General features: G+C 37.8%; 3 protein-coding genes across 5 annotated transcripts; 1 reads left to right on the top strand and 2 right to left on the bottom strand.

Annotated features, from left to right (window-relative positions):
* Positions 1-432: 432 nt before the first annotated feature.
* On the top strand, positions 433-16,801 carry LOC140230870 (sugar transporter SWEET1-like). 3 transcript variants are annotated; one of them, XM_072311015.1, is made up of 9 exons: positions 433-705; positions 1,684-1,878; positions 2,886-2,963; positions 4,111-4,234; positions 4,811-4,972; positions 6,201-6,320; positions 7,125-7,286; positions 10,620-10,849; positions 16,663-16,801. In XM_072311015.1, exons 2-7 carry the CDS (start codon positions 1,757-1,759, stop codon positions 7,236-7,238), a joined length of 720 nt encoding a protein of 239 aa, XP_072167116.1. In that variant the 5' UTR covers positions 433-705; positions 1,684-1,756; the 3' UTR covers positions 7,239-7,286; positions 10,620-10,849; positions 16,663-16,801. The 3 variants fall into 3 exon arrangements, with proteins under 3 accessions (XP_072167116.1, XP_072167115.1, XP_072167117.1); XM_072311014.1 differs by having other exon boundaries at positions 10,563-10,849; positions 16,663-16,794; XM_072311016.1 differs by lacking the exon at positions 1,684-1,878 and having other exon boundaries at positions 10,563-10,849; positions 16,663-16,791.
* Positions 16,802-20,608: 3,807 nt separating this feature from the next.
* Positions 20,609-21,481, bottom strand: LOC140230327 (cholesterol 25-hydroxylase-like protein 1, member 2). The gene has a single exon (XM_072310479.1). It carries the CDS (start codon positions 21,479-21,481, stop codon positions 20,609-20,611), a length of 873 nt encoding a protein of 290 aa, XP_072166580.1.
* Positions 21,482-32,415: 10,934 nt separating this feature from the next.
* Positions 32,416-53,950, bottom strand: LOC140231292 (uncharacterized). The gene is made up of 11 exons (XM_072311440.1): positions 53,860-53,950; positions 51,046-51,200; positions 48,781-48,906; positions 41,387-41,556; positions 39,662-39,785; positions 38,497-38,622; positions 37,290-37,462; positions 36,422-36,624; positions 35,272-35,526; positions 33,932-34,007; positions 32,416-33,453 (listed from the first exon to the last, which is right to left on the bottom strand). The coding sequence occupies exons 2-11, from the start codon at positions 51,139-51,141 to the stop codon at positions 32,583-32,585; spliced, it is 2,220 nt and encodes a 739-aa protein (XP_072167541.1). The 5' UTR covers positions 51,142-51,200; positions 53,860-53,950; the 3' UTR covers positions 32,416-32,582.
* Positions 53,951-60,693: the final 6,743 nt, after the last annotated feature.

Genomic DNA, 60,693 nt, shown 5'->3' with positions numbered 1-60,693 from the left:
CGGGGAATAAGAAGGGGGGGGGGTCTAGTGAAGGGTGAAAATATGATACCAGACTTTCATATAACAACATCATAATATTCTGCTTGTTAATCCATCAAAATATTTTCCGATTTTTTTTTTTTTTAAACACAGGCCAAAATGTAATGTATCTACACTAAAATGTAATAAATCCGTTATCGATCTCAGAAGAGTAGAATTACAATGTAGGCCTACCCTATAGGCTGCACAGTGATACTCGTTCACTAATACAGTATTTGTGATAGATACAACAGCAACAACACCTCTTCATCGTCATCATCTTTACAAGGAATGCAATTCCAATGACAGGTTTATGTATTACGTCATAACCAACTTTGGCGTAGTACGCGATACTGAGTTAGTGCGCGCACGTCTGTTGGGAGGAGACAATCAACACACAGTTCACATATCATTCCTATAAAAGTGAAATTTTTGCAGAGACAGTAGCATTCTTCACCTTCGCAGTGAATCAAGGCGAGATGGCGTGGCACTTCAGAAAATAACACCGGCTTAAAGTCCGGATTTATCTCCAGGATTCTTGAGCTATGACTCAGAAAGATTTCTAGTACACGGATCACCAAGCACATTGCACAATTTTCAAGTGTTTGACTTTGACACCATGGATCCGTTGTTTTTATTATCCTGGTTGACCGTCATTTTTACGGTCTACATGTATTTATCCGGCATGTGAGTATGTTTCCCTTTCACATCTTGATCGGAAAGATTCATCTTTTCAAAACGTATGTGTGTTCTGTTGTAATGGTATTCTATTTTTTATTATTAATCATCTAGATATAGTATTCAATCAATATTAAAGGCAGGGCTCGACATTAATGGTGGCCCGGTGGCCCGGGGGGCCACCAAAAATGAAAATCGGGACACCAAATTTAAAAAAAAAAAAAAAAAAAAAAAAAAATTGGTGGCCCGCCTCGGGCCACCATTTTTTTTTTTTTTTAAGTATGTCAATAAATTCGTAACTTTTTGCGCCGGAAATGCATAAAATGCATGCAGTGAGTTAATGCTTTTTATTGTTGTTGTTGTTGTTGTTTTTTTTTTTTTTTTCGGGCCACCAAACAAGGAAGTTAGTGTGGAGCCCTGTTACAGGGACTGTAACGTAAGCAGGAAGATTGCCATCTTTGTCGTTGTAATACCTATTGGTTACGATTATCAGTATAAATATGATTAAAAACCATGAACTCATAACATGATCAAGACCTAGATGGCAGTGTACAATGTCCATGCCATCAGCACTCGGCGGCTGCATCTTCCATCTGAGAAGCCGTTCGCCGCACCATGGCCATAATGTCCTGGCAAAACATTGTGCAATGTATCAAATACCGAGGTTTTGGCTCGTAGGCCCTACTGGCCTTCCTATCATGTTCACCCTGCTTAAACAGTACTACACAGATGACAGCACTGGCTGGGACATGTCAATCGAATGAAGGATGGCCTCATACAAAAAAAAACAAAAAAAAAAAACAAAAAAAAAAACTAAAACAAAAAAAAACAAAAAAACAAGCAAACAAATAAACAAACAAACAAACACATCATCTGCAAATCATGTCAACACGGAGAGCTGGCATCGGCCAACCTCAACTGCGATACTTCATTGGAAACAAAAGATATCTAATAAAAATGATTTTGTAAAGGCGTCCCTCTTTACAGAATGCATGATGGATCCGCTCTTGCATCAGCATAGAGTCATGGGAGAGCCTAAATTCCAACTGACCGGATAAGAATGGAGGAGTACCTTATCAACCAGTGTCTCAAGTCAAGGGAGGAGAAGCTAATGACCGCAGAGCGGCAGGCAAGAATGCCGGACAGGAGAAAGAACACCAAAGTCATTCCAACAGACCATAGGTCTGTTCACATCGAAGGAAAAAATGCGCTCGAACTCAGTTGACAGCAAAGATACAATTTTATGTACTATTGCCATTCTTGTCCAACAGACCCCCCCCCCCCCCCGCGCCAATGCGAACTACAGGATTTTTTTTTTTTTTTTTTTGCTTCATAGTATGACGTTTTAAAAGATTGGAATCATACTTGTGATATCAAAGTATTTTCTCTTAAAGAAGAAATCCACTCCAAAATTTCATCAAATTCATAAGAAAGAGAAAGAAATTCCCTGTAACCTAGATCAGTGCAAAAACGATTAAAATCGGATAAGAAATAAGGAAGTTATGACATTCTGAGATTATTTTTTTTTCGGAAAACACTTCTTTGACCAGTCATTATGAATATTCAAATTAGCAAGTTGATGATGTCATGCTCTCACAATATCTTGTTAATTTCATAACAGATATATGACTAAAATCATATTATTTCAGCTGTATAAATACACAAAACTTGCCTTAAAGCCACTCAAGACAAAAGAGAACAAATATATTACCTCTGATATATTTTGTTATGGGAATATGCTTTTACCTGTATTTGAGCGAAAATTAACAATTTTCCCAATTTCATATATCATACTAGTACATGAAAATTGTGAGGGCGTCCGCCCATTTGAATATTCATAATGACTGGTAAAGAAATGTTTTCTGAAAAAACAAAGGTTAAATTTCAAAATGTCATATTTTCCTTATTTCTTATACGATTTTATCAGGGTTTTTTTTTGTTTTTTTTTTTTTGTTTTTTTTTGGGGGGGGGTCTTTCTATCGGAATTGATCTATTTTGTGGGTGGCTTTCCTTTTTAATGAATATGCTCTACACCTATTACGATCACCTCCTGTCTTTTTGTCACATCAAGCACTAAAACAAACATGTACGGAGGTGAAATGACAGTTCACGCGTTTTCAAACATGATCGTTGTTTAGGTACTATTCATGGATTTATTCTTGTTGTTCTTATTGTTGTTTGCCTTTCAGCTCAACATGCACCCTCCTCTTCCGGTCCAGGTCCTCATCAAACATCTCTTTTGTTCCCTTCATCACCACAGCAGTCAAGTAAGTTCAGCAAGCAAACAAACAAACACAATAAAAGTATAAAAAACACGTTATTTCATCTTTGAGAATAGATTGCGTTTATTCACATAATAACACGTATGTCCTTTTCTTCTTGAATTCGGCTGTTTTGACCTGCTAGTCATAACTATCACCGCCATGCAAAGTTTCCAGCCATGAAATTTTTTTGTTTTATTCAATAAATCCCACTTGTTTCATCATTACACCTCAAGACCGTCTTACTGCACCCAATTACTCCATAGCTGATCCGGCTCTATAACGCTACTTCTCTCATTTATTAGCATTAGATCCTAGCATGGAGCTACAAACGTGTGTAGCTCCAATGATCCTAGTAAAGTGTGATTTCCTCTTGACAATGTAGTATTGTGTGTTGTTTTCAATAAGCATGATTCGTGTCACATATAAATAAATGCTGGCAAACAGATATAAACAGACCTATCCGAGTGCAGTTCCTGCTTGTCATTACTTAATCTTCAACTTATTGCTATGTTCGTATAATAATCATACCAATCATAATGTCTACTCTACTGCCCTCTATATCGCTTTATGTTTTGTAATCGCCAAATAGGTTTCACTACTGTTATGTTGAGATCAAAACCGATGCACTTATCTTCAATCTACACTATTCCATCTCTAATCAGTTCATCTCAATGTTCAATGTTATTTCATATCCCATGCCCAGTGTACCTCCGTACATGTTAATTTCTGTATCACTCCACGTATGTGTTATACAGACTACAAAGTTTTGTTAAACAAAATGTCGAAAGCTTCTATAAATCTGGCGTCCTATGACCTCCCTTGTCACATTTTGTCACGCCTGTACAGTGCACTCCCGTTATAACGAACACGGTTATAACGAAATTCCGGCTACAACGAAGTAAAGATTAAGACCGCAACACTATCCATTCTTTGTTGTTGTTTTTTATTGTTTAATTTTGTTCGGTCACAACGAAATTTCGATATAACGAAAGAAACCTGCCAGTCCCGAGGACTTCGTTATAACGTGAGTCCACTGTACTGTACATTTGTGTGTGTCCTTCAGTCTGTCTGTCTGTCTGTATCTGTATAGACCTATGTTTTGTGTTAGTCTGTGTGTTTTACTCTTTGTTTCTGTCCTTATTCCTCACAGTATTATGATGTGGCTCTGGTACGGGTTTCTCTGCCTAGATACAGCCATTATTATTGTTAACATCATGGGTCTCACGGTGCAGCTCATCTATATCTCTATCTACATCTACTTCCGGGAAGCAAAGGTTAGGATGAACTCTTTCCTCTGAGTAGCCTACTGCATCTTTCACAAACTCTGATTCCCCGATTTTATCTATAAAAAGAAGAAATGAATCCTCCTTTTAAAGGTAGCAATGTGTGTGTGTGGAGGGGGGGGGGGAGGGAGGATGCTTATTCTACACTGAGCATTCTGATGTGTGATGCCTTGAGTAAAAGGCGCAAAATATCTTCTGCATAGAGATGATTGCGTCCTTTTAACTTAATTTGACAACATTTTAAGAAGGGCTTGCGTCTTGTTTCCTGGCATTCGCAAACAACATCAAATCAGTACCAAGTATTGAACGATTTTACATGACTCTAAGCATACTAAGTTGATCTGGTGAGATTGGTCAGTGGTGTCATTATATCACAAAATTGTATGGGTTTCTGTATAAGAAATGTGAAAAAAGGTATCTCGATCAGTCGACTGAAGGTTGGAGAGAGGGTCAAAGAGAGAAAGAAAGAAAAGAGAGAGAGAAGAGGGTGAGAGAGAGAGAGATGAGAGAATATAAAATTGATAAAAAGAGATTAAAAGCTTTAATAATTTGTTCAATTGCCACTAGCTACGCCCTATTCAGCTGACCATTGCTGGCATAGCCTTTATGGTGGGCCTCTACATCTACGTGTCCGAATTCGTACCGACGAGGGCGTCCTCCCGTAAACAAGTCGGCCTCATAGCCAGCATCGTGACTATCCTTATGTACATTTCACCAGTGTGCGACATAGTGAGTACTAATCATCTTTATGCCATCAATTTCTTTATATTTTCTTTATCTTGTCGTCCACACATACGTCATAACCTCTAGTAGTCTCCTCATCCAGCGGTTCCAACACCAAAACTTTTGCATCGATTATCCGATTTTCCTCAAACTGTCACTGATGTGTTCTAGTAATGTTGCTGCTTTCACTCAATCTACATTGCTCTTTTGGTTTGGGTTCCCTTTAAGAACCCTTTAAGAATACCAAGTCAGGAGTAGGTCAACTGAGTGACTCGTTACCAGGTCCTCATAGAAGAAGCAGAAGAAGAAGAAGAAGAAGAAGAAGAAGAAGAAGAAGAAGAAGAAGAAGAAGAAGAAGAAGAAGAAGGAGGAGGAGGAGGAGGAGGAGGAGAAGGAACATGTCAAAACCAACATGTTTTGGGCATAATTACCATAAGATTGCATTTTTAGACGTTACCTTACTGTCACAAGTGGGGCGCTTGCTCAAGAGGGCTTGCTCAAGGAAGCAGAGAAAAGAAGCTGTAAGAAGGCATGCATAAATTCTACACAGGTGAACGTGTTTAGGCAAGCGGTGTTGTAATGAAATAACATTGCTACATTTTTTTTTTTTTGTAAGTATGTGAGCCCCCTATGTCATCATCCTTGTTCAGTGTAATTTGTTTCAGATTTTTCAGTGTTGGTCTCTGTGCTCAAGGAGCACAATAAATTCCACAGATATAGAACTGTCAATTTTTGTAGTATTATGCTGTGAAATTACAAAATCGTTTGGACTTCCTCTTTGATATACTCATGATTATGTTGTATGATGGCAATGACTAACATAATGTTTATAATCATAGTAAAACAAAACTAATGAAAAAATACAAAAGTCACAATCATTATTATGTTATATTCCTAGTAATAATAAGAACAAGAATGATTATAACAGAATTGATAAAAATGACGATATGCAGTATAATAGGGCTATGTGTACATTTCTTGTAACCACAATGTAGCAACCAAAAGTGTTAGCAATGTTCTACCTAGGCACCTAAAAAAAAAAAAAAAAAAATGGCAGTACATGCAGATTTACAAGCTTGACTGTCAATCTGGTACTCAACGACAACGAAATAAAACACACATTGTTGTTTTCCCATGATAATTATTGTTATTCTAATTTATTCCTATATAATAGTACAGTTGTATAGTTAATGTTTGAAATCTGTGACGTTCTCTGACCTCTTGTCCGTGACAGGTGTACTGCATCCGGGTCAAATCAGCACGCACGATCTCAGTATCGATGTCGCTCGCTACCCTGTGTTCCTCCAGTTTGTGGTTAACCTATGGTATTCTACTCAATGACACCTTCATAGCGGTGAGTTCACCCCTCTTCTTCCCGTGGCATCGGCTATTAGAGTAGGCCTACTCCGTGAGGGCCGGGAAGCATGACTTTACATTGATTATGTCATTACATGTCATTAGCTGAAATTTGCTTTTTTTTGTCTTTATTTGTTTGTTTGTCTCTCTGTCTGTTTTCTTCAAACATTGCAAGTGGCAATACCCTTTGTAGGGCTCCAGACATTGCCAGATGCCCGGATTTCATTATAAGATTTCACCCAAAAATTCGTACAGTCATAGATAAAAATTTAGAAGTGAAAATCGTTCTTTGAATTTCATTGAAATCATTGTTTGTTTGTTTGTTTTTATCTCGACGTTGCTTAGCTCGAAGGATATTCTGATGTTTCTTTTAAACGAAGAATTCAGTCACATCAACCTAAATTTTGTGATACATATCCCGATATCCAAATTTAGAGAATACTTTATATACATGTACTAGATGTTTAAACGAGGGCTTCCAAGTACAAGTTCCGGTTATTATGTGATTATGAAAATATGACTGAATGTACAGATAGATAAGTGGTGAGTTTTTGACGTCACAAATGGGACGAACACTGGAACCAGCCCGCAGAAATGGTCTGAAGTCAATGAAGCCTTTGAATTGATTTCATTTTCTTCGGGTTTTTTTTTTTTTTTTTTTTTTATTAATCTAGTGGGGGTGGGGGCGAAGACAGCACCTCACTGACGGAAGATTATAAAACATAAGATGTACCACAAATTTACCTTATATACCATGCTGTAGCGACGTCTCGTTCCATTCCCTCCCTCCCTCACCATGCAGCTACCAAACATTCCCGGTCTTCTCAGCAGCGTGTCCCGCCTCATTATCTTATGGAAGTTCAACGGAGCTGGTCGTCTGCCTGCAGTCCCAACGTTGCACACCCAGCCCGCCTAATCCGTTCCCGTCAAGCCACGCCCATACCGCCTATCCCGTTCCGTTAAGGTACTCTTACCGGCCATGGTTTAGAACCTAATAAAGACTGTCGACCTTTACAGATGAAAAATACCGAAAGTAAAACGTCCCACCCTTCATGGCAAATCCTGAGAATCTCAGATTCACCATCCTATACCCCAAACCTTGCACTTTTGCCTTTCCATTTAACGCTTTCCTTTTTCATGATTTTCTGCGAAAGTCTGCATGTAACTGTTGGGAACATTACTGACATTTCAGTGTTATGCCATGTAGTCTTCAAGCTTTGCTATGTGAAGGTGTGGTGTACTTCATATATATCATAATATCATCTTTTACACAAACCTTAGACATTTTGTTTTGATGCAAATGACTTTGTTTAGAAAAAAAAAACTGGAAATTTAGATAGACAGATCGTCAGAGTTGTACAGGTTCTAGAAGTTACATTATGGTAGTTGTACAGAAGTAAACGTATACTAAGTAGTAATGTCAAATGCAATAATGGTGCTCACGACCACAACGCTAACGATGACTGTCACATTGATATAATTCCAGCACTGATGATAATATTAACAGTGACGTGACATAGTCCTACTTTGAACTATTGCATCATATTTTAAAGTTACCATTATCATTATTGTCTTCACTGCTATCGTCATACAGGGCTTTACTATCTAGAAAGTTACTCGAAGTGTCTGATACATTTTAGTAAACATGATTAATGAAAGGATTTGTTTCAGACGACGTTAAACATTTCGATTATGGGTAATCTGCCATGACTAACTAGAAAGATGAACCCGCCTACATAAAACCAAGGGTCATTATAAATTTCTGCTGTCTTTGTTACAATATAAAACATACAATACGATATGAATCAATACAATACAATACAGTACAGTACAATACAATACAATACAATACAATATAATACAATACAATATAATACAATACAATTTAAGATTGGAACACTCTTTCCATAAGGCTCACAGTGCTTAAAAGCATTAGAGAAGAAAGCAATATTTATAAACACAGTTCAAGATTTTCAATGAAAACCAATTTGAGCAATCTTCAATTCATCGTTTGGATATCAAACACGCACCACTGGAGGTGAGAAAAAAAAACTCACCTCCTTGCACACACACACACACACACACACACACTTCCCTTTAACTCGCTCTTTCACTTTCCTTCCTCTTTTCTTAGTAGTGCTTAGAGGTACTACCTTTTTATAAATGATGAAAAATAAGTCCTTATAACTTGCCCTTTAATAACATTGCACTTGTTTCGAAGGTGTACTTATACACTCTTTGAAAATGGAAGGTTGTGACTCCCAGAATTGTTTAATCGTTAACTAGAGATACGAGCCAACCACAAGCAACTGGAGTTTCACACACTTGACACTATTAAAATAAGATATTGAAACAATTCTCGATTAACTTCACCACTTATGAAACATGATATAGGTCGTCATTTGAGATAAGTCACAATGATTACAAAGTCAATGACATTTAATTTACCTGTACTGTAATTGCGACCTCATCATAATCTGAGCAAATGGTTTCGCTCTTGCACGTGCATCATCTCGTTTTGTTAATATTAGCCTAGCTTCTTCTTCTTCTTCTTTTTTTTGCTTTAATGACTTTTTGTGAGTGAACTTCTCAAGTTCAACAGAAAAGTTCGATTAATGATTAAAGAGCAAATACTTTCTGTATCATTTTTTTTTAAGTATAACAACTCCCAAGATGAGAAAGAATGCTACCTGAAATGCATTCAAGTTTCGAATGATTTTACTCAGTGTTGAATCGTACAAGTTAACGAAATATTATGTTGGAGAAACGCGCATGTATAGACAGTAAGTAATCCTGCCATAAGTGACTTCGAACGTGCAATGTTTTTGCCGCGTTTATTTGTTTGTTCATTTAATTGCTATACCTGTTGGCAATATCATTTAAAAGTAACCAGAGGGAACTTTGATAAACTGTCACAATTTGTTTGTTGTAATAAAAGGTTCAGGAATGGAAAATGGAAAATTAGGAAAAGGTTCGTTAATCCAAAAAATGAAATAAGGTTCGTTGATCCGAAAATGAAAAGAAGGAATGCATTAACGAACCTTCAGAATTGCGAACCTTATTCTTTTTCTGAGTTACGAGCTTATGGATTTACGAACATCTTTTTTATAATAATTTTCCGATTTACGAACCTTCCGAATAAGAACTTTATTTCATTTTCGGATTAACCAACTTTCGGAATTCTTAGGAATGACGGACTGCGGAATAACGAACCTTATTTCATTGTGGGATTAACGAAACTTTTGGAATAACAAACCTTATTGCATTATGTGATTAACGAATCTTTCGGAATAACGAACCTTATTTCATTGTGTGATTAACGAAACTTTCGGAATAACGAACCTTATTTCATTATGTGATTAACGAAACTTTCGGAATAACGAACCTTATTTCATTGTGTGATTAACGAAACATTCGGAATAACAAACCTTATTTCATTATGTGATTAACGAAACTTTCGGAATAACAAACCTTATTTCATTGTGTGATTAACGAAACATTCGGAATAACGAACCTTATTTCATTATGTGATTAACGAACCTTATTTCATTATGTGATTAACGAAACTTTCGGAATAACGAAACTTATTTCATTGTGGGATTAACGAAACTTTCGTAATAATAAACCTTATTTCATTATGGGATAAACGAAACTTCTGGAATAACAAACCTTATTGCATTATGTGATTAACGAAACTTTCGGAATAACGAAACTTATTTCATTGTGTGATTAACGAAACTTTTGGAATAACGAACCTTATTTCATTGTGTGATTAACGAAACATTCGGAATAACGAACCTTATTTCATTATGTGATTAACGAAACTTTCGGAATAACGAACCTTCTTTCATTGTGTGATTAACGAAACTTTCGGAATAACGAACCTTATTTCCTTATGTGAGTAACGAAACTTTCGGAATAACGAACTGTCTTGGATGGCAATTGCTCTCTCCGAGGACTTATTGATATGTATTCTGTCTGTGTGGATTTCCTCCTGAATTTTAGCAGTGTGTAAGAGGATCAAAACGTTAGCAATCTCAGACATAAATTCATAGCATTATCATCATTGACTATGACTGTGCCTTCCGTTTATGATTTGAGCACATATCATCATGTAACTTGTCCCAAATCTCTTTTAACTTTCTCTCCCCCTCCCCTTCTCCCCCCCCCCCCTGTCCTTCATCTCTGCTTTTCTTCCCCCCCCCCCTCTTTTTCTTGTTCTTATCTGGTTATTTTTAAGACGAAGAATATTTAGACTCAGCAATGACAAAGACTCATCATCTATGTTGATACCTAGACTCGCACACATGCGCACACACAGCGGTCACTCCATTCTAGGATTAAAGCAAGAAGCATGCCCGCCCATCGCAGCACTCCGCCGCCGAAGACAGGAAAACCCTCGTACCTCGTACCTCGTGCCCCGTACCACACCAATGTTCTACCGAGGCTGCAGACCACGTTATAACGTGAAAACGGGGGCAAATTGAAATAAATGCAACACGACGACTGATGCCTAGTTTGTGGCTGGTCAGTTTTGACGATTATCTTTTTCTGTCTTTCGTCTTTAAACCTTTGATAATTGAGTGCATGCAGTTGCTGATAGGTTTACATTTACAGGGAAAAGAAACTCAGATATACATATTGGTTGAGTGAATGCAGCAATTAATAGAACGCTAAATACGCCAGCGAAGTTTGAAGAAAATTGGACAATCCGTTAAAAAGTTATGGTCTTTTATAAGGTGCAGCCATCGCTGGATGAGAGGACTACTACTGTTTGTGACGTCACTTATGTAAAACGATGTAAATACATGTAATGTAATAAAGCGAATTACAAAATACTTCGTTTTTTTAATGAAAAATACACATTCCCTGATTTTACTGACATATTGTTAAGTTTAATATCAATTCCCCTGTTTTCTGAAAATCAGGCGTTCTTCCATTATGCTAGAAACATGAGAACATTATGTTGAATCTTATTCATATTTTCCTCATATTGTTGTCCGTATACATGACGTCGCAAAGTATTGTATGATCTTCTCATCCAACGGAGGCTGCACCAAAACTTTATAATAATTCATAACTTTAAAACGAAATGTCCGATTTTCCTCAAACTTCGCTAATTTGTTCTCCTAATACTGCTACATTCGCTCAAGTTACCTATCTATTTTTGGGATTCACTCTTCACTAAGAATTTCTTTTTAAATTCAATTCAATTCAAATCAAATGATCTTATATATCATATAAGTAATACAAAGCAATAACGCTTACATGAGTACATAATATTTCAGTGAACTTCGAACTCTATGATGATTATTTGTTAGTTATAGGAAGGAGCCGCGCCAGGATGATACATCTAAAAGGAAAAACATCGACAGTTTCATTAGGTTTAATACCAGTTAATATCAGTGTAACACGGCGCTGTATTTTAAGGAATTGAAGCATCTAAACATTTTACTCCAAGAACTAGATGTGGTAATTGACAAGAAAAAGTAAAATCTTAAATGGATGAACATCCATTCTCCGATTAAAAACAGAAAATAGCACATCAAAACATCGAGGTATATTCCCTCGAGTTTTTTTTTTTCTGTCTATGCTGCCATTTAAGTATATAAGCTGTTTCAGATAAAATTCTTCTACGTTTTAAATAATAATTATTGTAGAAAGTGCCGCCATTTAAACTTGCATTGTCATGGAATGAATACAATCCATCGCTGTAAATGGATGTATATTGAAATCCATCTTATTTATACGACTTGACTGAAGGTAAAAAGAGACTTCAATTCAAATCAAATGTTATTTCTCATGCCAAAATTGCTTTGGTTCACGCTGAAAGTTTTACATAAAAATGTATGACACGTGATTCTTTGACGTTTAAGTTTTAACATCTAATTTTAGATTAAAAAAAAAATAAACAATAGAATTTGATGCAAAGGAAAATGTGTATTTAGAAAGAAACTTTACCAGCATTTATACACTCTCTTAGAAATGCATAGTACAGTGTCCGTTTCTTAGCACAAATCAATTGAGCACAACGTGATCAAACAAACACAATCATGAGAGAACCCCATCTAGCAGTTAAACAAAGTTTGTAGGTCTAGATTTTTTTTTCTGTCTTCTGACGGGTTCAACCCCCTATATACCTGCTACAATCTCGCGTCCAACAAACTTTGACAGAAGTGCGAGTAAGCAGAGTTGACAAGTCAATAACACGAGTTTTGTTTGGATCGATCAAACCTTTGATATTGAATATATCTCGCGGAATATTTGCTCAAGACTTCAGAGAAGGTAAGTCGTGTACATATTGACATGGCCCAATAAATTACCCAGGGGTAATAACCACCTCAATAGTTGTCTTATGGCAGAGTTCGTGACAGCCCAGCAATGTGTTATTTCGTATATTTTTGTTTAGGTTTTTGTTCACTTTATCTCCACCATTTTTTTTTATTGTTTTTTTTTCACATTTACACACTTTTAATAAATTCTTGCAGACTTGCTATCTAACTGAACGTCTTTTAGATCACTCGTGTTTTATCTATTAACTGTCATATACTGTTTTGTTCAAACGAAACGTAAATTCTGTCCTTATCCACAGTGTTTGTGTTTAGCAGTCTGATCCTTCGAGAAGAGATAAAGCACTAGTTATTATGTCAGATACTATAGTATAATACTAAAATCTTCAAAAGTTCATCGACCATGAAGACTACTTTGCATCTAACCCGTTTACGGTCGATGAGATAACGTCCTTACGTATCTAATTATTGTCGAGAAAAGGAGACCACGTAATTTGCGCATGCCCGGAATAGGTATTATTGCAAGGATTACAGATACAACAGGTTGTCAAACTGCATTGAGTAAAGAGTGTGTGTAGACCGTTCCTCTGCCCACAAAGACTTTTTGGGTAAACAAGGAATCTTTCAAGGTTTCATTCCAGTTACAAAATGAATTTGCTTAGCTGTTTTATTGTTAATGAATACAACACTAAAAACAGTGATATGTTATTCCGCGCATATAATATCGGCCTATGTAACTTGTTTAAAATATTTATTGCAATAAAAGATGAACTTGCGCGTTAATATTTCCGGATTTGATGTAGCTCAGTGAATAAAACCACGGAGTACCAGTTATGATGTTCCTGATTCGAGCCCTATAGCTTTGGCTGCAGCGGTTGTGTCCTTTACAGGCGAGACACTCTATTCTCATTGCTTTTAGTCCTTCGGAATTGACACGCAGCCATCTGTTTCGTGCTTAAAAATATTCAAAGTTTCCGTTGCTGTCACGTGAAACAAAATCATTTCGTATCAAAGATTCTTCAGCACTTCTCGGCAGTCGCTGTCCTTTGGAGTAAACTTTAAATTTCGGGTTAATATTCTTCCGCAAAGGCAATATACACAAAGCAAATTTATTTGATACACCATCGAACCGCAACAGCATAAGCCAGTTCGGAGATAGCTCATGTGCGCATGGGTACAAATGACCTTTCATTTTTCTCAGGTGGTTAGGCACTTCACTCAATTCAAAGCGACATAATGCAGCAGCTTGCCCAACATAGCAATTTATGGAACTCGTATTCTAACAAAGAATGAACCTGTGTAGATGAAGTGACCAGAATGGTTCGTCAATCAACACTTTGGGAAGCATCTATTTCATTGTGCTGTTTTGAATACATTAACACACTTTTTCTGTTAACAATGCCAAATACCAGGCTTTCTGTCAGGTGGATGTAGTGGCAAGCACCATTTATAAGGACCATAAATAATCATATAGCATTACAGATGCTTATCTCGGTGAAATTAAAAACCAACCTGTCTCTCGGTACAAATGACCTTTTTCTGCTCATGCTCAAACTGGAACTCCGAACTGGCTTATTATATGAATTAGGCCTACTCTGTTTATTCTACACATTGTTACAATAAGTCTTCGTTCGCTTTAAAGCTGATGCTTTTCGTAAAAAGCATGCAAGGTCCAAACTTAAGATGGAGCACAATTTTTCATTTCTATCAAACTGATTTTGTAGAATTAGTTCCTATATTCTTATGATATTGATTTTTGAGACATAATCTATATGGCGAAAGATGAACGAAACAGACATCCCATCCACTCATAACGCCAATCTGATCGTATGAAGTGGATATTGTCGAAGATTTATCGTATACGTGCCAAGCTAAGGATCTCTTTCCTAGAGAGGAGTTTTGAAGTTTTACTGATAACATTTTTGTACTCATTGAAACTTCTCTATACGGAATACATCTTAAACTTCATTCTCAACTTCCTGTCGACCTATGGGAGGTTGACCTTTATCTGTTAATTTAAGAATCATGAATACTATCACACAATGAGATCGGAGTTTACGTGGAAAACGTGACAAGTTTCTGTGATCATGCAGGGTGGGTGCTGCAATCACGTAAGGTCGTCTTGAACCCGTCGGCCAATCACTCGTGTTCAGTGGGATGGAATGAAACACTCAGGCACACATGAAATAAAGACACGTAGAACAAAGTACGACAAATCTTTCAGATAATTGCACACATATACGCCCACTATACTAATACAAACGCACGCACACAAATAGTCACTCATAATCATTATCTACCTGATCAAGCCCAAAAGTTTATACCTCAGTTAGACGGACTTTAATTTGACACTCGTCTTTTATTAAAGACGTAATGTCAACATCTAATTTCTGATAAAAATATAATACGGTCAAGGCCATGATGTACACAAAGTGCTATGAGCTTGCAAGCAATTTTATCTACATGTTGCAGTGAAAAACAAATGTAAACCAAAGTCCTCATACTTTTTCAAGCATGGGAAAAATTCCCCAGTTCATCTAATATGAAGAAACACTATCGATGATAACGGGAATTTTCTTCTCCAAGTTTTCCAAAGCCCACGTCGGCAATGTAATGGTGTACATAACACATCTTTGCTTTTCTGAAAACAAAACAAAACAAAACAAAAAATAAAAAACTCCCTGCGTTCTGAAGTGCATGCAAGATGGGCTTAACTCTTTTTGAATTAGTACAACACTTGTAAATTCCATAATTTGATGTTAAAAAAAAAAATCTTGCATGTTTAGCCAACAAAGAAATTTCGTGAGGATAAATGCGTTATCAGAAACATTTGAGATGATTGCAGTGGATTGTCCAGTAAACTGAATGACTGTGGTATATGATGAATTCCAATCGATTTGGTCCCAAGAGATGGAGCACACAACGATCGATAGACTCGAATCGATTGATGATTTTTTATGTATATATTCTGTTTGTTCTGTTTATGTCAGACAAATGAGTTTTTGATATAACTATCAGGTAAATTTTTATGTGCCATAAACTTTCTTATATACTGGAAGGTAAACGGTGAGACCATGTGAGAGACAGGAAAATAGTCATTGTTTACCATGGTTACCTACCTAATGAGTCCCAATTAAAGTCCACTGGTGTAGACTGAATAAAAGAAGTTGATTACCAATACATTATCTATGTTTCGCGGTTATCTCTTTTATATTAAATACAAATGACATACGCAGTGTCGCCCAAAAAGTTTGAAGTAAATTCTTAGTATTGAACAAGTGATGTTATTATTACTTGTAGCTTTTTTAATGAAGTGCATGGTCATTGTACTGTACGCATTAACATGCAGAGTTTTAACTATATACATGTACATTTGTGATTTCGGTTAGAAATGCAGCTAATGCATGGGTTCCATCGATGATTGGCCATTAGCCATGACATTATAAACTTCCGGTTTAAAGGTACTCATTGTATCCCCGAAAAGTTTAGGTTCTCTTCATTTGTCAAAGATTTTACCCCTGAACTATAGGGTCTATTTCTCACTGGAGGAGGCGTCGCTGAGACAAGCTCGAAAGAGGACCGAGACGCTTCCAAACAAGGTGACAACTTAATATTCGCCTGGACGTTGCCACGCCGTCATGTCGCCGCAACATCTTCGAAAAGTCTTTTCAGTCGCGGAGACGTCTCCGTGGCGCTTCCACATCGTCGTTGGTGTATAGGTTGCCATGGGTCTCCACGAAGTCTCGGGGACGTCTCGGAGACTTCGCGACCTGGCCGCAACTAAGGAGACATCACGGAGACGCTGATTCCTGGAAAAAGTCTCCGAACAAATCGAACATGTTCGATTCCCCGAAACTCCCCAATGACCAGGCTGGTCACCGGCAGACGTCCCGGAGACGTCTCCGCGACCATCGAGACTCGGATCGCCACTAGGTCGCTATCTAGTCTAGAAAACCAATGAGATATACCCACTTAACGTAATTTGATCAATTTCCATGACTTTCTTGTGAGAAACTTATTATTATATATTCTCTGTTGTGATTTAACCAGTCTGGCTCTCCTACTCAGGTAATGGAGTCGTTAAACATCGTTGTATCATCCAAAATCACATTCATTCACAAGACGGCGAACACTGTCACACTTCACACTTTTTGGGGGCGAGTCCGAATTTTCAAGAAATGAACAGGGCAACGAGGTGGTTCTGTTGGTAGCGCGTCTGCCTTCAATCGCATTGCTCGGGTTCGGGTTCGAACCCCGATGAGTCTTACTGAGCAATGTAGTGTGTTCGTCCCCTCTGGTAGAGGCAAAACGCTTTGTCCCTCGGACAGGACATTAAAACAAAACAAACGGACAAACGAACGAACGAACAAACAAACAAGCAAACGTTTATGGGATTTTCTGTGGCCTATCAGCATCAGACACACCATAAACACTGGTATACGTTATAGATTGTTATTCCGTGTGATGATAAATTGCAGTTTGACACAAAATCTTCCTGGTGTAGGGCTGTTTTATTGCATGTCACTTCAATCATCACGAAATATTCCTGTGGTTATCACAGTTATTGAGATAATTGATCGATACTTACAGCCAGTTAAAAAAAAACACACAAACACATTCAATCATACCATTAAAAATGCATTTCTCCAGTCAAAACTCTTCAAAATTTGAGTTCATGAAGAATCTGCGTACATGTGATATGATAACTGCACATCGTAACTTTTTTTTTTGTCATGAACAAATCATTCTTTTAGGAACAGAATTACATCAACTACTTTTTCTCTTTCCTTCGATTTGTTTGGGGTTTTTTTTTTTCTGCTCAAAATTTTACCAGTTAGAAAATAAATATCTTACAGAAGACCATCAGCACTATAAATAAAAATCTTCAGCAAAGTGTGCATATAATATTTATATGTTTTGTCGTAACAAAGACATATATTTGTGAAGCACATTGAAGCTCCGAGCAGCTTGGCTAATGCTTTGGCAATCATAGTGTCACATACACACATTATATTTTTGTTTGCATGATCAGCAATCCCACCAGCTATCTTACACACATTGAGGTGTGAGTATAATTATATTCACACACATGTTGTCTTTTCTCCTCTGTTCCATTCTGTTTTTTTTTGTTTTTGCTTTTGTGTGGGTTTTTTTTTTTTCTTTACAAGAGAAACAAATTTTCCAGAGGAAAGCGTAATGTTAGAAGAAACAATTAGGGCCCTTTTCAAAATTAAATGAAGAAACACTATTTAGAGAGACATTACAGCTTGTGATCATAATGTCAATACATCACACACTTTGGAGTGCATACATGTATTCTATTGTAGTGAATAATCGTGTAAAATCTGTGGTATAATATGCAGATGAAATAAAAGGAATAATCATGAGTGTATTAGATTTCGTTCGCAAACTAATACTGACACTTTCGAAATTTTGTAAAATATGTGGAAATATATAAGCATTCATTAGTAGAGTGATATAAGCTTATGAATCTTACACGACTTGTCATTGAATGAATATTCTCAACATTTTAATCATGAACGTGATAAGAAATACTAATGATAATCATGTATATAGAGAAATCAAAATCTCGTCTTGTCTTAGGGCTACTTTTCGAGTCAATTTCAGTCCATAAATCAAGAAATTGTTTGTCAGACTACCCTGCATTTTCCTGGAAAAGAAATGGAAGACAATTTGACTTGATTTATGTCTAAAAACCAATCATTACACCTGGAATTTGAGCTTCCACCTACAACATGAAACAAAACAAACATCATGATACGGCCATCCGATACTCACATCTTCCTCTGGCCGGATTCTCTGTTCAATATCGTTTCCGTGGAAAAAAAAAAAAGGAGTAAAGACTTTTGTACTTGTATACGTGGTATCAATGTAAACGTACATACGTTGAGCTACTTCAATACAATGCGATACACGACAAAATAATACACACCAATTTCCTATTTGTGAACTAGATGGCAAATACACTTATTTGCATAGTTGTCTGAGGAAGCAAGCAGCATTAGACTTGTTCTGATAACTATGGATAAAGGTGCATCAATGGTGAGGTAATGGACTAGAATGCAACAACTCATCTTGAGTGTACATTGTACTTATTTTATGCCTTCACTGTGGAATGTTTTTGGTTAACATTTCTGCATGCTTTCTCTGTATACTGTTTAACAAAATTTCACACACTAGTAAACTCCATTCATCAGTATACTGCAATATAGTGACAGTTGACTACTAAGTGATTTTAAATACCCATCATTCACAATATACATTGGGCACTCGTTCCCTAGTAGGGAAATAGTCCCACATAAAGAGTACAGCGTACAGAGCTACACCGTAGCAGCATGTATATTGTACATCCTAATGTTCTGCTGTGACTGAAGTGATGCCTAAAATATACAGTCTGCGCAAAGTGGTTTAAGGCCCGCCAATCATATTATAGCTCAATGAATGAGTCTTCATGGCAGTTTTTTTTTTTCTCTCTCTCTCTTTGCGGGTCATCCGAGGGTTACCACGTACTATAGTATCTAGTGAAACAGGTCTCAAAATTCTACGTGAATTTGAATACAGCTGGTGTGCGTGTGAAGTGTATGAGTCATGTTCTTGTGGGATGTTTTAACATAATTCTGGACGCATCGTGATTAAGGAAGGAAGACTCCGCTTGAATTCTCGGATTGAGCTGGCAGCAAAAATTGATTTTGGAGACACATGCATGAAAGAATAACTCATTTTCAGCCTTTGAATGCCTAAGTCAATCGACAGCAGTTCTTTCATATTAAAACATGGTATACACTACAGATGTCGTGTTGCCATTTGTATTATCAATGCTATGAGCATTTCGCCTCTGGTATACAGCCGATCTCACAATGAATATTGTATAAATTTATCAACTCTACTACTTCATTCAAATTAATGGCAATGATCGGGTTGGGAAAACCATTTTACGTCCTGTTTGAAACTCTGAACATCATTATCTCCTATATTGAATTCACAAGTCGATTGTGAACTCCGTAGTATATTCATATTTGACTTGCATCTGGAACAACAAGAATCGAGTGGACGCTCTTTTTTTTTCCTTTTTTTTTTTTGTTGTTGCTATAACATTCTTGGACATGATGATTATGCTCGACTTTAGAAGGGATGTGAAGATAATAGTTTTGTGAACACAATCTTAGTATTCAGTATTGCTTGGAAAAATCTGTCTTCGAGGAGACCATAATCATACAGACATAAACATACAACATCACACACACACACACGAAATTACAGACAGATTAGATACGCACTTGGCGATATTATTCTTAACACACATCGCAATCAGAGCAGATAACACTAGACAGTTGACGATGCATAATAAAGAAGTAAATAGTAGGAATAAGATAGCAACAAACATGATTTTTATAATCAAAAGAAATAAACAATTGAGAAATACAAATAAGTATATCCTTCTCGAATTTCATAGACTTATTATGCACACAAAGCGCAACAGTGAATTGTGCCTTTCTGTAAGAAGCTGAATGTAGACGGAATGTATGCAGTAAAACAATATAAGCAATCTCCAGAAAGACGTCATAAGAATTAAGTTTTCGTTGCAAGGTATTACACATAATGATCCTGGACCAATATAATTGTTTAGAAAAGGACGTCCAAACTAGGTTAAACCCTGGCAATTTCTGACAAGATTGGGAGTTTATCATATACATCTTAAAATATCTGGTCTTGTCATGAGAACGTATGGTCATCACAGCAGCACATCCATCGCCAAATAAATTTTCGTAGCACAATGCAATTACATATGCATATCTCACTTTTGTTTTACAGACATTTCAGTCCATAAAGCACGCATACAACAATCTTTCTAGCCGAAATCATCTTCATGCATGTTTTACCTACATCAACTGCAGTCACTGGGAGCGACAAAAGGGTCTCATTTTTGTTGGTGTTGTTGTTGTTGTTGTTGTTGTTGTTGTTGTAGTTGAGACGTTCACTTTTTCTTCTTCTCGTAGCCATTGAACTCCCATCCCATCAGCTTGTCGAGCCATGTCAAATGGGGCTGGTAGTTCGACATCGGCTTCATGTGATGGAGGTCGTGCTTGCGGGGACCGGCGACGATATCAAATGGGACGATGACGGAAAGAGAAAATGGGAACTCGTAACCGGCATGGGCCTCGACACTGATCCAGATATTGAATATCTGAAAGCCGTAGTAACTCAAGGTGTGGACGCCGAGAGCTTTGGGTATGATGGCCGTGGTAGCACCGACGAAGATGAGCTCGAAAGGATGGAGGTATTGGGTAACCCAGCAGAAGGGGGAGTGGTACTGATGATGCACGGAGTGAATGATGCGGTAAGCCCATCGGTTCACGTGGAACCAATAGTGAAGGATGCCGTAACTCAAGTCGAAGATGAAGAGTGAGAGGGTCTGATCCCAGAGGAACTGCATGAGTAGAGGAGCGTCTTCGTCGAGAGGAAAGGGAGGAGAGTACATCCACTGGAGTACCCCGGCGGGTATGATGTAGAGGGCATGGTTCCACATCGTCAGGTTGAGGGTTCGGTAGAGCTGCGAAGGGGTGACGTGGATGTCCTCATGAAGTTTATATTTCCGCAGCCATGCCCAGCGTTTGACGCCATAGAGATCGAGAAACATATAGATGAGACAGAGGATGAAGTAGTAACTGACCGCCATGCCGACGGGGAAAGCTGGCGAACAAAGAACCTCATCGCCAATGTAGTAACGGAGTGCATCCCAAAAAGGCTGCAAGGCCGATCGACTCCCGTCCATTCGAACCCACTCCATAGCATCATGAGATAGGTTACTCCACACTGCTGATAAGTCTTGCTTGAAAACGGTCTCCATCTTTTATTATTTTCCTTGTGCTTTACACAGTCTCTTTTGTAATCCTGCCAACTGTTAGAAAGAATCTATCCCTGTCAAATTTTTCAGAGATAAAAAAGCGTCAAAAGTAGGTCAGGTTGTAAACGAAAATGAACACTGGCGAGGAAATAAAGAGTTTCCAATTAGGTATTAGCTAAAAGTCGATAGGATGGACGCAAAGCGAAGAATATCTTCCGTCACGAGGTAAACGAAGAGAGAACAATTTGACAATTTAACGTAGCCAAAATCTGGCACGGTCCTGTCAAATTCAAGAAATGTTATAGTTTAAAGAGAATATCTAACTTTCCTGTCGTGTGTACTGAAACTGTCATTATGACAGGTGGATTTCAAGGGCATAGCACGATAACAGCAGTCCAATCCGATCTCACTAGGCTATCTACAAACAAATTGATACCTGAGCTGAGCCAATCGCAGACGAGATGGGATGCAAGGCTTTTGATAATCGCAAATTGCTGGGAACGTACAAGATGTCATAATCGTGCGCCAACATTAAGGTACTTCAGAAAGCAGAAAATGTCAATGTCAGGATGAAGGACATGGTGTACTCTCAGCCACAGTGAAAGTCTGTCTGCGTCTAACTGTGATGCTCTCTGTTTCAATGTGTGCTCGCATCGCATCAGGAGCAGACGGCTTCTATCATTGCCAACAATGCAATAATCAGTGTTCTCAGACTACTGGAAAGTCCGTCGACCTTATGAGGGAGCTTCTGAAAGTTTGTCGACCTCGAGCACACAGGTGCCTATTCTAGTCATGCAGACCCAAAATTTCTGATCAATTTCTACCGGCGACGTTTTGAACGTTTAAAATTTAGGCCCTACCATATAGATATAATATGAAATACAAATAATTCTGCTCGATTGTACATACGTAGTTGTTAATGGAACTTAAATTCGTTTGATATGATTATTATTATCAAAGGGAAGAATCAGGCAGCCATGAATCTCACGTAATGCATCAACAGTGTGTTCAGCGTAGGAAACTATCTGGTGACCTGGCCATGACCACAACTATATAACTCATTAACCAAAAGCGCCTCATGAATACTGATACAGATACAAAGATATGGAAAACAAAAGTAGACAATGAATAGGTCGGAAGCAACTGACGTAAAACAAATCCTATCGAAACCAATGTAATTCAAATCATCATTATTATTCGCAGTCCCATTTGCCTCCCGTAAATGTGAAGGGCTAATCTAGTGAGAGCACTTTTGTTTATTGATTGAACATAGAGAAGAAATTGTGAATATGTTTTTATTTTGCTTAAATCAAAGAAAAGAAAACAAATAAAAACAGCAAAACAATCTAAATGAAATTGGAATGCAAGCAAGGAAACAAGGAAAGCTTCTGCCTATTAGTGTGCCTGTCATGAAAGTATCCCTAGTGCCATGGAAATGTCTTTCTTGCGCATATCAAAGTCCAAGGTCAGATAGAGCAAAATAAAACATTTCCAATGTTGTCTCACTTGTAACAAGGAATATTCTTGAACTTATGATAAAAAATCCCATACTCTCTTATCACTGTCTTTTTTTTCTGCCAAGTTTAACCACACATGTCTAATTGACCAGAATGAAGATAACTCCTTTAATCATAGGGAAATCACATTATACATTCTCTCTAAAAAATCGAGTAAAATGTTCACTCTTAAAGGAGTGAATAACAGAAAAGAGTGAGTTTAGAGTGAAATTGTAATGGTGTGAATTTTGAGTGAAAATGTTCATTTTCACTAATTTGGGAATTACGTCAGGATCACTCGAAATTTCACTCTAAACTCACTCTTTTCTGTTATTTACTGTTAAGAGTGAACATTAATTTTTTACTTGATTTCTTTCTTTTTTTTTTGAGAGAGAGAGAGAGAGAGAGAGTACGTATCCATATTCAAGATATTTATAAACTCAAACTCCTCAATGATTTCTCATACCAGAGCTGAACGACATTTTCATGAAATCATTAAATCATCGTATATCTCTCAAAATTTGCCCATTTATTATTCGGACTGGCATATCACTAGTCTTGCAAAAAGGAATGTTCACCAAAACTTTCATTTTTCTTATTTTCTGTTTAAATTAGCTAAAACTTTCACTTTTATGATTACAGACTTCTAAGACTGTACTCTGGTTCCGGAAAGGAGGGTGGGAGAGAAAGATATGACATCACAATTCTTTCTCCATTCTCCACCCACATGAAGATTATAGCATTGACGAAAACCATGCCTCCGTGCTTTCCTGCAAACCTGGGCTTTGAATAAAGAGGCCATGCATGATAACGAGCTTTGTTTAGATTGCGTAACTTGCTGCTATTCTTTCTGTCAGTCTGTCAGTTTGACAATCAACTTTAGTTCTCATATAGGTTCTGTCATGACGTGTGCAGCAACTACGAACTCATGTCATGTTATATCGACTGACTGACTAATCGATGATGCTCCGTGCACTAGATGCTATTACCTGAACACTTGTTATCACGGATCGTATTTTTAGTTACAAATCTACGTACATGATGTTTTTTCGTTTAAATCACATTTCGCGTTCGTACATCTAGACGAATGCTCGACGAGGGAATTTGAATCTGCATGTGATTAGTTAGCTGACTTTTGCCCTGTACGAGTACATGTAGTATGTGTGTCTTACAGAAATATTTAGTGTGTGTAAGGGGTGGACTGGGCTGGGGAGAGGTTTTAGATATGAGTAAAGGGTCATTCCCCCCCCCCCCCCCCTCCCGCTTTGACGGGAAGATTTTCGGGGTGGTTTTTCGATTTTCTTTTCCTTCTCGATCTTTTTCCTTTAAAGAGTCAATAGCGTATAAATGATATGAAGAGGGAGGGCTGCAGGTCCCTAGCCCACCCCTTCCCTCCCCCTCCCCCCCCCCCCCCCCCCCCCGTGATGAAAGCGACGAAAAGTGGTGAAGCAGGTCAGTGGCTTCGTGTAAATGCTTTATGAGTCACCCACTGATCTCTGTTTCCATGAAGATTAGTGAAATCACCGCATAATTCACCGCCACACATTTGATTATAGTGAGCACGGAGATATAGCAGCTTCTGCAAGGTGTTTATTCACTGGAAACTACGTACTGACATCCTTCATCTTAAATATCACAGGGTACGTTGGGTCCAACGTACAGGTATACTCTCGTGCGTGGAGCTTGAATGTTGCACTTAGTGTGTGCGTGCATTATTTAAAGAGGGATAACAATAGAAATTTGAATAGCAAGTTCCCCTGTTTGGACTGAGTGAATGCAGCAATATCAGTAAAATACACTGTGACAGCTCGCGGAAAATCAGACAATCCGTTCAGAAATTATATCTTTTAAAAGTTTATGTACAGTCACTGCTGGATGAGAAGACTACTACTGTTTGTGATGTCACACGCTTAGAACGATACAAAAAAAAAAATAGAGAGAGATTTTCACAAAATTGTTGATTTTTTTTTTTAAATAAGACCACATTCCCTCGAGTTGTTGCTGACGTACGTTCAAATACGTAGTAGTATGTGTATCATTATTATTATCATTATTATCATTATCATTATCCTTATTATTATTATCATTATCATTATTATTATTATCATTATCATTATCATTATTATTATTATCATCATCATCATTATTATCTCGTCTTCTGAAATAGACAAGTCAAGTGCCCTTTTATTATAGCAGAAAATTGAAAGTGAGTTGATTTTTTTTTTCATATTTTTCTTTACATTGCTCTACTCATGTTCATCTATACACATCAGAAAGTGTAGTCTTCTCATCCAGCGATAGTGGGACTGAAACTTCAAAACTGTATAACTTTTATACGGATTGTCGAATTTTCCCCAGACGTTCACTGATGTGTTCTACTAATATTGCTGCATTCATCCAATCAAAGTTTATGAGGTGTACTTGTGCCTGTACCTGTATCTTTAACGGAAATGATGATTGAAATCAATCGATACTCTTTAAAAGAATAAATGTGTGCGTGGACGGGTGTGTGTTGTGGTATGCGCTCCCGATTCTCCCGTCCGCTTTTCGTTGTGTAAACTGCGGGCTTATAACGTTAAAAAGAAACAACAAAAACTATATTCATTAAAAAAACAACATGGATAGCAATTCCATTACACTAAGACACAAACCAAGAATGTTGTAGAATCTTAAATGTTTGCATGTTTCTACAAAACTTTCATTTTAAATGAAAAGAATAACGGATTGCGCATTTAGCATCATACACTGTAAAGACGATAACTTAGAATTGATAATCTGTGAATCAACCATCTTATACTTGCTGAACTGTAGACCATTACATATCTTTCTGTAGCATACATTCCCAAAATTAAATGGAAGAATCATGGAGAACTTACTGGAGTTATAATTATTAACGCTCTGCACATTATTGTCTATCAGCATGCTGCTTCAGTTTGTATAAAATCATGTGACACTAAAACTCAGTCTTGAGCTCCTTACATTTTGTTTGATCGTAATTAAACTTGTACCATTTTGTTTGTTTGACTTCATCTTGTCTTTTTATGTCAACTCGGACGTAAAGTGGAATTTCTCTTCAACGAACTGTGAGATCGGCACACGGGAATCCGCATGTTAAATCTCATAATTATTTAAATCAATATGGATCATTTATCGTTTACATGCATTCTTAATCAATGCTCTACGTGAAGAGCTCATTACAATTTTGAATTTTATTTTGTGAGGTGACTTCATGATTTGAGCCATTACAGACGACATCGGAAATTCGCAACTTTTTAACACATAACGACATGCAAAAATGAATGTAAGGTTACTATTATCATAATTATTATAATCATGTCCTATGGGATTGTTTTGTTTCTATCATCTTTTTTTTTAAATCGTTACAAGGACGGCTATATGTGGGAGGCAAATGAGAAAGTTTTATCTCTGAGATAACGCATAATAAAGTACTGATTTTGGCAACATAATATATGCCTCGTTGTGATATTATACTGTTGAACTTGAAAATGTACGAAATGCGTCTGCTTACGTCATGTTTCCGTCTTTTTCTGAAATCCTGAATTTTGAAACATATTTCATATGTGTAAACTTTTCCTTGCGAATGAGCATAAGATTCACTTCGTTTATATTCTGGGATGCAGTTCTTATGGTCGACAAAAAAAAAAACAAAAACAAAAACAAAAACAAAAACGCGGGATGTGATGGAAGGCGGAAGAGGGGCGGTGACATTCACACCTCCACCACCTCACATGCCCCCCCCCCCCCTAAAAAACAACTGAATAAAATCCCCACAGACATTTCCATGTAAGCAACTTGTGGTATGATATCGTATTATCATATGGACAATATCTCGGAGCTATGATATTAATCAGAAACTATCAGTCAAGGACACCGAAGCCGACTACTGTCTAAATACTGCGAGAGCAATGACAACAGATGCAGAATCTATTTTTAAAACCTCCAAGTTCGTTGACTCCTCCAGCAAATGGAATCTTTAGCACACGTCGCCAAACAAGACGAGATAACGAGGAGATAACCAAAAAGTTCGCGGGTAAATATGACTTGGTGTCATGACCAGTATGTTATTCGGATGAATGCAATGGGCAACCCCCACCTCCACCATGTCCATAAGAGTGCGAAAGGTTGCGCCTTTCCCAGGTCATGGCATACTTCACGAGTCACTGCCGTAGCTCGTTAGTGATGCTACACCCTTATCATTCTTAAATCGGAGTACTGATTAAACATCTAACTTATGTCAAATGAAATAGTGAAGAGAGGTCATTTCAATGTTAATCTGAACTGCTCCATTTTGCCTGGTAATCATCCTTGTTTTTGTTGCACGTTTCTTAAAATTCAATGAGTACTTTATCTATCTCATGGAAAGTGTTTCACTTTAAAAATCTCTACAAATCCTCAATTGATTTAGGTATCTTTGCTACATGATTGTAAGACCAATCCTTTCAAATAAACAGCATTATAGGCTAACAGACAGACAAACAATATTATGGACAGACAGAAAAGTAATGTAATATATTTTGCTATGCACAACCATTCCGTGACATAGGGGCCTATAAGTCGCATATACGCGACTTTGCAAGAGGGCAGCTCAGCTATAGGCCTGTACCTCTAATTTCTTTCTCTTTTTTTTTTCTACTCTCTCGACACTTTTCTGGCTTATTTGCTCCCCAAAAAGAAGAAGTCATTAAAAGTCACCATACACGTTTCACATTTCTTTTTTATTTCTTTTCCAGCAATACACATAGAGAAAAGGTACACTCTTGTATGTTGCTGCTAAGACATTGTAAAAAACAACAAGTAAATATGGCAAGCCCAATTCCTCTTTTTTCAGCAATAATCATAGAAATATATACAACACGTCAGCAATATACAAAGCAAAGCGTCTAATATTCTGTTTCCATATTAAGAAACAACAATCCCGTTAATTAACATTGTCAGTCCAATTCCAAATGGAAAAAGTTAAGAGCGTTTAAACATATACCAGAATTAAACTAATAATGACATAGATCTACAGTATATGAATAGGTTGCATGCTTCATTGAGAAGAGGGCAAAATGCACGAGGAAAAAGAACTCCTCTGATCTAATCTGTGGGTGAACAACAGATATTGTATAAGAGCCACATTCAAGGCTATAATGTTCCGCACGAATCTGATTTCATTGTTCACAAGTTCATTATTTGATGACTCCTACAACATTTAGCCAGAAATTTATCAAGCTGCTGCAGTAACCTAGACACGAACGCAGAAACAAACTAAACAAGAATCTTGCTTTCAACTATGAATGCGTGAATTATTCCACTTGATTAAATAACTGATTGAAATAGCTTGCATAAAAATTAGCTCTTATTCCCAACCAAAAATATACAAGCAAAACAAAGTGGCGAATGCATGGATTGAAATGAATAGTACTTGAAAATAAAGACATACACACAAACAATGTCAATTACAAGTGCCTCTGAATATCTTTTGAAAACTCCAACAACATCTACGGAATTAAAGAATTATACACTGCTGAAAATGTTTGGAAATCTCGAGTTTAATTCATTACCGATACCAACCAAGTTGTACTTTGTCCATTACACAAACCATAATCATGCTGACCTCAAATTATCTAACATAAAGAAGCCACCTTCTTATTGTTTAACATCAGCAGAACACATCAGGTTACTGTCTCAGTCAGTGGCGTACCGTGGGTCAAGACATTGGGGGGGCACCTCATGCATGGCAGCAACATCAGAATTGCATAACATAACAATTAAATGCGAGCGAGCGGAGCGAGCGAGCGTGACAATTTTGACATTTAACAGTCCCCAAACTGCCGTTTGTAGCTATATATAATAATACATGAATGTATATATATATATATATATATATATATATATATATACATTTGCTTTGGAAATTAAGGGGGTTGCACCGGGCGCAACTGCTGGCAGTTGCTGGCAGTAACATCACGAGAATGGCATAACGATTAAATGAAATTTTTGATATTTTACAGTCCCCAAACTGCCGTTTGTAGCTATATTTTTTCGCTTTGGAAATTCGGGGAGGGGGGCGCACCGGGTGCAACTGCTGGCAATTACTGGCAGTAATATCAGGAGAATGGCATATAACGGTTAAATGCGAGCGAGCGAAGCGAGCGAGCGTGAAAATTTTGACATTTTATGTTCCCAAAACTGCCGTTTTTAGGTATATTTTTTCGCTTTGGAAATTAAGGGGAAGGGGCGCATCGGGCGCAACTGCTGGCAATTACTGACAGCAACATTAGAATTGCATAGCGATTAAATGCGAGCGAGCGAAGCGAGCGAGCTTGAAAATTTTGACATTTTACTGTCCCCAAACTGCCGTTTGTAGCTATATTTTTTCGCTTTGGAAATTAAGGAGAGGGGGCGCACCGGGCGCAACTGCTGGCAATTACTGACAGCAACATCAGGAGAATTGCATAACGATTAAATGCGAGCGAGCGAAGCGAGCGAGCTTGAAAATTTTGACATTTTACTGTCCCAAAACTGCCGTTTGTAGCTATATTTTTTCGCTTTGGAAATTAAGGAGAGGGGGCGCACCGGGCGCAACTGCTGGCAATTACTGACAGCAACATCAGGAGAATTGCATAGCGATTAAATGCGAGCGAGCGAAGCGAGCGAGCTTGAAAATTTTGACATTTTACAGTCCCCAAACTGCCGTTTGTAGCTATATTTTTTCGCTTTGGAAATTAAGGAGAGGGGGCGCACCGGGCGCAACTGCTGGCAATTACTGACAGCAACATCAGGAGAATTGCATAACGATTAAATGTGAGCGAGCGAAGCGAGCGAGCTTGAAATTTTTGACATTTTATGTTCCCAAAACTGCCGTTTTTAGGTATATTTTTTCGCATTGGAAATTAAGGGAAGGGGGCGCATCGGGCGCAACTGCTGGCAATTACTGACAGCAACGTGAGGAGAATTGCATAGCTATTAAATGCGAGCGAGCGAAGCGAGCGAGCTTGAAAATTTTGACATTTTACAGTCCCAAAACTGCCGTTTTTAGCTATATTTTTTTCGCTTTGGAAATTAAGGGGAGGGCCTGAGCGCACCGGGCACAACTGCTGGCAAGTACTGACAGCAACATCAGGAGAATTGCATAACGATTAAATGCGAGCGAGCGAAGCGAGCGAGCTTGAAAATTTTGACATTTTACAGTCCCAAAACTGCCGTTTGTAGCTATATTTTTTTCGCTTTGGAAATTAAGGGGAGGGGGCGCACCGATCGCAACTGCTGGCAATTACTTTCAGCAACATCAGAATTGCATAACGATTAAAATAAATGCGAGCGAGCGAGCTTGAAAATTTTGACATTTTACAGTCCCCAAACTGCCGTTTGTAGCTATATTTTTTTCGCTTTGGAAATTAAGGGGAGGGGACGCACCTGGCGCAACTGCTGGCAATTACTGACAGCAGCATCAGGAGAATTGCATTAACTATTAAATGCGAGCGAGCGAAGCGAGCGAGCTTGAAAATTTTGACATTTTACAGTCCAAAAACTGTCGTTTGTAGCTACTTCGCTTTGGAGGGAGGGGGCGCCCGGTGCGCCCCCTGGATCCGCCACTGGTAGTCAAGGGTGTCGGTTTATGTTCATGATTGGGGGAGGTATGACCAGCGAGGGGGCGTCGAAGTGACCAAGCGGGAGGATGTCCAAAATCTGCACTTTATATAGAGTATCCCCTAATTTGTTTGTGTTTGTGAGTGTGTGTGTTTCATATAGTTGGAAAATTTAGGAAATAGCCAAGGTTGAGTCTTATTATTGGCAATGCAAGGCATTTTAATATAGACTAGTATGTAAAGCAACACTGCAAAATCAATGATCAAGCTTTGATAGCAAATGTGTACAACCTATATCAAACATCACATTGCGCAACATTGCAGCGACTCTTTTTGCCATTCCGATGTTCTGAGTACACTGCGCACATCCTGCTTGTATTCAAAATGCCAACCAGGAATCACACTGAATCACAATCTTTTGTCGTCTCCGGGCTTTTTGAACAATGTTTCACTATAATACCTCTTTAATTATAAAAACAAAAAAAAAATGGCTAAAAGAAATCTTAGAAAAATATCTTTTTCCTTGATCATCCTTTCATGTCGATTTCAAACGCAGTTTACTAACCCTTGAATTACCATTTTGGTAGGGTTTTTTTTTTCTTTTTTTCTCCTTTTTTTTCTTTTTTTTTTTTACCAGCGGATTGGGGGGGCACGTGCCCCCCCATGCCCCCCCGTAGTTACGCCACTGGTCTCAGTCCACAATTATCATGTCCTTCTCGGCGTTAGTATAAAACTTCTGTATAATTATAGAAATGCATCCGTTTGGAATATATCCAGCCTCATTTTGAAATGTCAATGCAAATTACACAATAAGACATAAAGAAACTATAATTAAAAGGACGGAAGACAGAAAGTGTAATCAGAGGAACATTTATGTCTGTATATCAGAATAATATAGAAGAGTAGGTAACTAAATATTTGAGTTCTGAGTATTGAGAAAATTATACTTGTGTCTGGAAGACAACATTGGGGCACCTCATTCCCCCCCCCCCTTTTTTTTTGGGGGGGGGGGGGGGGGGAGATAACCCAGCGAAGAACTGGAATTCAAATGTCATCGTACTACGTAGATGACAGGTAATCCACCATGTGCAAGTTCAGGTTTACTTGTGATGATATATTATGTATGGTTGTGTTTATCTGTTTTTCGGGTGTGTATGTGTGAGTGTGCATAATGTTAATGACTTTGTTTCTAACCTTTTTCAGACAATCTATCTCAAGGCAGGTCCCAATCCCATCTCAGATAAGTTGTCGTTGCACTACCTTTAGTGTGTATGTCTGTGTGCTCAAATGGGATGTTAAGACTTATAAGAGACCAAATAAAAAATGAAAAGGTATTTCATAACCCCCTTTTATAATTCTCATGAATAAAACAGAAAGAGAGATTAAAAAAACACCAACTTTGACATGTTTGAAAAGAAACCTCCTGGCGAAAAGACATTTATAGATACATGTATTGTGTTATGAAAAATTATCTGATGGAGGTGGATTACGTTGTAACTGGAAGTAAAAGTGGAAACATCCACGTAGTCCCTACGACCGGGGGAGGGGAAGGGTTAAGGGGAGAGTATGTAATGTGAACACTATAGCTTCAGATTCCAAGCAGGAGACACCCATTCCTGCCTACATTTCATTTCCGACAAGCTGCACAAATACTGAACTCTACCTTTATAGGTTGATCCATGATACATTATTTACTACTAATATTGGTAAAGTGCAGCCTGGAGGCTTAAACTGTAGTGGCAGTTTTTGGTTGCCTTTGAACCAACGATGGTGTATAAGAGTATAAGGTACCAAGAAATAAAATATGTACATGTAAACATGGAATGAATCATAGCTTACTCTTTATTAGGGGAATGGGTGTGCCCGCACTGTCAATACTCTCTCTCTGTCTCTCTCTCTCAAAAAACAAACAAACAAACAAACTTTGATATAGTGGTATGTGGCTACAGTTACTTAAATCTGATTACTTGCAGCATAATTTAGGTTATCCTTACTGCTTTATGTGATAATCTATTAGTCTTCGAACGTGTCATCTTTCAAGAAAGAGCTCCTTTCTGTACTATCATAATCATCCAGTTCAGATGAGGGAGGTATGAATGGGGCAGTTTCCTCCTCTTCCTCCTTGTCATAGTGGTTGTGCTCGTCGCCAATTTGAACTTTCTCCACAGTGCGTGGGGACAGGATGATTTTGATGTTGACGTTCCCTGAAGCACTCCCGTGGATTCCTGACGACTCCTCTGGGCGAGTCTTGTTAGTCTCCTCAGCTTTTGGGGAAATAACATCTTTAGAAGCTACGCCAGGCTGCTGGGCAACTTTCGCAGTGGCTCCAGGTAGGTCAACTTTCTTGAAACTTTTGGACGAGTCCGAGTCAGAGTTCAAAGCAGCTTCAGGTTCAGGGTTACCCTGCAAATGAACACTTTTACGTCGTTTGTTTCCATGGTGACCGTTTCCATTCTTTTCGGATCCAGATCCGTTCACAGACGACATACTCTGGGCATTGTCGTTTGCCATGGGTACGATGGAGCGGCGACGCACTCTTCCGTTGGAAGGGTCGACTGCTGCATCGGGTCCGCTTTCCCCGTACAGAGGGACGGCATCACCGTACGGGTTTTCAGTAATCACCTTCGTTGATTGAGGGATGATTGTCTGCCTTTCAAATGTAATATTGGTATTAGAGGAGACTGGCCGACCATCGACGCGAGATTCCATTCCTTCCGCACTGGTAGCTTGGGGTGGCAACAGAGCTTGGTGACACTCGGAACGAAGTCGTGAAACAGGAGTCGATAGAGCCGAAGAATTCTGGGTAGAAGGTGTACCATGGCTTGACACAGTACTTGACGGTCGAGAGCCTTGCATGTATTCTGTAATCATATCCGGCATATAGCTGGAAGTAAAGCAACAAAGCAGTTAAATCAACTGATCACACATAGATTATACGTCCGACTTTCAGACAACAAGCACTGTTTACTATTAGATACATTATGGTGCAGTATACTACCTACAATGCAGATGGCAGACAGCAGACGTCTAATGTACGTGAATGTGCATGAATAATCAAACAGAACCACAGACGATTTATTTTATAATGTAACACATTTTTTTTTTTCTGGGAACAAATTCAAATTCTTAACTTCAGATTGAAGGGAACGTATCATTCCAGTCATATGCCAATGCTGTATGTGAAGGCATGTCGAACATTATTACAAATACTTGTTTATCAAGACTTTCGCGCATGCCACAATGTGTAATATAACCCTGAAATTCTCTGTAACAAACATATGTAATGTACTATGTATACGATTAAAACGTATATAATCCAACTACTTTTTTAAGGGAAGGAACGCATTCAAAGACAAACTCACCGTCTGAATATGTCACGGAATACCGACTCTTCGGGAAACTGCGATTGCGGTGAATATACCGTAGGATTGTAAACTCCTGTGAAATATTAGAAAATCTGTATTCCGTCAAACTGCATGACACAATACCAAAGAGAAATAGCTACTTATCAGGTTATAACAGTGTAGTCATCAAGTAGCCTACTTACAAGTCCACCCGTCTTTGTGATAAATGCGTTTTGGAATGACGATGAAAGCAAGATATGTTTATCCTAGACCTGCATGAGTCATGTAAATGATATTATTTTCGTGATCTTGTGCAACTGATTGACAAATTGCCCTTCATCGACGTAAATAAGCACTGAATTGATCAGTGTTTTAGTAGTAGCCATGATAAAAAATCATGGGCGTACATACTCGAGCAGGATTCGAACCTACGACCTCCTGATCACCGGACAGGCGTCATCTCCACTAGACCACCGAGCTTTCGTCCGAAAGTAAGTGTTGGTTCTAATCCTTATAGCATGCATCGGGTACTGCTTTGTTATTCAAATTCATGAATTTCTTCCGTCGAGATGTTTTCTGTGCAACTGATTGATAAATTGCCCTACATCGACGTCGATGTAGGGCATCTCGACGGAAGAAATTCATGAATTTCGTGATCTTGTTCATATGAGATTCTAATTGCAGCGTCAAAAGGATATTTCTATTCATTCCAAACATCATTATTTTTTGTCGCATTTTGTAAAATATTTCGTCATCTGACTACTGTTAATATATCAGGTTGCAAGACATTATTTCCATTTCTCTCTTTCAGTTATAATACACAGACTTTGACGATCAACACATCGTAACAATATCCCCCGGCTAACTATTTGTGCCAGACATAGATATGATCATAATTATTTTGTTCTCCATTTCAGCTACTATATTGTGAGGATATTCGACAAGTCTCCTTGCAGCAAATACAAACATCTGAGAAATACCTTATACAATCGAGCAAAACGTTTCATCGCCGAATCTTATATTTCATTCATTCATTCATTCATTCATTCATTCATTCATTCATTCATTTTTTTTTCAATTTCTAACAGAAACATCTGAATATCTTACAAAAATTAAATACATAAATTTTGACATCACAGTTATTAAAAAGAGGTATGTTTGCAGGATATTTTTCATCATACGGAAATGCTGGAAATTGGACCAATGATATCAAATTTGGGTTTTTACAATTTTCTCTTTGAAAATACAGACTGATATTAAAAATGCTCGTGCAAGCATGACCACATATTCATGATTAAATGATGAAAAATTAAACATGAAGATAAATTTGGTTTCAAGTGTATAGATGGTCTTCATACTTGATGGGTGTAGATTGGGTGATTGACCAGGGGACGACCGGGGTGTCGATTCGGTTGATTCCGGCAGCATGGCCGACTCGCCCGACCCTGAACTCTGACCGGACGAAGATCGTCTCAGGTAATGGAAGAAGGCAGCGATGCCGAGGACTAGAACGATGACGAGAATGGAGGCGAGGGTGATGACGACGATGATGTAGGTCCTCGAGTGCCCCGATGGGTTGTCTTCCTGTGATGATTTCCCGATATTGAGGTCTCCTAGATGGTAGGTGAATAATATAGAATTCTACAGAATTTGTGAGCATTGTGACATGATGAAAACCTAAAATAACTAGCCAATTCAGTTCGTCAGACGAGAAAAGAAGCAACAGCTAGCGTAGTTGAAAGGCTGTGCTAGACATGCCCTTTCCACAATTTATATTAATGAGTTTTCTTTGCCTTGTTTAAAAATAGAGGGAGCTCTAAATGAAAAGTTCATTTAAGGCGTTCTAAATAGGTTCACATGATTTATATAGTAAATCCAGATTTTGTGGTTGTTTGTTATCATCAATAAATCATTGTGGAACTGGCTGCTGCTCTGTATGTTTAAAAAAAAGAGACATGCGGGTTTGTGAAAATTTAATTTTTTTAGGCAACTTCTCCAAGCTAATAGTCGACTCAGTTGGAAAGAACGTCACACACTGAATAGTGACTAATAAGGCCTGCATATTTTATTCACATATAAATTTTTGAAGCAGTATCATTTTTGACAAAAAGAAATGCATAATCAGGAAGAACAGAATAATAAGGATGTGATCTCTGGTTCACTCTTTTATGATTAATAATTGATTCGTTTATTGATTTTCTTTTTTTTTAGGGGGGGAGGGGAGGTGGGAAGGGAGGGCTATGCATTTTTATTATAGGCCCAACTGCAGCTTAATTTGGCAGACCTACACCGTGATTACCAGAGTTTTGTCATCTGGCCAGGGGGAGGCTTAAATATAAACATAAATTATTATCAAAAAGATGATGCAATGTACATCACTAGATTTGGTTGAGAAGAGAAGCTATGGCAATAGAAATTAATGTATTGACAAAGCCATATCATGACTCCCTTAGCATCGATTCTATTACCTTGTACGTCTACATGGGTGAAGTGCAACAGGACAGTTACCTGACTCCATATCGATTACATTGGGTTGTTGATCCACCTCATTGTTTGCCTGTATTATGGCATCCGTAGGTGGCGCTCTGTCCGTTTCCTGTGCTTCCCACCACTCTTGACACTGCGGTGTGTTCCGAGGGTTGTCTGCGCACCGGTTCGGGCACGCACTCGAGTCGAAGAATGCACCTGGATTGTCTGCGTCTTGAAAGAATCTGCAAACCATTTGGCCACGAGGTAAAAATCAAGAATTAGATACGGCTTTCATCCTACAGTACAAAATGATGCATTACATTATGTGACATGATAAATTTGTCGGTAGTGTTTTGATTCAGTTAAAGAGATGCTCTAGCTTCGGTTGAGACGAGAATGCAGAATGTAACTTTTTGTGAGATAGTGAGAAACCTCTCATGAAACAGGAAAGAGCATACACTTGTAGAAGAAAGAAGTTTATTTGAAGAAAATTGGTTCTAGAATGACCAAGATATCTAAAGACAAAGAAGACCCAGTAAAAGGTGGGACACACCTTTAATAGTGGGACCACTTTGTTTTACTTTGGAAGCTATAGGGGATCTTGAGACCTATTCACTGCCCACCGAGTTACGTTCTAAGATCACGAATAGCGCCCTTCAACGAATAGTTATGTCCATCGAAACCACTAACCCTCATCGATAACGGTCGACTTCAGTCGCGATTCTTCGGCTGTGTGCGTACTTACACAGGAAATAGTGATTAATCTGTTCATCATTCGTGACGTAGATGGCAACTCCACTTACGCTACTGGGTCTTCAACGAAATATATAAAAGATTACAAACATATCACCTCTGTGATATATTATGTAGCTTGACATCTACATAAAGATACTTGCAATAGTCTTACCCAGGTAAGCATGAACCACACACTGCATCGCTGGTACTGTCACATGCTTTGAGAACTTCAGAGTTGACACAAATACGGCATGGCGTACAGGAATGGCGCGTACCGCCTGGGGAGAAAGTTCCCTCGTCACACGGGAGACAGCGCGCATCGCCGTTCTTCCCGTTACCACACTCCTGGATTGCCAGCCAAGAAATGCACGTAAGAAAGGATTTAAGAAAGGAAAAGAAAGGAAAAGAAACAAAGCAAAGCAAAAGATCAAATAAACTCAAACAAACAGAACAACAAAGAAGTCGTTAAAATCAGACTCGAAATCAGAAAGTTATAAAAATTTGATTTTTTTTTTCACGAAACAGCAAGTAGATCGGTTGTACAAAGTATAGGCGAGACTGATAAAGAGAAGCCGTTCTAAGAGTTTGTTATAAAATATAGTATGTCTTAATTATTTCAATGACGTTTCTACTGTTCCCTTTATTAATTAACATAGAATGGTGTTAACTTTCTAGCCTGGAGTCTTGTGTCTCGAAGGGCGTCAAAAGTTCAGAGAGGCCACAATCACACTACAGCACAGATATACGCAAGTTTGTCACTGATGGGACCAGCCGTGCTATGCTGGAATTATTGTAACTTTCTTTGTATGTTTCTTAATGGAAGGCAAAATGAGAGCATGGCGATTCAAATTCAGCTCATCTCATAGATCGACACTATATGACAGATTTTGACACAAATATACGAGTAGAGATTCTGACTTGACTTCATGTAGAAGATAATACAATTAAACTGTACTTTCATTTTACAAAGACTGCGTAAAAATGGGAAGGGCTTCTGTATCTTTAGGATACCACCATCAAACTTCTTAAGCTTTTCAAAATATTATCTGAAGTATAAGTCAAGAAAAAAAAAAGCAATGAACATACAAATTGTCTACACTGTTTCTGAATTACTGCTTAGATTATCCATTATTGAAACACTGCCTTTCAGTAAATGCGCTGTAAATGTATTTGATAAAGGTCAAAAGAGAACACCGGAAACAAGTCCAAGAAGACAGAGAGACAACAGAAAAACATAGAGAAGTATAATTTATTGATAATGAATTGATGATTTATTGATTCATTATTGATGAATTTATTGTAGACTTATGGACATATCAATAGATACGACTGGTATGAAATTAATGACTGGGCTCGAAAGGCGAGATAAAGTGAGTTACCTTATCAAGTGCTTCTCCAGGTTGGCACTGTACACACATCTTACATAGACCGTCTGTCTTCCCTAAGTAGTATCTGTTGCCATGGCAATCATCGGCACACACAGGAGGCACAGGATCGCTGCACTGCTGTGTTGAGGAATGACAAACTGATTCCTTAGAACATTAAACGATTCGCTCGTCCGCTGTCATTAAAAGCATAGCTCTCCCATTCTCTTGGCTTCATAAAGGCGAAAAGATTCCCAATTTAACTAGGTATAATCTAATTATAGCTGGAATACATACTTACTACCAGATAAAGTGCTGTTAGGGTGTAGAAATGTTTTGTTTGATAAGTCTTTAATCTTCTCGTGCATTCTTTGTCCTCGTATTTCTTTTTTTTTCCTCCACCACGTGTTGTTATCATCAACACTGTTGTTTTACTTTCTTTACTCTCTTTAGTGATGGAATTATCGTTATCTTTTATTCAATACCAAGTAAGATGGAACAGCGTGGTCACCAGGGGTTGTGTTTCACATAATACTAGTAAAAACTTGATAACCAACCAATAGAATTGGAGTGTATATATATATATATATATATATATGTACGTACAGAGCGTAAAATACAAACAGATATCACAATGTAGACTAATCAACGGAGAGAGACAATGACGATCCATTTCTCGTATTCATTTTGTTTCTTTTGAAGTTTGATTTTGTATGTGTGTGTATGTCAGCAAGATAACACGTAAAGTCTTCGTGAAAGGTTGAAAAGTGGCAGAATAGTGACTGGTAAAATTTTGTTGTGAACCAAACCATTGTCTTTATCGAGGACAAAGTAAAGGGAATCTTTGTCATGAGAGATATACAAAGTTTTGAAGAGATAAAATATGGTAGCAATTGGTTTGTTATCTCGGTGCGTTCTACGTTTTTTTCCTGATATAAAAATCATCACCATCGCCATTATACCATTGTCATTTTTCTCTTTCTTTTCCCACCCATTACTCGTCACCTTCTCAAGATATGTGTCTTTAATGCAACCGACTGAAAAATTGCCCTACATTGACGTGGAAGAATTTCATGAATTTGAATATGTGGTTTTATTTTCCTATGCATTTTTTGTTTTTGATTTGTTTGCTATGAAACATCCGCCACAATAGCTGGAGTATGTCTTTGTCCTATTGTACCTCATTCGGGTCTACGTCACGTGTCTCCGCCCACTTGTTGCACTCCTCATTGTCGGGTTCGGCGTCAGCACATCGGTAGGGACAGGAGTTTATGTGCGCAAAGCGATCAGACCCTCGGTAATATCTATATGGAACAAACATTGATGGAAGATTACCAAAAAAAAAAATATTTTTAAAGCAAAAAAAAAAAAAAAAAAAGAATGACAGAATAAACAATGATGGAAAGGAGAAAAAAAAACCAAATAAAAAACAGAAATAAACTATAGCATGGGCATTTCATGACCAGGTAATATCACTTCATTTCTCTTTTATGATAAATGAACTCAAACAAAGAGACACTAATGATGTTCACTAAACAACTATGGAAACTTACTCTTAGTGAGGCCTGTGAGGGAGAATAATTCAACCGCAATGAACCTGAATTCCGTTCACAAAGCGCAGAGCACTGCCATTGTATACCCCGACCTCGTCATGTTTTTCCATCCATCACGTCCTTCATGTCCTTGTTGTGGGACTCTCATAATACAGCTACCCAATATTTTTCAGAGCAGCAGCAGTCACGCATGAGAAAGAATTCCCAATACATGTACCGTGATGGAAACACATTTCTATAGGCAGCCTCACATTCGCCCACACACACTGAACACATGTGAGCTTAAAGGGAAGGTAAACCCAAAGAGCAATGTGGATTGAGTGAAAGCAGCAACATTAGTAGAACACATCAGTGAAAGTTTGAGGAAAATCGGACAATCGATGCAAAAGTTATGAATTTTCAAAGTTTTGGTGTTGGAACCGCTGGATGAGGAGACTACTAGAGGTTATGACGTATGAGAGGACAACAATACAAAGAAAATATAAAGGAAATTCAACAAAAATTCATTTTTCTAGCATTTTGAAAAAGCACTTGACTAACCGCTTTCAGAAAGCAGGGGGGAATAATTGTTACCCTTAACATATGTCAGTATCAAGTTGGCGGAATTTGTAATTTTCATGAAAAATGGATTTTTGTAGAATTTTCTTTATATTTTCTTTGTATTGTTGTCCACTCATACATCATATCCTCTAGTAGTCTCCTCATCCAGTGGTTCCAACACCAAAACTTTAAAAATTCATAACTTTTGCATCGATTGTCCGATTTTCTTCAAACTTTCACTGATGCGTTCTACTAATGTTGCTGCTTTCTCTCAATCCACAATGCTTTTAGGGTTTATCTTCCCTTTAAAACAGAAAAGAAAGAAAGAATCTAGGCCTGTTCTATGGGAGGGGGGGGGGCGTTCAAATCCTTGAGGGATTTTCAAACCTTTTGAAGGGGGAGGGGTTTTCCCCTGGACGCCACCAAAAGACACGAGGCTATGATAGCTGACTTCAGAATCCCCCTCCCCCCTTCCCTGTACAATGATATTCAGCACTCACCAGAGACTCCAACCCCAAGCACCTTCTGATCTGGAGATTCTCCCGCCTGAAACCCCTAGCAAACGGGAGACCCAAAGTTGATGTGCGCAAAGCGCGAAGATCCTTGCGGCCGCGGGGCCCAGCTCTAGAGTCTAGGGTTCTAGATGCTCTCTCATGCTGTCTAAGACTTATTTTTCAACATACGATGGCAATAAGTAAGAAATCCTTTCCAACGGGAGACACAGAGCCAGGGCGGGAGAAATTAAATCTCAAGCGAGAGAACGGGAGATTTGGCCAAAAAAAAAAGCGGGAGAGTTGGAGTCTCTGACTCACCCAGGTAGGCAGTCCCCACACGTTCGGTCGCTCGATGACTCGCACGGCGACGTCTCCACCGTGTTGACGCATGAGGTACACATCGTGCAGTCTCCGCGGCCATCGACGGAAAAGGTACCCTCGGGACACGGAGAACACGTCCCGTTGCTGTGCCTTCCGTTCCCGCATGGCTGTTGGAGTAGATGGTGAGAGAGTTACCAAGGAGTTACCAAATGGTTAAGACAATGCACTCATCTTCGGGAAGTTCCTGAAATAATTAAGGCCTAAACAACATTATAGTGTTACTTCGTTTTCATTCTAATGATATCAACTTAATTCGAATGATCAGTGGACAATTCTAAGTTAACTTATTTTACACCAAATAGGAGATTGATACAACCAACTTATCTACAGTATTCAGTTGATGTAATTTATCTAGCATTGACAGGTAGCTGTACAGCTGTACATTGCATACGATCATCTATTTTATTATGTGTGAGGGCCTACAAGTCGGATTCGTGTTAAAATAGAACTAACAAATAAAAAGGAATACCAGTCCTTTACAGAAAGAAAGAAGGGAAAAACGAAGAGAGCTAATGCATCATGTACGTTGCAGAAAAAGCGGAATCCGTTCCTTTTTTGTTTTGATCATAAATGCGACACTCACACACACACACACACACACACACACACACACACACACACACACACACACACACACACACACAGAAACCCCCCCCCCCCCAACAATTTCGGGGTATTTATAGTCTGATTTTAGATACAGTAAGTGTACGCATGCACAAGTTAGTTGCCACAGTCATGTCTTTGAGTGAATGCCACTATAATACTACTAATTTGTGTGATTCCACAGTAGTGGGGGGCGCAAGGGATTTTCGGTTCAAAATTTTCCAAAAGCACCAAAATTTGGCACAAATGTAGCCCAAACCATACTATTTCGATTTTTGATGGGCGCCAAGAAGGGCGCCCTCTGGGGCGGCCATATTGGCAAAATCCAATATGGCCGCCATATAGGTTTAAAGGTCACTTGCATTTGAAAACATAAAAGGGTTACAATCATTTAAAAAGTCAGGTTAAGCGGTTTTCTGGGTCAAAGAATTCGAATCTGAAGTTGTTTTTATGGTCTGAAGTCAATTTTTCCTTATAAGATCACCTTAAGGTCATTTAGGGGTCAAGCCATTGTATTCATAACAGTTTATTGAAAAAATGGCTTGCCCATGGTCAATATTCCAGGAATGCCCGCCTTAGTAATAAAATGGCAGTTGTCAACGGCTGAAAAAAGGCGTATTTCTTGTGAAGGGTGCCCTCCGGGGCGGCATATTTGCAAAATCCAATATGGCTGCCACCTACGTTTTGTTCTATTTTGAATCCTTTAAAATTGTACGGTTGCGATTATTGGTAATTCGCCGGGGATTCTACGTACGGGATCGCACTGTTTTCGTGTTTCCGCACGTCCCTAACGGACCAATGAGAGGATGGCACTCCGTCGATCGCTAACGGACAGTTACGTTTAAGGGCCAGTCCATAACAAAAAACCTTTAAAGTGTTACAATAATTTGAAAAGTCAGCTTTAGAGGTTTTATGGGTCAAGGAATTCGATTCTGAAGTTGTTTTTATGGTCTGATGTCAACCTTTCCTTATAAGGTCTCCCTAAAGGTCATTTGGGGTCAAACCATTATATTCACAATAGGTAATTTAGAAAATGGCTTGCCTATAGTCAATATAAGAGGAATGCCAGCCCTGCTAATAGCATTACAGTTGTTGAGGGCAATGGGAGAGGCTGGGAGAGGTGGGCTTTCTCACGAGTAACATCAAAATATCTGCTTTCGTGTTAAGATTTCAAACACTAGGTATACACTCATGAATTATAATAAGAACCCCTTTCTGAGAGTAATTAGGTTTAAGGGATCTTACTCAGATCCTTATTTCACAATCAAATCTGAAGACTTGGTAACCCTTCATTTTCATTTTTAATGATTACTTACGGTAATTTTTTTTTCTGCACCATTTCAATTATGGCATGTTACAATATGGCTACACAAGTTTCTAAGTGGGGTTCTGAACAAAGCTTTGGAATATCATAGGTCATGTCACAATCATTCCATTAATTATTTTTACATTACAGGCGCTAAGAGGAAAATAGCAATGTCCTCACCGACTGGTCATATTTACAGAATTCAATATATTTGCATTTGCTTTAATGACAGCCAAAAGAGCTAGTTAGAATTATGGGTAATGCCCTTTAAAAGAGTTTTCAAGATTTAATTATTTGATTATTATTTTCATCTTCATCTGCAAGGAATGCAATAAAAACATACATATATGAGAAATAGAATCCTATCGCTACCTATTATATTAATCGCTTAGCAATAAGGGGGGGGGGGGCTACTCTCTATATTACCAGCGTCCTTGACGTTGCCATTTAAAAGAGAAGTGTTTTTATTTCTCTGTTGCAGTTCAGGGATCCTCAATCACAATAGATATTCATAATTCAGATTTAAATTCAATGGAATAATAATTATGAAGATCACTCCTAATCTGGATGAAAAAAAAAATCTGTCGTGTTTAAGAGAGTTCTTAGTACATCAGGTTGGCATCAATTTGCTATTTTCGAACTTGTGTAAGACAGTTCGATTCTAAAGTCCTTCGATAGGAAATTTATGTGCCTCCACAGCTAAATATGCCGTTCAGAGAACATGACGGTCCTGGTGACGTCACGTAGGGAACAAGCATATTTCACAGGTGCCACAGTGACACCATTAACAGGGTTCAGATTAGATATGCCATAGTACAACTTTCATGACACCTTCTAGGGTCTATTAAGATTCTATTCAAAGTGCTTGGACGCAAATTGGTCTGATATCACAAGACTTTATAAGTTGGTATCTTCGCTAGTCTGAAGACTATAGGTTGCAACTGTAGTCTCCGCAACATCTCTACGACGCACGTCTCCTGGAGACGAGCCCAATCTCCAGGATTTTTGCAGAGACTATTTCCGTCTTCCAGCTTGTCTCCGAGACGTCTCTGCGCAGTCTCCATCACTGTGGCCATGTCGTGGGGACTAAACTTGTCTGCAACATTTTCGAGATGTCCCCGCATCTTGTGGAGACCGTAATAACATAATGGCGACGAAAGGGAGAAATCGCTGAGATAAGACGTCTCTGATAAGTCCCTGCGACTGCAAAAGCCGTGCCAACAGCCCCGTGACTTCCAAGCAAATAAGTTGTCCCTTTGTTTGAAGACGTCTTGGACGTCGCCCTGGAAATCGCGTTAGTTGTTACAGCGAAAATAATTTCTTCGAGACGCTGGCATTGCGACAATGTCTCCTCCCGTCAGATAGGCCCTCAATCCCCTCCCTCCCCCCCCCCACTTTAAGTTTGCAGCAATATCAAACTACTGACCATGGCTCGTCTGACACCTGCTGTACATTGTGCATTCTCACATTCATTCATTCATTCATTCATTCATTCATTCATTTCATTATTTTTTTGTCCATTTCCATGTTTTCCACCTCCCAATGCATGCCTTAAAACAGCTGTGGTGCAGAAGAATGAAATTTGCTACTGAAACATTGCGGAGAGTGGCTGATAGTACTAGTAATTGCCATGTACCTGTGCCATCCTTCCTCCAACTCTATCACTCCCTGAAGTCAGGGATCACATCAGCAAATGATCAGATAGGGTGGTTTCTGATGATCTGCTCCCACGTTATGACGAGATGATGCCTACCCTCGTTGACGCAGGCTGCCCCATAAACCTTGTCGCTCATCAGTCCTTGCTGGACATGAGCACGATTATTTAAGTAGTAAATGTGTCAGTGAGCTCTGGTTTGCTGACCCATACTACTTAGGCATTTTGCATGCCACATCAAAGCAAGTCTGAAGTAATGTCGCACCCTGTCAGTGCCTGATGTTGGGCTCTGGAAGAGACGTATGCTGTACAGGAAAGAGCTGAAAAGGCCTTTATCTTTTCAATACCACGACCCACCCGTAACTCCCTCAGATCAAAGGGATTGAAAAAAGCACACTACCGAAAATGTGATATTATGCTCATCCGTGCGATTGTATACTGTTTTCAGAAAATGCTTTCAGAAAACATCATGTCATCCTTTGTAAGGATATCTTTGCTTAGATAGCATCTAAGTTGTTGGAAAGCTGAAGGGTTGTGAGATCACAATTCCTGTTGGATATTTCCGTCTCGAATCAGGTGCTCGTTTATTCTTGGATATCTGTGCGCTGATAAATGAGGGCAGTTCTTTATTTTTCAATCTCAATTTTCAGGAAGCCGCTACGCTCTTCCAATCATAATTTTAGATTTAAGTGGTGCCATCACCATCTCTTGTCAGAGGACTTCACAGTGTTGCTGCGCAAAAATGTTAAGATTATTTTCTTCAGGATCAGTATCCCATACAACATCAATAGCTGTTCAGTTTCCCTAGTCATTTGCGCTTTCATTAAAGAAACGGTTTCGTTTGATAAAAAGAGAATAAAAAAAGACAATAAAAAACCTTCAGCTATATTGTCTTCACCTACTCTGATACGATACTGCCATTAAAGGACTTTAGTGATCAGATTTAGTTAACTGCCCCTAGAATACTGGTCTGACCTGGATTGAGGAGCTCGATTCCCCGTACGTAAGGGAGAGCAGGCATACACCAATTTCAGCAGGAGGAGAATCATATCGCTTGCCAGCTGGAAAGTTATATAATTGACCATGAAAGGTGACGAGGTGGCTCAGTCGGTAGCGTATGGCTTGCGGTCTAAACACTTGTGTTCCGGCGCGGGTTCGAATCCCACTTATCTCAAGACTAGCTGAGCAATGGTGTGTTGTCATACCGTCCCCTCTAGTAGAGGCACAACACTTTGCACCTCATCACTTGGATATAAAATGTGGAAGTCCCTTGTGTGAAAGAATCACAAACCCAGACACATGAAAAGATCCCGAATCGGCATTCCGTTATCGGAAAACTCAAGGTGCATAAACCGGTAAAGTGGTCCACCCCAAGTACATACAACTGACCAGCTAGTTGCATACGGGCTATCCAGCTATCTCGTCAGAAGGAAAAACGAAGACAAAATAAGATTAGGCGTGTTTATTACCCTCTTTGCCATTGCACCCTGATTCGGCACCTTAGAATAGGATGGTGGCCGTATTTAAGCATGTATATGTATATATATATATATATATATATATATACATACGTATATATAGGCCTATATATATTGAAACAAAGAAAGGAAAGACTGACTAGAAACAATTGATAAATAGTGAAAACTTTGAGCAAAGAAAATGAGAAAAGAAAACGAAACCGATGGAAGCCCATTTTCTGTGCTCAAAATTTCAACATATTTATGTATATATATATATATATATATGCATATATAACTTAAAAATAATTTTTTCATTTATTTGTCATAATCATTATTGATATGGAACCCCTCTTTGCCCTAAGTGACCATTGAAGGAGTATGGAAGAGATGACAAATGGTACAAAATAAGGGTACCAGTGAATTGCAGTTGAATGCTCACAGACGCCATTTCGAAAAATGCACAAAATGCCTGATTTGACCCTTATTTGACCTTTAAAGTGACCTTGAGAGGTGATAGTGACCTTGACTTGCAGAAATAATATTTAGAATCACATTCTCTAACCCCGTAAAATTTCCACATATGGGATTCATCACATTAATCAACCTTTTCAATTTGTAACTGCAGTTGACCTTTAACCCGGATGGCGGCCATATTGGATTCCACCAATATGGCGGCCCCAAGGGTTTTTTGTCTTGGCGCCCATCAAAAATCGAAAGAGTATGGTACAAGGGACCTATGAGCCAAATTTGGTGCTTTTGGAAGAATCTGAACCAAACAACCCATTTTGAGCCCTTAGCCCCCCAACTACAGAGATTAGCGGTGCCTAGTAGGCAGGCGGGCAGGAGATTTCCCGTGGATGTCACATGACCAAAAACATGAATAAAACTGGCGATCGAGCCGGGGAGCAAGCATTTACACTGGTAAAAAAAACCCGAAACAAACAAAAACAAACAAAGATACAAACAAACAAACAAACAAACCAAAAAACCCTAAATGAAACTGCCGAGTGTCGAAAAACTTCGTCCCTCAGAAGGTTTTTCTCGATTCCGGTCTTTCGCTTGCATACCGGTAGTCGCATGTCTATCATCAACTTCCGAAAAAAACAAACACACAACAAACAAACAAAACCCAAATCGTGCGCCCATTAAATAAGAGCATTTGGCAGTGTAAATGTCCCTATTAATGACATTGCGGATGGCTTGTGGATGCATCCATAAAATATTTCTAGTTAGTTGTTGCACCCTCCATGCTTGCTATGTATTGGGGTATGTTCTAGTGTCTTTGTTTAGTTGAAATGATTTCCTATATCATATTAAGGAGGATATCCACCCCAATATTAGTAAAATCTATAAAGAAAAGAAAAAATCCCTACAGAACGTTCCAAAAATGACAAAAATCTGATAAAAAATGATAAGGGAAATATGACATTTTGAAATTTCACATTTCTTCGGAAAACATTTCTTGATCAGTCCTTATGAATATACAAATGAGTGAGTTGATGATGTCATGCCCTCACAATTTTTCATGTATGTTATAGAGAAATACAGGTATTTTATTTCTTAGTTCTTTAGCTAATAGAGGTAAAACATGATTATTCCCATACCAAAATTATTACATGTTCTCATACCAAGATACATCACAGTTAACATTTGTCATTTTATATACAGTTGAATATGAGATTTCTGTCATTTCTGTGTATGAAATGAATGAGAAATTGTGAGAGCATGATATCATCAACTTGCTGATTTGAATAGTCATAACGACTGGTCAAGAAGTGTTGTCCGAAAAATCTTTAGATTTCAAGACGTCAATACTTGCTTATTTCTAATCCGATATTGATCTTTTTGAGAAAGCTCTGTACGATTTATTTTCTCTTTCTTTAGAGTTTATTTATTTTTATGGGCGGATTTTCTCTTTAAGTGTGGTCTGCTCAAATCTTACTAATGTCTTTAATGCTTTACTGATGCCAAACGCTGAATAACGCTAGTAGATGAACAAGATTTATAAGCGTGAGTGAACATGTTTGTATACATAACACCAGAATTAACGAAGGTGGTACAGTCTTAAAGACCGTTTGTATGGGGCGCCAGGTGTCGCATGGCCTATAATTTCGTTACGAAACCAGTCATTTCGTCGACAAAATGACTGATTTTGTAACGAAATATTCCATGCGACACTTGGCGCCCCATACAAAACTACGGTCTTTGTCCATGATTTAAACCATGGACAAGATTCTACCTTTGTGAATTCGGGCCAATTGTTTGTTTGTTTGTTTGTTTGTTTTGTTATCATTTGTTATCTCATTACCTTACTTAAGGCTTGTCCAGCTGGACATGAAGGACACCTCAAACAGGAATTACCATCACCGCTCAAATAGTATCCGTTCCCCTCGCAGTCGTCTGCACACCTCGGTGGGGTGGGGCTGCAGAAAGCCTGACATCAAAAAGACATGTTATTTACATCTTATGTAGGCTTCCTTTGTTTTTCCTTTTTAGACATGAGAGGGATAAGCTGGGGCAATTATGTACGTCAGAGAAATAACATCACAGCTTGCAGGACCTCATAACTGGCTAGATGTGTAGTGTACGACGTACACAGGATCATTACTAACAATGCACGTGATCACAGGACCAGTAATGGATGAACTTGAAAATGCGAAACACATAATCACGGAAAAATAACATACTCTCTAGAAAAAAATCGAGTTAAAATATTCACTCCTAAAAGAGTGAATACAAAAAAGAGTGAATTTAGAGTGAAATTGGAGTGAATTTTGAGTGAAAATGTTCATTTTCACTCATTTTGGAGTGACGTCAGGGATCACTCGAAGATTTTGGAGTGATCCCTGACGTCACACCAAAATGAGTGAAAATGTGCATTTTCACTCAAAATTCACTCCAATTTCACTCGAAATTCACTCTTTTTTGTATTCACTCTTTTTAGAGTGAACATTTTCACTCGATTTTTTTTAGAGAGTATAAATCTTTATCACTCACGTAATCACAAGAACTTAACTTCAAACTTACTTCTTGATATGGCGCAACCCTCCTCCCCGAGTTATTACATGCTTTCGATTGTTGTTGTTGTTTTATCCTTTCTGCGTTTCATAATTCGTCATCGATTCTCAGAAATTGTTATCTTGTAATACAATCACATAATTACACTGATTTTACATTTTACAGAACTATACAGAAACGCTTACGCTCCTTGTCTTATATCATGTCACGAATTTCCAGGAATGATTCAGTGTACTTTCGCTTGAGTTTAAGTGAACTAGAATGAAGACTTCCAGATTCTTTAGAAGTCCATGCATGTTGGACACAATAGACACCACCTACAATTAATAAATTACATGTTTACTTCCTTGTTCAACTTAATCAGCTGTGGAGACATGGATGTAGAATTACTGCTTTATTTACACTAAGTTACCACATCAAAACCTCAAGAGTTTATACTTTCGGTATACCGGTATAGAAAGTTTCATATCGCTATTTCCCAGAGGAGTTTATTCATTGTTGTTGTTCTTTTTTTTTTTCAAGTGGACCATTATAATATTATATAGAATTCAGAAAGTTTCATACATGGTATCAAAGAAAAAAAAAACACCAATGTTTCATCAATTCTAAATCAATCCTGGATTTTAATAGATTGATAGATAGATAGATAGATAGATAGATAGATAGATAGATCGATCGATAGATAGATAGATAGATAGATAAATAGATGGATAGATAGATAGATAGATGGATAGATAGATGGATAGATAGAAAGATGGAAAGATAAAAAGATATAGACAGACAGATAACGGTCTTAAGTCCGCTCCGCATTCCGTGAAAACTACACTTGTGTGTTATTCTCTGAACGAGCATCAAAGTATTTGTGAAGAGTTCACTTTTATTTTTCATTTACAGTTGTTCTGGTGATAAGTACAGGTATATTATTGGTGATATCACGATATGCAAAGTGTAATAAATCTTCTGTCCGTGCTTTTTTAATTGCATTGTGTAGGATAGTCTCAATGAATTTGAACAAGTATCTTTCATTCGTATAGAGACCCTTGTGAGCTGATGATAATCTTTCTTATCACCATTAACATTAATTCTACTGTTACAATCGTTGTTATGCTCAGTATCATTGTTATTATCATTATCACCATAACTTACACTATCACTAGGATGTAATAACTACAAATGTATTATTACCGTATTCATCATGTTCATGCCCTGCTGGAAAGAACGCAGTGTCCCACCCAGTGTGATCACAATGTGTTTACGTATAGTCGGCTATGTGAAAATGCTCGAATTCAACAGTGCAAAGATCATTTCACACTGCGATGTGGTCTTTCACAGATCGTAATGCTCCGTTTCACCATGTTTACATTGTGAATGTTAAAACGCTCGAAATTTAGCATATGACGATATTTCACACTATGTTCACAATGTGTGCACGCTGTGTTTCACATTGCATTTTACACTGCGGGACACTGTGTTCTTTCCAGCATGGCAGGACTAATATGATTATACCAAAACGCTTTAGGTGAAGGTTTGGGCTGTCTTGCAAACAATTACTCACTCTTGGCAGTGCGTTGACTTCTTGTGTGATGAAAAAAAGAAGAAAAAGTAGAACTGCGACTCCAAACAGATTTGGCAATTCAGCATTTGCCGCCATGTGTCTTTGAAGGTGTCCACATCACATGTCACAACCAGGACATCGTCAGTTTATGGTATCTGAAAGAAGATAGAGAGACTACAATTATCATCTACTCTGCTTCGCACATTCTATACAATTCCACACAATTTCCCAATGAGTTATTTGTAGCCAACTAGCAACAACTTGCTAATAATTATTCAAATTGATGACTTTTGTTTGTTGGAAGTGATTGATGAATGGTCCTTTGTTGACGCAAATAAGCGCCAATTATTTACGCAGTGCTCAGAGCAACAGCCATGATAGAAATCATGAGCATGTACATCCCACCCAAGAATGATTGTATTTTCATGATTTTATCGTGGCTGCACCCAGAAATTGGTAATGATAATCAAATCTTGTAACACTCCATATTCAAAAGCTGACGGTGTCTTTCAATAATTCTACTTTTAAAAAATGAACAGTCGTAAATACTACTTTGTGAGTTTCACTCACAAGAAGTTCTTACCCTCGAACTTCTTCTATAGACAGCAACGCTTTCTCCTGAAAATTATACACTACGATTATCAACGCCATTATTGATATTTTTATTGATATATTGCACATGGAATTGGTCAATGATTATGACTTTGATTAAAACTAACGATGCTTGGAGAAGGCAGAAAATATAACAAGAATTTTTATGAAATATTCTGGAGTCGAAGCGTTGAGGTATTCTAAGAGATATAATTGAGCTGCGCAGACCGGGTGCGTATTAAACCTCTATTGAAGTTTCAATCCAAAATTAATGATGGTCATAGTCATCATTATTTTGCCTAGAGAGGAGAAGAAGAAATGAAAATAATATTGTGTATATAATACCGTATTGTGAGGATTAATCAAGGATGATAGGCCTACATGTATTTCATTTCCCAGAAATCCCCAACTGATTCTGCCATCATTGCGTTCATGATCTTGAACGAAACAGATTCTCAACACTTTGCTTTTTTTTTTGTCTTAGACTAGAATGAAAACTAATCATCATGAGTGAATGATCACCTGTGTTCTACTATTATATAGTACAACATGACAGTGAAGTTTGAGGAATTTTTTTTTAATCCATTCAAAAGTTATGAGTTTCTGAGGTGTCGGTGCCACCATCGAGGACTTAACATTCCGTGTCATCATCCGCATGGACAACAGTAAGAGGGTTAAATGATTTTCACACATTGTAATTCGTGTGGATAATGTTAAAGCACTTGACTTTCTACCTCCAATTTAGAAAAGGGGAATCAAATTTTCATCCTTAACATTTTGTTAGCATAAAGAGGAGGGAATGAGAAGTTTTTGAAGAAAATGAAATAAATTATGTGGAAATCGTTGTATCTTCTTTGTATCGATGTCCATGCGTGACTTCATAAACTGCAGCTTTCTTCATTGCAATATAGAGATGCGTTATCATGTGTGTCAATGATAGTGTCAAACACGTCAGTGAAGTCCGAGGAAAACTGGACAATCCGGAGGCACCCAAAATTTATGAATTATGTTAAGTGTTGGTGACACCATCAGTGAATTAAACCCTATAGGAACGCTATTATCACTAACACCGAAACTTAACACAAATTCATATCTTTTGAACTTATTGTTTAATTTTCCTCGCACTTCACTGATGTGTTCGATACTATAACAACTGTCGCATGTAGATATACTTTTATACAAATTATGTACAGATATCTACAAGATATCTATAAATTGAATTAAATTGAATCCATGTTTTAAAGATTCCGGATATTATTTGCAATTGATTGCTGCTTATACCCATAATCATTAATGCAATGCATTTGAATTACAGACTTATTCAATAGATAATCTTGCAGTGATCTTTCAAAAGGGTCCATATCCACATTTTAAGTAATGACGACTTCACACCTTAACAATCAACATGATTAATAGAAATAAATGGATCGCTGTTTTACCTATAAGAAAACAAGTCTATACCCTGCGGAATGAAAACGACAAACTCTTGCCAATTAATAGCAAGGTTGGTATCAAATACTTTGTACGTATACATGGATATAACAATATAATATATCACAACGTAAAGATTATAAAGTCTTGCGATTTCATGTCCAATATAGAGAAGAACATAAATGCACTGTATGCATAATATCATTATGTATCTGTGATACTCTTATCGTGCGTGATACAAGTAGCCACTGGACGAAACGTGTTCTATAGTATGAGATATCACAATCATAACATTCTTGTCGAGGTAAGATATATTATCGCATTTTTTGGGAAATCATTTATTCTTATGTTATGATGGCTGTTGCTATAATAGTTAGAGTTCATGGTTGTCAGTTTTTGCAGTGAATTGTGTCGTCAGATCCATCACCTCACCTGCTTCTGTATAGCGAGAACGGGAAGTTTTACTATATATCATTACATAACCAAGTATATGGTTGAAAGGCGCTCTATAAAAATCAACTTTTATTTTCCACTATTATGATTACTGGCATCACGATCATTGTATATTATGTTCCACACGCAATACAAAGATAGAACTTTGATGTCGAATACTAAGACTATGTATTAGGCCTATCATTCTTTATATCACCACCCTCGTTTATTCAGTCTTTATGTGCGTATTATATAGTGACCGTATACATAATTATACTTACACTTAATAGGTACATGTGGGTAGCAGGTACCAACAGATAAAAACAGTAATGATAATGGAAAAGTCTCTCTCTAACTTACGAGTATACAATGCTCTAGTAGTCAACTGGTTTTTGGGCAGAAAGCAGACAATAATTCTCTGTACACAGACAGCGGCGAATTTCTGCACAACTGCCCAAGTCCAGAAGCCAGTGCGGAGAAGATTCGGCGAAGATGACACTCAGGTCTCCGTGCGCGTGCCTCGCATGTAGACAACTATACTCCGCGACTGTGTGCCGATTACAATCACTCACATTCTGGTGAATTCTTCAGATATGTGTACAGCTCGATATCAGAATTGACAATTACAACAGACGTGAAAATGAAACGGGTCGTCTCCAACAGTATAATCCCATGCAGCACACCTTTCAACATTATGGAAAGAAGGGGCTTTGATACAAAACTATACTATACATTCCTCTTCGCAGTGCACCGCATACAATAAAGTATACATTGTGGTTTATAGTCACTTTGTATATGTGCACCGTGTATTCTCTCAACGGAACCAAAGTCCATCCGGACTGCGATCAATGGAGTGGAAGAGTTTTATCCTTTTGTGACTATTTGTCTGCCTGTATAATAACGATTGTGTGGCTATTCATTGTCAACTGCACGCAGTTTGCCACTGCACCTAGCTCTTTTCATACAATAATCCTATTATTGTACAATATTTTGTTCTCATGCTGGTATTCATGCAATGTCAAAGGTTGCCGAACAACATACCATATCGCCTGGTTTGTCTCACACAAACACAGGGGAACGTGTTCTACATTACCCTGGTTTCCGAATAAATTATTACGACATAATAATTATTTTGTCAAGTCCCTCCTTTAATTCTGATTATCGATATAAACATATAGAGTTAAGAAGTAATCTATCTTCCTTTCGTTCTCTTAATGTATTTCTGAGAGTCCTACATCGTACAAGCTTTGCTTTTGAAAAGTGTGGTTATGGGATCCTTCATTTTCATTCCCATCCTTGCACTATGCGTATTTATGTGTATACCTTAAAAATGCTATTATGTTGTTACTCATGATCACATGCATTTTGTTAATTCACTTTTTTGAAATAATTACAAATATGTTCTGTTAATGAATTGTATAAAATTTTTCCTGTTTAATTAATGGAAATGAAAGGAAAATGAATTGAATTGAGTAAAGTTGAATCGCATTTTGGAAAGAATTAAGTTTACTTTTATTCATCTTCAAAATTTACTATGACAGCTGACTTTAACAGCGTGATCATCATCACATGCGTGGACTCATTGAGCTTAAAATGTCTAGATTGCCACTCAGGCGTTTCTCTTCTCATTTTATTTCGTATCATAATATGAGAACTGTTTAGTGAGACACCTTCACTATAATATCAAGACGAAGTCATTGGACAACGCAGCCCGTTTATTGCCGTAATCCATATAGTATTTCTCTGTTATCAAGCGCAGGTGGCCCAAAACCACTATTTCGGCGCAATTGGTCAAAAATCGTGTCGCTTATGTTCCTGCTCACCTAGGAGAGATAAAAAGCACTTTCAAAATGCCCCTGTGATTTTATGTGATGCCAAGGGACATATAAACAAAAACTGAAATCATTTCGAAGGCGAAATTGTACCACTAAGCCATTGGTGGCTGGTTAAGTTCGGCCAACAGGCTTAAAAGTGTATGTCGCCAACGATGATTTTTAATGTTTTCTCAACTTTGTGGGAAAATATGAGCATAAAGAGGAAGCTTACTCACGGTTTCAGATAAGTGGCTTAAGGTTCTATGAAAACCTAACACAACTTTTTAAACTAACTATTCTTTATCAACAAAATAACTGATGGAAATGTGTCGCCAGATCCGCTGAAACTTACGTTACCATCTTTGTACTGCCAACTTGGTTATGCTATTACAGTGAGTACTACACAATTGTATTGTTTTTCTGACCAAAAGGGGTGTAAGTTTATGTTCAAAGATATTTCATCACTCAGCTTCAAAAGACATGCGACTGCTAATCTCGCAAATATAGATTTTAAAAAGGTAGATTTAAGAGAAGTAACATACGTTACCATCTTTGTAAAAACTATGAAGGTGCATGGCTCTGAATGATTGTTCCAGAGTTGAGACTAATGGAGTAGAATGCCGTCATACCCATGGGTGGCAAAAGATTCATTATTATGTTGCTAACTTATACGATTTAATCCACAAGTGTAACATACGTGATGTAACTTACGTTACCACCAAATGACAGAAAGCTTAATTACACCATTAATTACCACCTAAATGTACATTTCTCGGATCTATGCCGTCGATTTGAGGTCATGGGATAGCTCAGCAACTTCTTTCAATGGCATCTTGAGCATTGGCAGCGCGCAAAATACCTTTACATGATGTGTTGAAAAAATGAGTAAGGATTTGATTGTTGGAAATGTGTTGTTGTTTTTCATAGAATCATGCTTTACTTCTGTTTATTGTGTCTTTATTAAGTCAGTAGATTCCACCGTAAAAATCCAGTTATTGCTTTGCTGTACAGGCTTATTCTTTTGAAATAAATCACTCAATTTATTACGTAACGTATGTTTCAAATTTTGGTAACGTAAGTTTCAAGATGTTGTCATGTTGATAACAGACAATCCACAGAAAAGCCCATTTAATTTGAGACAATTTAATTGTTGCAGTTATGATGTTGATGAGTTTCTCCGTCAAAACATATCAAATTTATTTACAGCTGTATGTTCTTGTTTGTTAGGAGGATGCAGTAAAAGGGGACATAATCATAGTATCTTTGAAAAAAATCGTTTGGTGATCGTTGATGTTCAACTTGACTTTAATGATGTCATATTCCAGGTATAAACAATGAATTTAACATTGTTTTAAGAAAATTCAATGAATAGCTAATAAACTTAGGGATTACGCAGATCTCTACTTCAAAACTATTGGATCAGGTCCCTGCATTAATATAGTAACGTAAGTTTCTAGTTTTGGTAACGTAAGTTTCATCAATTCATGTCATTGAAAAAGGATATTTTAGAGAATGTGCGTGGATAAAAATAACATTTAATCGTTCTAGAACTATAGTTGAAGGAATTCCATAGGGAAATAAGTCTTTTCAATTATATCTATCTTCGGTTATCATAAATCAATATGGTGACTTACTACTACCTGACTATTTTTAACGGAGAAAATTAACTCAAATTTGTGTCGTTATATTGTTGATGATCTCAAAGTGAAGAAAAACACACTTTGAATGAAGAAAAGGTAACAAAAATACATGTGCATTAAAGAAATGTAATTTTAACTATTACTGAGTATACCATCATAGATCAGGCCTACATGATAATTATAGTGATGTATGTTTCAGTAAGATATATGTTTAAGACATCAACATTTTTTTGTTCTTCCTTCTCGTTGAAGTTAATGCAGTTGCAATGGGGAAGAGCAGTGCTAAGATTAAAACCCTATATATAGGGAACGTATAAGCTGCAATCAGATTGGCGAAAAATCATATCTCTAAGCAAAGATTCAAGAAAAAAAAAAAACATGTACCCGTCGCGTAGTTGACAAAAAAAGAAGCAAAGTCACGCATCTTTTTTTTTATTTACCCTACCAGGGTAACTATAGGGGAGGGGGTTCGAGGTCCCCCGCCCCTTTGCCAGCAGTCAAAATATAAACAAAAGGAAATAAAAAGAAAAAAATGAATCGCAGAATCCTCCTCCCCAGTTTGAAATAAACAAATAAAAAAACATGAAATTTGGCTTGTACTGGCAGCATAGAATTTAAAGCTGAAGCTTTTCTTTATATTTCTTCAATTTTCTTTTCTTTCTTTCTTTTTTTCTTGCTTGTCAGTCGATGAAACCCGGTAAAAGAAATTAAACAAAAAGAAAAAATGGCATGGGAGCTTTTATTTTTCTCCCTGTCAGGTGATTAAAACTGGAAGTAGTCGACTTTTTCTAACTCTGACCCCATCCCCCACCCCATGAAAATCCTACTTACGGGCCTGCCTGTAATCATTATCAGTACCTTTGTTGTGCATGTATAGCAACTTGTCCTTTCACTTTTCTCTAGAAAGATTCAAAAACATTTCTCCATGCAGGAGACAATTTCCAGATACGGCAAGAATTATTAATGCAAGACTTGTTATTCTTGTTATAGTTGTGGATTATACTGTCTTATGAATACATTACAAAGACAATCGAGTACATCATTTCACTAATGACAATTTCATTCATCCTACCCAGTATTGTGCTAATGCAACTATGTAATTTGACGTTATTTCATCGACCTCATTTGCCATAGTCAACTCAGTAAAGTGGTCATTTATTTAATTAACAAAGAACATTTCTTGGTTTCTTCTGTCCACATTATCTCTTGTTTACCGAGTTCAGATATTTCAAATGCAAGCAATACGGCGTTATTGTTCATTATGAAGCACTTTAATAGAGTAACCATCTCGTTTCTGCCGTTTCTTGTTTCATACAAGTGTTAAAATTTTGTGAATACTATTGTATTGAAACTGCTATTTTCAAACTGTTCCTGCATATAATAACTGTTTCGACAGCAAAGTTATGGAGTCTGTAAAGTTATGGATTCGAAACATATCTTTCAACAGCATGAAGTGACAGCTGAAGATAACAAGTTACAAGACATCAGTATGAAGATAACACGTTACAAGACGTCAAGCATACCAAAACTTCCATTATGATAAAATTGAAGTGAAACCTACGTTACCCACCACTCGTTTTATATTACACGCACATCATGACAATATTTTCGTCCGTGAAAGCACGTGAAAGCATGTTCCCATCTCTTATCATTTTAATGCCATAAATTCATAAGTATGAAGCCAATTGTCTTCAAAATATCAACAGTAACGGATTAATGTTCTAATCCAGAGTTTATACGCGGACATGTTATAAAGTCTTGCAGTTTTACAACTATTTCAATTGTAATTTTTGAGAATTGTATCACCATGATATTGCGACATCTTGTTATGATATACGTTCACTGAGAGTTGACGAGAAATTAATGTAAGAATATATACCAAAACCAAAAAGAAAAAGTACCAAAATCAGTTGCACATGTAGTAGTATTATCTTTGTAACTTACGTTACATTAACGTGAAACATACGTTACGTGGAATCTGACGAATATATTTTTGCGCACATAGATTCACATGTTTCATCGATGATACTCAAGAATTGGCTGGCACTTTGGGACTGATAAATGTTGAAAATATTTTCTGAAGAAAGTCTGACATCAAATTATCGAGAAAACAAATGAACATTACATGAAATAAGATTTAACACAATAGGACATGCTGTGTTCAGTATAGCATACAGGTCATTTGCCATCCTTCCCATCTGCAGGCAGCATTTACAAACATGGCAGCCGATGGTATACTTCACATCTGACGCATAATTATCTCAATCATAGACTGTAGTCACCAATCTTAAAGCATTTGAAATAGAATGACATTGGTAACGTATGTTACATGATGAAATCTACGCCCTATGAAAGAAATTATCACACCACAAAAATAAAGCAAGATTGTGTGTTCATATTTTTCAACTACAAACTTGAATATTTGTGTCATGGATTGGTATAAAAATGAAACCTATTCTAAAAACTTTAATTTTCGCGTTTTGCGATTGTCCAATTGTGCCGAAATAGTGGTTTTGGGCCAGGTAGATGATTTGACTTCGAGGAACACCCACCTCCATTATGATTTTGTAATACTGTATCTGGGATAATTATTCCACTAAAAGCTTCTTAGCCCAGCATGTCCGAGCATAAAACGCGATGTTAAGTTAAATCAACCTTAAAATCATAGTCCATGAAATTTGAGAAATGTCGATAACTCTATAATTATCATACAGAACTTTATAGCTCATAGTGACGTCATCACTTCAAGTCATTGTTTATCATTGGAAGCAGTGATAAAAAAAATGTTTGAATAATCACATTTGATGCATATATAGGCCTACATGTGTAGTGTGTGTGTGTGTGTGTGTGTGTGTGTGTGTGTGTGTGTGTGTGTGTATTATGATTGTTTTCGTCATTATTGTCATTCATTTTCATGTGCATGTTTTTGTAAGGATTTTTGTATTATCATAACTCATTTCGTCTACTCGCTGCGCCTTGAGCACGTTAGTTATGTGGAATTGGCGCATATACCCTGTATTATTATACTGTATTCCTATTATTGTTCAGTTGTATAACGAAACATCTTACCCCCTATAAAAATTTGGCAACAAAGTCGAAAATATCATCAGGGAGGAGATATTACTGCTTTTCTCAATAAACCATAACTGTAGACTGTTTATAGGCCTACTACTGAGTTTGATAGTATCGTTCACATTTAACAGTATCTATAACATTGATAATACTGATTGATATTTTTACGCCCAGGAGTAGCCGTGTTATTCGTAACTCAAATTTTGTAACTACTTATTATGAAGCACTAAAGTTGTTTTTTTTTTTTATCTGTACGGTCTGCTTGTCATACCGCATCCTTATTTTTTGAAGAATATAGGCAAATTGCAAGTTTCTTGTTTGTGTGCTTTAAAATGATTAATAAAACAAAATCTAATCAAAGGCGAAGATTAGGTTACTAGCGACACAATGTGCATGGTTTTAAAATCAAAAAATGAAAATGATGCAACCAAACCAACCAACCAACCAACCAACCAACCAACCAACCAACCAACCAACCAACCAACCAACCAACCAACCAACCAACCACCCAACCAACCACCCAACCACTGACCAACCAACCAGCCAGATAACCGACCAATAATAAAAGCCGAGAAGTCAGTCTTATTAATAGTGCTAAGCGTACCGATAATAGTATTTTCTTATCGATGTATTCAACGTGGCTCTGATAAAGAGAGTGATGCAACTGT

Source organism: Diadema setosum, chromosome 7 (genome assembly GCF_964275005.1).
Source record: "Diadema setosum chromosome 7, eeDiaSeto1, whole genome shotgun sequence".
Taxonomy (NCBI): domain Eukaryota; kingdom Metazoa; phylum Echinodermata; class Echinoidea; order Diadematoida; family Diadematidae; genus Diadema; species Diadema setosum.
The sequence above is the reverse complement of the archived record's forward strand: the minus strand, read 5'-3'. Positions and strand labels throughout refer to the sequence as shown.

Excerpts from the sequence above, each read along its gene's own strand:
- LOC140230870 (XM_072311015.1), top strand. The coding sequence starts at position 1,757 with ATGGAGGAGTACCTTATCAACCAGTGTCTCAAGTCAAGGGAGGAGAAG. Across the intron at positions 2,964-4,110 it reads TTCATCACCACAGCAGTCAA|TATTATGATGTGGCTCTGGT; the intron begins GTAAGTTCAGCA and ends TATTCCTCACAG. Across the intron at positions 4,235-4,810 it reads TCTACTTCCGGGAAGCAAAG|CTACGCCCTATTCAGCTGAC; the intron begins GTTAGGATGAAC and ends AATTGCCACTAG.
- LOC140230327 (XM_072310479.1), bottom strand. The coding sequence starts at position 21,481 with ATGGAGACCGTTTTCAAGCAAGACTTATCAGCAGTGTGGAGTAACCTA.
- LOC140231292 (XM_072311440.1), bottom strand. The coding sequence starts at position 51,141 with ATGGCGGCAAATGCTGAATTGCCAAATCTGTTTGGAGTCGCAGTTCTA. Across the intron at positions 36,625-37,289 it reads TGTGGTTCATGCTTACCTGG|ATTCTTTCAAGACGCAGACA; the intron begins GTAAGACTATTG and ends AATGGTTTGCAG. Across the intron at positions 34,008-35,271 it reads ACCCAATCTACACCCATCAA|GAGTTTACAATCCTACGGTA; the intron begins GTATGAAGACCA and ends AATATTTCACAG.